Here is a 60,948-nt window from a genome sequence, read left to right as displayed (position 1 = left end):
ACAAATACTCCCCCTACCCCCACTCCTCCCCCCAAAAAAACCTCTAAGCTATTTTCTAGCTCTGCAAGTTTGCTATATCTAGTCACCTAGGTGACATGATACAAATTTTGTCCTTTATGTGTTTTGCTTATTTCCATTATTTGTATAATGGCTTCAAGGTCTTCCATGTTGCAGCATGTCTCATAACCTCATTTTTTTAATGGTCAAATAATATTCCATTAGGTATATGTATCACATTTTGTTTATCCATTCATTTATTAATGGACACGGGTTGTTTCCACCTTTTGGCTATTGTGAATAATGCTGCTATAAACATTGGTGTACAAGTATCTGTGACCCTGTTTGCACTCTCTTTGGGTATATATCTAGAAGTGGAATTGCCAGGTAAAATGGTAATTCTATATGTAACTTTTTGAGGAACCACTATATTGCTCTTTTTTTTTTAAATTAAATAAATAATAGCCATCCTTGTGGGTATGAGGTGGTATCTCATTTTGGGTTTTTGTTTTTTTTTTCGAGGTACTGGGGATTGAACCCAGGACCTCATATGTGGGAAGCTGGCGCTCAACCGCTGAGCCACATCGGCTCCCCCACATTGGTCTTTTCTTTTGTTTTGCTTGTTCTTTGTTTTTATTTTTTCTGGGAGGCACTGGAAATCAAGCCTGGAACCTCCCATTTGGGAAGCAGGCCTTCAACTGCTTGTGTCACATCTGCTCCCCGGTGCAGTGCTTTTTAATCCCCTCCCCCCCTTAGAACTGTGCTTACCAACTGCCCAGGGCAAAACCTGCAAGCCATATCATGAGTAGTCACCCAGGGTAGGTGTGCAGAGTCCAGGTAAGAGATGCATATCCTATCAGACCTCGTTCTCACCTTAGGGGTTCAATGTTTCTTGTAGCTATTTCTCTTTTGGAAAAATAGATTTATTTTATTTAATTTATTTCTCTCCCTTTCCCCTCCCCCCCCCCCCCCCCAGTTGTCTGCTCTCTGTGTCTATTCACTGTGTGTGCATCTGTGACCACTTCTATCCTTATCAGCGGCACCGGGAATCTGTTTCTTTTTCTTGTGTCGCCTTGTTGTGTTAGCTCTCTGTGTGTGTGGCGCCATTCTTGGGCAGGCTGCACTTTCTTTCATGCTGGGCGGCTCTCCTTCCGGGGCGCACTCCTTGCGCGTGGGGCTCCCCTACGCGGGGACACCCCTGCGTGGCACAGCACTCCTTGCGTGCATCAGCACTGCGCATGGGCCAGCTCCACACAGGTCAGGGAGGCCCGGAGTTTGAACCGTGGACCCCCCATCTGGTAGACGGACACCCTATCCATTGGGCCAGATCCACTTCCCTCATATGGAAAAATAAATCTCCTTTTTGACCTCAAGAAGGGGTCAGCGTTGCCCCCCCTCAGTCTGTCCCCCTCACTCCTGTGAGCTCTCCCGTCTCCTGAGCCCCTGACTTCCGAGGTGGGCCCAGCCAGGCAGCGCAGAGGCATCCTTGTGGGGGCCCAGGGCTTCCCCAGGCGGGGCCTCAGGCCTTAGAGACCTCATCTCCCCAAGGAGGATGAGAGTGAAAACTAACTAGGTGCCAATGCTTTCAAAACACGTCAGGCTAAACTGCCTCCTGGGCTGGGCACGGCCAAGAACCCAGGCCTGGCTGAGAGGGCAGCCCAAGCCTTGCCTGCCTGTCTGGTATCTGGGTCCCTTTCCAAAGCAGGGGTCCCCACTCTACGCTGGGGTCCAAGGCCATCAGGGCAAAGAGACATGCTACCCATGTCTTGCCTCCCTGTCTTTTTCTTTCTTAAAAAAAGTGGTTTGCACAATTTGCAGCAAGGTTCCGCTACAGAAGCAGTTCTTTTCAATGTTCTCTCTCTTTCAAGGAGTTTCATTTCAACAGATAAAACACAATCAATGTCAGTGACAAACGTGCCAGGGATTCATTTTGTGCATAAAAGAGTGGCTGAAGTGAGGTCAGACCGTATGTCCCTTTGGGAGAGGGACAGCAACTCTACAATCTAGGCTGGTTAGAAAAGCGACCGGGAGAAAAGGAAGAGGCATTTCTTCACTATGCTATCCAAAATGATGATGGAGTTGATCCTGTATGGCATCTCCCACTTATCAGTAATCTTTAAATTATTTCTTTTAAAAGTTATCTTTCAAAACTTAATTAAATGTAAAATTGTTTTGAAAAGTCCTTCCTTGACCTGCAGATTTCATAAAAAAACATCCCGACAGCTCCCCCTGTGTTCTGCAGCCTGTGATCCAAAGCCAACTGGCATGGGAGCCAGGCTTTCAGCAGAGCCTCCAGGTTGCCATGGCCAGTTCAGGACAAGCCTGTCAGTTCTCACAGGTAACGCAGATTGCTGCTGTGGCAGTGCCATCTCAGCGAGGTTTCTGTGATGAGTGGTCCTTCCTTCCCACCTCTGTTATGCTCCTGTGCACTCCAGGGCTCTCTCATTATACAGGTTCTTGCACCAACACAGGGCTTCAGAATTAGGGTGGCTGTGTTTTGGCTTAGCCCCACCTCGTATAAACAGGTGACTTAGGAGTACACGACTGCTTCCTTCTTTTATGGAACACCTCCCTGGGGGGAACCTCAGCCCGCTAGTTGTGAAGCTGTGAAAATCAAGGCATGATCAAGACAATGCTTTCTTCCTGGAGACCAGCCGCCAGCGATCCTGACTCCTTTGTCTCATGGCAAGGCACATGGTGCATCTGGTGGTCTCTCTCCCTTCTCTTCTCAGCTTCCTTGCTTTCTGCTTCTTGCTTCCATTGTTTTCTCTCTCTCATTCATTGTGGTTTTGATTTGCACTTCCTTAATGGCACTGACGTTGAACTTCATGTGCCTATTGGTCACTTGTATGTATTTTTTTTGGAGAAATGTCCTTTGTTCATTTATTAACTGGGTTGTTTTTTCTTTTAGTTGTTGCATTGTGGAAGTTTTTAATATATTCTAGATAGTAAGAGCTTATCTGATATGTGGTTTGAAACTTTTCTCTCATTCTATAGGTTATATTTTTGCTCTTTTTATGATTTTCTTTAATGCGTAAATGTTTTTAATTTTGATGAAATCAAAGTTATCTATTGTTTCTTTTTTTTATTGTTTTGGTGTCACATTTAAGGATCTTTTGCTGAATCTCAGGTTATGAAGAGTTTCATAGTTTTAGCGCTCATATTTAAGTCCTTGGTATATCTTGAGTTTTGTATATGGTGTAATGTATGGGTCTAATTTCATTCTTCTGTATGTGGGTATCCAGTTTTTCCAGCACCATTTGTTGAAAGGACTGTTCCTTCCCCACTTCATGTACTTACCACCTTGTCAGAAATCAGTTGGTGGGAGCAGATGGGGCTCAAGCAGTTGAATGCCTGCTTTTCACATAGCAGGTCCCAGGTTCAATTCCTGTCCCCGTATGTAAAAAAAAAAAAAAAATCAATTGGTGGAAAAAAGTATCAATTGGCAAAGAGACAGGAAGCAGTTGACCAAGATGGCACTGTAAGGCACTCCAGGATGCCATTCCCCTATGGAATCTTTGAGCAGCTAGCAAAAACTGGCAGAGCCACCTCCCTGGAAACTCCAGAAAACAAATAGACAGTTGCAGTAACGGGTGAATACCAAATCAAGAACTGCAGCTTTATGCCTTTTGTCTGTTCTTTTATTTTTTTTGTGAATTTAAAATAAGGTTGTTAATAAAAAATAAATGAAAGTTTAAAAATGATACAGGAATAGTGGACTAGAAAGACATGGGACTCTCTTCTTTCCCCCCAAAATAGCTAGAGGACAGGCAAAAACAGCCTGGAATTTTTTTCCCTAGGGTTTAGGACACAAGGGGAAGGCTAGACATCACCCAGAAGAGACAGGGGGCAAAGGAAAAGAATTGCAACAGCAAACTGTGAGTTAAAAGCTGCAGCTGCAACTGCAGCAACCCCCCCACCCTTAGACAGTTTTGAATTCTCAGGGCTTGGGGTTGGCAAAGGAGGCCCCAGGAATCCACCTCCCCAGAAGAGGGGAGAGAGAGGGACATGGCCTAAGGTGACTCAGCTCCTGACCCCAGGTCTGGCCTGCTGTGTCCAGGAGCCCTTCCAGGCCAGGTGGGCCGCACCATCGTTTGCCTTGGAGCCAGCAAGGGGCTAAAGACGTGTGACCTCTCAATCTCCCTCTACTGACCAGTTCTGGTTGTCGAGGATGCAGAGGGGAGTGGAATTGTCGCCTACCTGGGAAAAGGGAGGGGCCTGCCAGCAACTGTTGGAGAACTATCTCTGAGAAACTTTGAATCACAGGCTCTTGGCCTCCAGGCAGGAACTTCTGTCACATTGCTCTGGTCCCTGTTGCAGCAAACACACCCCAACCAGGCAATGAACTGAGAGGGCTGCCAAAGAGCACCATCTTCTGGCAGAAGAAGGAAATTAAATAAACGAGGCTTTTCCTCGCCTTTATAGCCTCCCATTCCAAAGCCCTGGGAAGTGGATCTGGAATGCATTGCTGGATCCAGAACCCAGATTTGAGTAACAGGAACAATCCCAAAGGCCTAGAACAGGCTGAACCAAGTATGAAAGAATGACAACAGCACAGCCTTCCACCACTAAATCCCTACAAAGGAGAGAGAAATGGAGCATCAGAGTAATTTCACCACCCAAATTAGATGACTAGACATTAGCAAACAATTACAAGCCATACTAAGAATTGGAAGAAATGACCCAAGAAAAGGAATATGTCAAAGCCCCAGAAGAGATGCAGGATTTGAGACAACTAATCAACAAGATGCTCACAAATTTCCAAAATCAAATTAATGAGTTGAAAGACAATATGGCTAAACAGATAAATGACATCAAGAAGACACTGAGTGTGCACAAAGAAAAATTTGAAAACCACAATAAGAAAGTAACAGAGCTCATGGGAATGAAAGACATGATAGGTGAGATTAAAAAACACAGAGAAAAAAAATTTAAAAAATACACACACCAGAAAAAAAAAAAAAAACCACATTAGAGGCATACAAAAGCAAACTCAATAGAAGAAAGAATAAATGATACAGAAGACAGAACAGCTAAAATAGAAGAGGGAAAAGAACAGAGGGAGAAAAGAATGGGGAAAAAATGAGCAGGGCTCAGGGAGTTGCATAACAGGAAACACAACAACATACATGTCATGGGAGTTCCAGAAGGAGAAGAGAAAGGAAAAGAGGAAGAAAGAGTATTTGAGGAAATGATAGCTAAAAATTTCCCAATCAGAATAAATGTGAATAGAGCTTCAACACACATATTACTAGAATGTCTAACAGCAAAGATAAAGTTCTGAGAGCAGCAAGGGAGAAACAAACCTTCACATAAAAGGGACACCCAGTAAGACTTAGTGCAGATTTCCCATCAGAAACCAAGGAGGTGAGAAGACACTGGTATGATAAAATTAGGATACTGAAAGAGAAAACTCTCAACCACATTTCTTTATCCAGCAGAATTGTCCTTCAAATAGGAAGGTGAGTGTAAATATTCACAGAAACTAAAGGAGTTCATAAAAAAGAAATCATCTTTGCAGGAAATATTAAAGGAAGCCTTAGAGCCTGAAAGAAAAAAGACAGAAAAGAGAGGCTTGGAGGAGAGCATAGAAGAAAGAATAGATCTATGTATCTTTAAAAAAAAAAAAAGGCAATTAAATTTTAAAAAGAAAGAATAGCAGAAAGGATAACCAAAAGAATTAAAAGACAGATGAAAATAAGGTATGACATATGAAAACCAAAGAATAAAACAGTGGAGCTAAATGATGAATTTACAGTAATAATGTTGACTGTTAATGGATTAAACTCCTCACTCAAAAGATATAGGTCCACAGAATGGATAAAAATACATGAGCCATCCAAATGCTGCCTACAAGAGACTCACCTTAGACCTAGGGTTACAAACCAGTGGAAAGTGAAAGGTTAGAAAAAGATACTCCATGCAAACAGTAACCAAAAACAGCAAGGGTAGCTATGCTAATATCAGACAAAACAGGCTTTAAATTCAAAAAAGTTCTAAGAGATTCAGAAAGCTATTAAATACTAATAAAAGGGAAAATCCACCAGGAAGATATAATAGTCATAAATATCTGCACACCTCACTAGGGTGTCCCAAAATACATGAAAACTAAGGGAGAAACAGACATGTCTATAATAACAGTTGGGAGACTTCAACATGCCACTTACATCATTAGAACAACTGGAGAGAAGATCAACAAGGAAACAGAGAACTTGAGCAATATGATGAGCTAGACCTAACAGACATATACAGAACTTTCCATCCAAAACTCAGTGGGTTATACATTCTTCTCAAGTGCCCATGGATTTTTCTCCAGGATACACCACATATTAGGGCACAGTGCAGCTCTCAATAAATATAAAAAGATTGAAATTATGTAAAGCACCTTCTCAGATCATAATGGAATGAAACTAGAAATCAATAATAGGAAAGAGGTAAATTTACAAATGTATGGAGGCTGAACAACACACTTCTAAACAATCAGTGGGTCAAAGAAAGAAATTGTAAGTGAAAATAATAAATATTTTGAGACAAATGAAAATGAGAACACAACTTATCAAAATTTACAGGAGGACATGATAGTGCGGCACGCCAAGCTGCTTCTTAGCGTCTCAGCCTCAGCCGCGATGCGCCCTCGTCCCGCAGCGCCAGGGAGTTCGTGGAACGGGAAGTAGCTGACTTCGCCTGGAGGAACCCAGGGGTCATAATATACGTGAACTGGCGGCCGCGCTCCGTGCCTGGAGTCATGGCCAAATACCTTAGCGGTCCTGTGCGTGAGGAGAAAATCCACGGCAAGTCTGCAGAGGAGATCACGAAGCTGGTGCAGAAGCTGGCGGGCCAGTTGGGCCTGGACGTGGTGCGCATCCCAAGCCCTTCCACACGGACAGCCCGGCAGCCAGGGCCAGGGGCACCCCTTCACCAGCAACTGACAGCACCGAGGGCTGCGCCCGTGAGAGGCTCAGGAGCCTGCCCTCGTCCACGGGCAAGCACAGTGAAGACTAGCCCATCCGCTCTAACGCCGGGCTCTGGGTGCTTTCCCCCAGCAGAAATGATTCTGTTTTTGGTTCAGGGGATTCCAAGCAGGCAGGCAGATGAAGCCCACCAGTGGGCAAGCTGATGCCACAGCTTTTGCTGGGGGTAAAGAAGGGCTGCCTATTTTTTTTCATGCCTCTTTGCTAGGAGCAGTGACTTTGTGAGGCTGCACAGTCCTTAGCTTGGTGAAATCTGAAACATGAGAGCCTTCAAGAGTTTTATATAGCCCTCATTTTCAGAAATCTAAATTGATAATAGTAGTCTTAAAAGACCGTTGAGGAGTCTGAGGCTGGCTTCTTCTGAAGAACCCTGAGATCCTGTTGCTGCAACCACTGAGCCAGAGAAGTCACACTTTATTCTCTGCTGTGAGCCTGGCATTGGGCTATGTGCTTTATATCCTTGTGAAGATTGTGTAAGGGTTAGAAAACTGATGTTAATAAACTTATTCAAAATTAAAAAAAATAAAAAAATAAAATATGGGATACAGTGAAGGCAGTCCTGAGAGGGTAAGCTATTGCTCTAAACAACTATATTAAAAAAGAAGAGCTAAAATTAAAGATCTAACTGAACAACTGGAGAAACTGGAAAAAGAATAGTAAACCATCCCAAAATTAAAGAGAAGGAAAGAAATAATAAAGATTAGAGCAGAAATAAATGAAATTGAGAACAAAACATAATAATAGAGAAAATCAACAAAACCAAAAGCTGGTTCTTTGAAAAGATCAATAAAATTGACAAATCCCAAGCTAGACTAACAAAGAAAAACAGAAGATGAAAATAAAATCAGAAATGAAAGAGTAAAGTTATGACGACCCCACAGGAATAAATAGGATCATAAGAGGATATTATGAGACACTTCATGCCAACAAACTAGACCACCTAGATGAAATGGACAAATCCCTAGAAATGCACAAACAAGCTACACTGACTTAACAAGAAATACAAGATCTTAACAAAACAATCAAATTTTCCCACCCCCAAGATGGCTCCATCCCCTCTCTGCTCCTTGTGTCCACTCATTGTCTGCTTATTGTTTCTACTCATTGTCTGCTCATCTTAAGGAGGCACTGGGAACTGAACACGGGACCTCGAATATGGAAGGCAGGCACCCAACTGCTTGAGCCACTTCTGCTACCAAAAAACACATTCAAAGAGATTGAATCAGTCATCAAAAATCTACCACAAAGAAAAGTCCAGGACCAGATGGCTTCACAGGTGAATTCTGCCAAGCATTTCAAAAAGAATTAACACCAATCCTGTTTAAACTCTTCCAAAAGATTGAAGAGGAAAGATTACCCAACACATTTTATGAAGCCAACATCACCCTAATATCAAAGCCAGATAATGACACAAGAAAATTACAGACCAATCTCTCTGATGAGCAGAGATACAAAAATTCTAAACAAAATACTTGCAAATGGAATCCAAAAGCATATCAAAAGACTTATACATCAGGACCAAGTGGGATTTATTCCTGGTATGCAAGGGTGGTTCAGTATAAGAAAATCAATTAGTGTAATACACTGGTTAACAAATTGAAGGGAAAAAAACATGATCATCTTGATTGACGCAGAAAAGGCCTTGGACAAAATCTAGCATCTTTTCTTAATAAAAAACTTCAAAAGACAGTAATAAAAGGAAAATTCCTTGATATGATAAAAGGCCTATATGGAAAATGATAGCCAATACCATACTTGATGGGGAAAGGTTGAACACTCTCCCTCTAAGGTCAGGAACAAGACAAGGATGCTCACTGTCATCATTGTTATTCAACATTGTGCTAGAAGTTCTAGCTACAGCAGCTGGACAAGAAAAAGAAAAAAAGGCTTCCAAATAGAAAGTAAAACTCACTATTTGTGGATGACATAATCCTATATTTAGAAAATTTTGAAATGTCTACAGCAAGCTACTTGAGCTAATAAATGAGTTCAGCACAGTGTCAGGATACAAGATCAACATGCAAAAATCGGAGAGACTTCCGGCAAGATGGTGGCTGAGTGAGCTTGCCTTGCCGTCTCTCCTGGGAAGAGGCAGCTGGGCACCGCTGGAGGTTCTCCGGGACCAGGCTTTTTCAGGATTTTTTCAGGGCAGGAAGTGTCTGGACATCGATTTGGTGGGAAGGTAACGGAAAGGACTGGTCTATAAGATATAATTTGGGACTTTTCAGGAGGGGGAGGCAAGATGGCGGCTGAGTGAACTTCCCGGTTACTAGCTCCTGGGGGGAATCGGCTGGGAGGCGTCGGAGACTCTTTGGGACCGGCTGTCTCGGGATTTTTCCTGGTCCGGAGGTGTCTGGACATCGATTTGGAGGGAAGGTAACAGAGAGGATCCATCTGTGAAATATACACGGAGATCCCAGCTACGTGTGGAGGACTCCCTCCTTGGGTAGGCGGAGCCGAGGCAGCTAGCACCGCGGCGGGTGGCGGGCGGGAGAGCCGAGCCACGCTGTGCCGCGGCGGGCGGCAGGCGAAGGAGACAAGCCCAGCCGAGCCTAGCCGTGCCGCGGCGGGCGGCGGGCGGGAGAGCCGAGCCGCGCTGCGCCACGGCGGCGGGCGGTGGGCGGGGAAGCCGAGTCCGGCCGAGTCCGGCCGAGCCCGGCTGAGCCGCAGCGGGCGGGGGGGCCAAGCCCAGCCACTCCGCGCCGGGCGGCGGGCGGGAAAGCCGAGCTCAGCCGAGCCCAGCCGAGCCGCGGCGGGCGGCGGGCGGGGGACCGGAGCCCAGCTGAGCCCAGCCGAGCCTGGCGGCGGGGTTTCTGTTCTTTGTTTTTTTATTTTTTTTAATTTTTTTTTTATTTTTTATTTTTTGTTGTTGTTGTTGTTCTTGTTGTTCTTTTTTTTTTTTTCAATCCTCTCTTTCTTGTCCCCAATATTCTTCTTATACTATTTTACCTTAACAATACAATAGGTCCTACAGGAAATACCTCACATTTGCTGGGTTTCCTCACCCTCCACTGCCTCATTTCTCTGTGAATAGATTTAGCCTATCTACACTATCCCCTTTCCCCTACAACTTGATATCCTCCACCATCTGCTATCTCTCCTATATTCCATCTCCCTTTCTTTGATCCACAAAGTGTCTAACTCTTAATTTCTAATACCTTTGTTTAGTTTTCCATCTGGTATTCGTCCCTGAAACTATTACCTTTCTTTTCTCTTTCCCTCTCTCACGAAAACAATAGCCTCTTAGTACGTACCACATTCCTCCCATATTCAGTCGTCTACCTCATTATAGGTACTTTCCTACTACTATAACTCTACACAATTTACATGATCTAACCTCCATCCTCCCAGAACTCATATTGTTGCTTTGTAAACATATATCACCAATACTACTTCACACTTTTTCCTTCCTTACACAATTGACTTTCCCCAGCACTAATACTTTCCTTTAGAGTGAGCTTAACTAGCAATAAGAAATTGGAATAAGAAGAACAAAGTGACAAAGAGAAGATATAACACTTACGCAAAAACAACAGCTAATTAATCTCCAAGACTAGACAAAGAAGCTAAGGAACTGATTAAACCTGTCAAGAAAAAATGTTGACAAGACAGCAACAAAAATCTACAAACCAAACCAGTAATCAGGAAAACATGGCTGAATCCAATCAACAAACTGAAAATCAGGAAGGGGGGCAGGACTTCGCACAAGCAATGAAAGATCTCAGAACATTTATCACCGACAAATTTGATGAAGTAATGAAAGAGGTTAACAGCGTGAAGACAACACTTGGAGGGGAAATTGCAGACATGCGCAAAAAAATAACAGATATGATGGAAATGAACACCACAATTCAAGAAATCAAAAATACACTTGCAGCAAATATCAGCAGACTAGAAGAGGCAGAGCAGAGAATCAGTGATGTGGAAGACAGTGCATTGGAAATCAAACAGATAGTAGAAGTGGTCAATAAAAAGGTAGAAAAAATCCAGATAGGACTTAGGGACCTGAATGATAACGCAAAACGCTCAAACATACGTATTATAGGCATTCCAGAAGGAGAAGAGAAGGGAAAGGGGTCAGAAGGAGTGTTGCAGGAAATAATGAATGAAAACTTCCCAAATCTACTGAAAGAGACAGATGTATATATCCAAGAAGCACAGCGCACTCCATTGGTCATAAACCCCAACAGGCCCACCCCAAGACATATACTTGTCAAATTATCCAATGCTCAAGACAAAGAAAAAATTCTAAAAGCAGCAAGAGAAAAGAAAACCATCACATACAAGGGAAACTCCATAAGATTAAGTGCTGATTTCTCATCTGAAATGATGGAGGCAAGAAGGCAGTGGTATGATATAGTCAAGGTACTAAAGGAAAAAAATCTCCAACCAAGAATACTCTATCCAGCTAAACTAGCATTCAAAAATGATGGAGAGTTCAAAATATTCACAGATAAACAGAAACTGAAAGAGTATATCAACAAGAAACCTCCCCTTCAAGAAATTCTTAAGGGAATTCTGCAGGAAGAAAGGAAAAAACAGGACAGTCAGAGATGGAGGAGAGTGTAAAAGCAACAAGAAAGACAAAAATAGAAGGGGAAAATAAAATAATACAAACAAAATATAACAAACACAAATCCAACCAAAATATGGCTACCATAAATAACTCTCTAAACGTAATAACACTGAATGTCAACGGATTAAACTCACCTATCAAAAGATTCAGACTGGGACACTGGATAAGGAAATACGACCCATCTATATGCTGCCTACAAGAGACACATCTTAGACCCAGAGACTCATGGAGGTTGAAAGTGAATGGCTGGAAAACAATCATACAAGCAAACAACAACCAAAAAAAGGCAGGAGTAGCTATATTAATATCAGACAAAATAGACTTTAAATGCGAAACAATTGTGAGAGACAAAGAAGGATACTATATTTTAGTGAAAGGGACAATTTGTCAAGAAGAACGAACAATCATAAATATTTATGCTCCTAACAAGGGCGCCTCTAAATATGTGAGGCAAACGCTGGAAAAACTAAGTGAAAGAATAGATGCATCTACAATTATAGTGGGGGATTTTAATACACCACTATCAACTCTGGACAGAACATCTCAAAAGAGAATCACTAAAGAAACAAAACATTTGAACAGTATATTAGAAGAGCTGGATCTAATAGACATATATAGATCATTACACCCAAACACAGCAGGATATACATTTTTCTCAAGCGCACATGGAACATTCTCCAAGATTGACCATATGCTAGGCCACAAAGAAAGGCTTAATGAATTCAGAAAGATCGAAATCATACAAAACAATATCTCTGACCACAGTGGAGGCAAGCTGGAAATTTGCAAGGGACAGAGACCCAGACTTCACACGACAATTTGGAAATTAAACAGCACACTCTTAGAAAAACAGTGGGTCAAAGAGGAAATCTCAAAAGAAATCAATGACTACCTTGAAACAAATGATAATGATAACACAACATACCAAAATTTATGGGATGCAGCAAAAGCGGTACTGAGAGGGAAATTTATAGCCATAAATTCATATATCAAAAAAGAAGAAAGAGCAGAAATTGAAGAATTAACTGCACATTTGAAGGAATTAGAAAAACAACAACAAAGTAACCCAACAGGAAGAAGGAAGGAAATAACAAAGATAAGAGCAGAACTAAATGAAATAGAAAATAAGAAAGCACTTGAAAAAATAAACAAGACCAAGAGCTGGTTTTTTGAGAAGATCAACAAAATTGACAAACCTTTAGCGAGACTAACAAAGAAAAAAAGAGAAAAGATGCAAATACACAAAATAAGAAATGAGAAAGGTGATATCACCACTGACCCCACAGAAATAAAGACTATCATAAGAGGATACTTTGAAAAACTATATTCCAACAAAAATGACAATTTAGAGGAAATGGACAAATTCCTAGAAATACATAAGCAGCCCATACTGACGAAAGAAGAAATTGGTGATCTTAACAAACCAATCACAAGCAAAGAGATAGAATCAGTCATTAAAAATCTCCCAACTAAGAAGAGCCCAGGGCCAGACGGCTTCACAGGTGAATTCTACAATACATTCCGGAAAGAACTAACACCAATCCTGTTGAAACTATTCCAAAAAATCGAAACAGAAGGAACACTGCCTAATTCCTTCTATGATGCCAACATTACCCTAGTACCAAAGCCAAACAAAGACACCACAAGAAAGGAAAACTACAGACCAATTTCTCTAATGAACCTAGACGCAAAAATACTTAACAAAATACTTGCTAATCGTATTCAACAACACATTAAACGAATTATACACCATGACCAAGTGGGATTTATCCCAGGTATGCAAGGATGGTTCAACATAAGAAAATCAATCAATATAATACACCATATAAACAGATTGAGAGAAAAAAACCACATGATTATATCTATAGATGCAGAAAAGGCATTTGACAAAATACAGCACCCCTTCCTGATAAAAACACTCCAAAAGATCGGAATACAAGGAAACTTTTTGAACATGATAAAGAGTATATATGAAAAACCTAAAGCCAACATTGTTTACAATGGCGAAGTCCTGAAATCCTTCCCTCTAAAATCAGGAACAAGACAAGGATGCCCATTGTCTCCGCTCCTATTTAACATTGTCTTGGAAGTACTGGCTCGAGCACTGAGACAAGAACCAGATATAAAAGGCATTCAAATTGGAAGGGAAGAAGTCAAAATTTCATTATTTGCAGATGACATGATCCTATATATAGAAAACCCTGAGAGATCTTCAACAAAGCTCCTAGAACTCATAAATGAGTTTAGCAAAGTCGCAGGTTATAAGATCAATGCGCAAAAATCAGTAGCATTTCTATACACCAATAATGAGCAAGATCAGGAGGAAATCAAGAAACAAATACCATTCACAATAGTAAATAAAAAAATCAAATACTTAGGAATAAATTTAACTAAAGAGGTAAAAAACTTATACATCGAGAACTATACAAGATTGTTCAAGGAAATCAAAGAAGACCTAAATAAATGGAAGAATATTCCCTGTTCATGGATAGGAAGACTGAATATTATTAAGATGTCTATCCTACCAAAACTGATCTACACATTCAATGCAATCCCAATAAAAATCAACACAGCCTTCTTTAAGGAACTAGAAAAACTAACTATGAAATTTATTTGGAATAAAAAGAGGCCCCGAATAGCCAAAGACATATTGAAAAAGAAAAACGAAATAGGAGGAATCACACTTCCTGACTTCAAAACATACTACAAAGCTACAGTAGTGAAAACAGCATGGTACTGGCATAAGGAGAGACACACAGACCAATGGAATCGAATTGAAAGTTCAGATATAGAACCTCATGTATATAGCCATATAATATTCGATAAAGCCACCAAACCCTCTCAACTGGGAGAGAATGGCCTATTCAACAAATGGTGCCTGGAGAACTGGATAGCCATATGTAGAAGAATGAAAGAGGATTACCATCTCACACCTTATACAAAGATCAACTCTAGATGGATCAAAGACCTAAATATAAGAGCCAAGACCATAAGGACCTTAGAAAGCAGTGTAGGGAAACATCTACAGGACCTTGTAATAGGAAATGGCTTCATGAATATCACACCAAAAGCACGAGCAGCAAAAGAACAAATAGATAAATGGGACTACCTCAAAATTAAAGCCTTCTGCACCTCAAAGGAGTTTGTCAAGAAAGTAAAAAGGGAACCCACACAATGGGAGAAAATATTTGGCAACCATATATCTGATAAGAGACTTATAACTTGCATATATAAAGAACTCGTATATCTCGAAAACAAAAAGATAAACAACCCATTTAAAAAATGGGAAAAAGATTTAAACAGACACTTCTCCAAAGAAGAAATACAAATGGCTAAAAAGCACATGAAAAAATGCTCCAAATCCCTAGCTATCAGGGAAATGCAAATCAAAACTACAATGAGATACCATCTTACTCCCATAAGATTGGCAGCCATGAAAAAAACAGTAGAATACAAATGCTGGAGAGGATGTGAAGAAAGGGGAACACTCATCCATTGCTGGTGGGAATGCAGAAGGATCCAACCATTCTGGAGGACAGTTTGGCAGTTTCTCAAAAAATTATCCATAGATTTGCCATATGACCCAGCAATACCACTGCTGGGTATATACCCATCAGATCTGAAAACAAGGACACAAACCGATATATGTACACCAATGTTCATAGCAGCATTGTTCACCATCGCCAAAAGTTGGAATCAATCCAAAAGTCCATCAACAGATGAGTGGATCAATAAAATGTGGTATATACACACAATGGAATACTACTCAGCTGTAAGAACCAATACACTACAATCGCACGTGATAACATGGATGAACCTTGAGAATCTTATGTTAAGTGAAGCAACCCAGGCATTGAAGGACAAATACTATATGACCTCAATGATATGAAATAAGTTAACTGCCTCAGAGAGCTAGAGTCTGGAAAAGTGGCTTACTGGAAATCGGGGGGTGGAGGAAGGATGTGAGTTAATGTCTGTAGGGGTGGAATCTGTGATGAGCTGGGGGTAAGTATGAGCACAAAGAAGGGACAAAATGGGGGCAAGGGGTTACCTTCGGGTGGGGTTTTCTGGGTTTGAGGGGGGCTGGGGATGGGAAGAGGGGTAATATGGTCCAAGAAATAGGTGGGAGGGAGGGGCAACATACAAACATGGGAGAGTGCCAGAAGTTTGTTGAGAACTAAATGTTGAGTAAAACGTATCAAAGTATAAGTAGGAGGGTCACCTGGTTAGGACGCTCAGGGGGTATGGTCTGATGCGGGACGGACTCCGGAGGGAATAGCTGAAGGCTCATTTTGCCAAGGTGGGTTCTACCATTGGGTGGGGTGGACCCATATCCTGGGGAAGACTAATGCCGTCGAATAGAGAGAACTGTATCTCTCGTGAGAAAGGACGGCTCCCAGGGCATTAGATTGGCAGGCGTTGTGGGCCCTAAGGGGAGGGGAAAATGGACGTGCAATGGATAGAACAAAGGTAAATAAGGGGGCAAAAGAGGAGTTATGTGAGAGTACACGAGGATGAATATAAAACAGCTAATATTACACCAAAAACATATAGGGGACGACAGACTAATAATGAAAACCATAAGACAAAACATAGGATAACTAAAAAATTTAGAATACTGTACAACCTAAAGTATGGACCACATAGTAAGCACAAATGTTACCTTGTTTGAAAACTATAGTTTCGGAATCTGTACATCAGTTTCAGGAAATATGATATGAATAAGTTAAAAGATTATTGCTGTGGAAGGGAAAAGGTTTTATGGTGGATCTGGGGAAATACTGTATATTGTATATACGAATTTTGGTGATCTAAGACTCTTCTGAAGCTGACATGTTGGGATTCACTTTACGGGAAGTTTTGGATCACAGAGTGGTTCAACAATGGCAGCGGAGGAATACTGATATGGGATGTTATTGACAGGATATATATGGTTGACAGGGAGTTATACAGGGCATATGCCCAGGGTATATGGTAATGTCTATATATACTCATAGTGGAAACAATTAAAAACAACAGCTGGGGGGGTACTGGGCTCCTGGCCGGGGGGTCACTGTTGTGGGCCCTGGGAGAGCAGCGGCAATCCTCCAGGTGCAACGGCAAGAACCAGGAAGGAAGGAGGGCCCAACAGTGGGCCCTTGATATTAATGGCTACACTTTTGAGCCTATGCACCTGCAATAAGAACAAGGCCTAGAGTAGCATTGTGCCTGGGGGTTTCCTCCTGACAGCCTTCATGTTACTCAAATGTGGCCACTCTCACAGCCAAACTCAGCGTGTAGATGTGATGCATTCCCCCCCGCGTGGGACCCGACACCCGGGGATGAGCCTCCCTGGCACCGAGGGATCACTACCACATACCAGCTGAAGAAGCAACTAGAAAATGACCTTGAATTAAAGATTCAATGCGGAACAGCAGAATATACCTGTCTACATATAATAACATGACTTCGGGAAGCGGTTTGACCTAATGTAAGGGGGAAATGGAGAGGAGAAATGAGATTATAAGGCTGTGAGTCTCTAAAAAAGAGTCTGGAGGTTGTCAGAAGGAATACCCCTATGTACAACTGAACAGAGTCTAAGAGACAGATAAGGTAGATACAACCCCAGGTATTGGTTCTTTTGAGGGATAAAGAGACCCACGGGTTCTATGGTCATGGCAGAAGGGGTTCACTGCCATGACAGATGGCCCTTCTTTGGAGCTGGTGTTTCTGCGTGATGGAAATGGACTCAGAGGGGATCTCTTTTCACAAGACTTGCATGCTACTTTATTGGAATTGTATTTGGTGCTGAGTTTAAGATATATGTAGGGGATTTGAATCTCTGGACTGATAATATGACACCCAGGCCCAGAGCCTCAACAGACTTCAGCTCCTACACTTTGACTTATTGGACTTACTCCACTCAGCTAACATGGAGTTGAAGAAGGTCAACCACCACAGCATGGAGCCTAGAGTGTCTACAACTAGAAGTGGGAAGAGTGCATCCAGTACCCATGTGGAATCTAAGCCCTCACTTGACATAGGTGTGCAATGGACACAACCAATCCAATGTCCACAGAGGAAATGTGAAATGGGTGTGGGAACGGTAGCCATGGGGGCTGCTGGGTGTGGGGAACGGGAGGAAGAGATGAGGTGTGGAGGCGTTTTCGGGACGTGGAGTTGTCCTGGATACTGCTTCACGGACAATTACGGGACACTGTAGATCCCCCCAGGGCCCACTGGATGGAACGTGAGAGAGTCTGGGCTATGATGTGGACCATTGACTATGGGGTGCAGTGATGCTCAGAGATGAACTTACCAGGTGCAATGGATGTATCACGATGATGGGAGAGAGTGTTGCTGTGGGGGGAGTGGGGGGCGGGGGCGGTGGGGTTGAATGGGACCTCATATATATTTTTTAATGTAATTAAAAAATAATAATAAATAAATATTAAAAAAAAAAGAAAAGAAAAAAAAAACATGCAAAAATCAGTAACGTTTCTCTACACTAGTAGTGAACAATCTGAGGAGGAAATCAGGGGGAAAGTTCCATTTATAATAGCAAGAAAAAGACTCAAATACCTAGGAATAAATTTAACCAAAGAAGTACAGGACCTATATGCAGCAAATTATTAAACAATGCTAAAAGAAATCAGTGAAGATCTAAACAAATGGAAAGACATTCTGTGTTCATGGATTGGAAGACTAAATATAGTGAAGATATCATTCCTACCCAAACTGATTCATAGATTCAATGCAATACCAATAAAAATTCCAACAGCCTACTTTACAGAAATAGAAAATGCTATTACCAAATTAATTTGGAAGGGAAAATGCGCCTGAATAGCCATAAACATCCTAAAAATTTCACCGCTTAACCTTGAAACATATTACAAAGCTACAGTGGTCAAAAAAAGCATGGTATTTTCATAAAGATAGACTCATCGATCAGTGGAATAGAATTGAGAGTCCATAAATAAACCCTCACCTCTATGGCCAATTGATTTTCGACAAACCTACCAAAGCCATGTTAATGGGACAACAGTCTCTTCAACAAATGGTGCTGGGGAGAACTGGATATCCATAGCCAAAATAATGAAAGAGGACCCCTATATCACTCCCTATAAAAGAAGTAACTCAAAATTGATCAAAAACCTAACTATAAAAGCCAGGACTATAAAACTCCTGGAAGATAATGTAGGGAAACATGTATAAGACCTTGTAGTAGGTGGGCATCTCTCAAACCTTACACCAAAGCACAAGCAGCAAGAGAAACAAATAGTTAAATGGAACCACCTCCAAATTACACACTTTTGTAACTTACAGGACTTTGTCAAAAGGGTGAAAAGGCAGATGACTCAATAGGAGAAAATATTTGGAAATCACATATCCAAGAAGAGCTTAATATCCATGATATATAAAGAGATGCAATAACTCAACAATAAAAAGACCAATGATCCAATTTTAAAGTGGGCAAAAGACTTGAATAGGAATTTTTCCAAAGAAATACAAATGGGAAGAAACACACATACACACACAAATGTTTGACTTCACTAGTGATTAGGGAAATGCAAACCAAAACTACTATGAGATATCATTTCACCCTGATTAGAATGGCCAATATTAAAAAGACAGAACTACAAAAGTGTTGGAGAGGATGTGGAGAGATAGGATACTTATTTGCTGTTGGTGGGAATGCAGAATGGAATAGCCACTGGACTATTTGGCAGTTCCTAAAGAAGTTGAATATAGATCTGCCAGCTGACCTGGCTATACCACTACTCGTTATATACCCAGAAGACCTGAGAGCAGTGACATGAACAGACATCTGCACATCAATGTTGATAGTGGCATTATTTATGATTGCCAAAAGTTGGAGACAACCCAGGTGTCCATCAACTACTGAACAGATAAACTGTGGTCTATTCACACGGTGGAAGATTATGCAGCTGTAAGAAGAAATGAAGTCATGTAGCATATGACAACATGGATGAACCTGGAGGACATTATGTTGAGTGAAGCAAGCCAAACACAAAAGGACAAAACAGTATGATTGTGCTACTATGAACTAAATATATTGTGTAATCTCATGGAGTTACTAACTTGAATATGGGTCAACGGAAAATAGAATGAGTTTAGAGAATGGAAGCTGAGGGTTCATCTGGACACATTTGGTAAAAAGGATGTTAATCTTTGAAAGTATATAGAAAAGGTAAAAACACAACATAATGTTTGTAATTAACAGTACTATTATTTGGGTATGAAAATGGTTTAAAGGGAAAGTCTAAGGTCATGTATGTTATTAAAAAGAAAACTAAAAAATGTAACATGGGACTGTATTGCCTAGTAAAACCTCATGTGAAATATGAATAGAGGTAAAATTGCGTATATAAGACTGCTTTTCTTTGAAACTGAACAAATTATGTTCATACTCCAAGATGTTAATATCAGACAAAAAAGAAATCAGACATAAAGTACCTATTATATGATTCCATTTAATAAAATGTAAATATAAATCAATTTATAAAGATGAAATTAGCTTAGTAGTTATGTAGGGCTGGGGAAGGACTACTAAGAGGTGTGGAGTTTTTCTTTTTAAAGGAAACTATGGTAAAGAATGCACAACATTGTGATTATACTAAAAGCCATTAATTATACACTTTGGATAGATTGTATGGTATGTAAATATATCTCAGTAAAGCTGCTTAATAAATAAATACATAACTGTGGAAGAATAGTCAGAAATAGCAGCTATGAAAAGATCATTTCTTTTTTTTAGGTACTGGGCTGGGGCCTGAACCTGGGACCTCCTAAGTGGGAAGCCAGCACCCAACCACTGAGCCACATTGGCACCCCTGAGGTGTTTTATTTTGTTTTTGTTTGCTTGTTTTGTTTTTACGAGGCACTGGAAACCAAACCACGCATGTGGGAAGCAGGCACTCAACCGCTTGAGCCATGTCTGCTCTGGAAAATCTATTTCATGAGGAACAGAGGGGGCGTCCAAGTTCCTGTCAGCAGGGGCGATACCAGAGGCCAAGACACAGGCTCTAAGCAGGCTCACGTAAACCTGCACTTCACACTTACCTCAGGCTGGTCTTGACCTTCTTGATCAGAGGAATAAACTCTAAAAGAGGCCACCAGCCAAAACAGAACCAATTTGCAGACTGAAAGGTATTTTTTAAATTGAATTGGTTTGTTTGTTTTTGTTAACTCCTGAAACTCAAGGAAATCTCGGTCAATTCAAACTTGACACAAACTTAAGAAACAGACAATTCAGGGACTAAATTCCAGAGTTAACACTTTAAAATTTAAAAAGGACAGTGGGCAAGGCAAAAGAAAAAAACAAACCACTAAAAGACAAATAAATAGGAAGTGATGGCCCATCCAAAGGAAGATAAAAATCCAGAAACCATCAAAGAAGACAATCAGACTTTGGACACATCATGCAAAGACTAAAATGATCCTCAGTATTTTCAAGGAGATAAAGGAAAACAGGAAGAAGTAAAGGAAAGCAGGAAACCAATGAACGAATAATATGAAAAAACACAATAAAGACAGAATATTTTAAAAGCAACCAAAGAGAAATACTGGAGTTGAAGAACACAATAACTGAAATGAAGAACTCCCTAGAGGGTTTCAACAGCAGAGTGGAGGTGACAGAAGAAAAAATCAGTTGACTTGAAGACAGTTGAACTTTAGTCTGAGGAACTAAAAGAAGAAAGAATTTTTAAAAAGCAAAGAGCCTAAACTAGGTTTCTAATTTTTTTGGTATACAGTTGTTCATAGTGTGCTTATAACCATTTTACTTCTGTAAGGTCAGTAGTAATGTCCCCACTTTCATTTCTGACTTTAGTTATTTACAGCCTTTTTTTTCCTTTCTCAGTCTAGCTAAAGGTTTGTCAATTTTATTGATCTTTTTGAAGAACCAACTCTTGGTTTCATTGATTATTGTGTTTCTATTCTCTATCTCTGCTCTAATCTTTACTGTTTAAACATTCTGTTCACTTTGTATTTAGTTTGCTTTTCTTTTTCCAGTTCCTCAAGGAATATAGTTAGGTTATTGAGATCTTTTTTAACATAGATGTTTAAACTATAAATTTCCTTCTTAGCACACTGCTTTTGTTACATCACATAAAGTTTGACAAGTTGTGCTTTCATTTTCATTCCTCTCAAGGGATTTTCTGGTTGCCCATGTGATTTCTTCTCTGACCCACTGGTTGTGTTAAGAGTATGTTTAGGGCGGCGGACTTGGCCCAGTAGATGGGGCCTCCGTCTATCACATGGGAGGTCCGCGGTTCAAACCCCGGGCTGCCTGACCCATGTGCAGCTGGCCCACACGGCAGTGCTGATGCGCACAAAGAGTGCTGTGCTGTGCCATGCAGGGGTGTCCCCCGCGTAGGGGAGCCCCACGCACAAGGAGTGCGCCCCGTAAGGAGAGCCACCCAGCGCAAAAGGAAGTGCAGCCTGCCCAGGAATGGTGCCGCACACATGGAGAGCTGACACAACAAGATGACGCAACAAAAAGAAACACAGATTCCCGTGCCACTGACAACAATAGAAGTGGACAAAGAAGATGATTCGGCAGATAGACACAGAGAACAGACAACTGGGGTGGGGGGGAGGGGAGAGAAATATTTTTTTAAAAAATGTATGTTTAGTTTCCACATTATTTGTGAATTTTCCAGTTTTCCTTGTTATTGACTTCTAGCTTCATTCCATTGTGGTCTGATATATTCTGTGTGATTTCAGTTCTCTACAAGATAGTTCCTTTTACAATAATTGAGCTACAAATAAAAATTTAGTGCTAATATTTTCCTGAAGGTTCACCCCCAGCTCATCCCTCCATATCTCCATCTAGATTGGGGGAGGCTTGCTCAGTTTCGTTATGTGAAATAACAAAGGAGCCTTGTTACAAATGTCTGCCAAGAGGTTAATTTCTGTTTTCTTTTTTCAGCCTCCCCACCCTGCCTGGGCCATGTGGGCTCACTGCTGCTGCAGCGAAACGAAGCACCTGTCTTCCTCTGGTGAAAAGGCAGCTAATCCCCTTGAGCGACAGGGGCACAAGAAGGCAAAGACCTGCTGTTACGTGTGCACGCCCCTGCACCTGGGGCCTTGCCAGCCCTGGTGGTTCCCCATCTCTGCCTCAGGGGGCAGGAATTGCTTTGGACGCCTTTGCTGGCTGCAGCTGCAGTGCCCTCGGTGAGCTGCTCCCACAGGTGGGCACGAGGCATGAGGGTCTCTTCTTCCTCGTGACAAACTGGTCTCAGTTCTTGGTGGACCTTAGAGCACACACGTGCTGGACGCAGACGCAAAGGACAGGAATGCTTCTTGGAGACGGTAGGGATGGCAGGGCCAAGTCATAAGGCGTGGTTCTGTCACCCCTCATTACCCCCTCTTTGGGTCACCTGTCCTGGCCTCAAAACAGCCGTGCATGTCCTCTGCCCCAGGTGAATGCAGATAAATATCATGGCTGCTCCATGGGCCGATGGTGAGCTGTGGCTACTGGCTGGACACCCATGCCTGGAGAAGGCAAGGACTGCTCCACAGCACCTGCCACGCCTGGAAGCTGATGAAAGTGGCATGTATGCAGAAAGAGCTAGGAGCACATGGAGATGCAGACAGTTCTGCTGCCTTATTGTTGGATAAAAGCAGCGCTCACTGGAACGTGGAGACGGACGACTGTAGGTAGAAAGTTTATTGGAAGCTCTCCCAGCAGAGGGAGTCTGAAGATTAGCCTTCAGCCGCTTCTGGAGGGTGGTGGATGACTTTATACAGTAGTCAACGGGTGGGAAAACTGAGTACAGCCTGGGGCCAAGTGGCTAGGGTCTCCTTAGAAAGCGGGAGGGGGTGGTGCCTGGGCCGGGAGGGGGGAGGCCCTCATCTGCCCCCCTTGGTTCATTCTTGGGAGGGGATGGGCTGCCTCCTAGCCCCCAGGTGGAGGAGGTAATGGCTGGAGGCTGCCTTTCTTCAATTTTATGTTATGGGGGGAATTAGTCATGGTCTTATGACCTGGTGATCATTGCAACCTTGTAAGGGGAAACCTCTAACACTTACTGTGCTTTTACACTGCTTTGTAACCACAATTCTCTGTCCCTTTTTTTTTTTTTTGAGGTACCGGGGCTGGAGATTGAACCCGGGGCCTCACGTGGGAAGCCGGCACTCAACCACTGAGCTACATTGGCTCCGCTGAGCTGGTTTTCTTCACTTGCTTGTAGTTTGTTTTTAGGAGGCACTGGGGACCAAACCCAGGACCTCCCATGTGGCAAACAGGCACTCAACTGCTTGAGCCACATCTGCTCCCCCCACGGTTTCTTTAAGGGCCAAGTTTTCTCAAATGTCTGGGTGAAACAGCAAGCAGTGAAAAATGCGTAGGAGCAGTGACCTCCAGTCAGTTGCGTATCACCGTGCTGCTGCTGGTCCACCCCAGTCCTGCTCGCTGACCAGGTACCCAGGAAGGAAACTCCTCTCTCCACCCAGGGCCCCTGACAGGCAGCCCAGAGAAATCACAAACTGAGACTGATGCTGCAGCTGTAGCCTAGTCAGCCAGCGTGCACAAAGTGTGTGTACTGTACAGCCAATGCTTCCGTTTACCTGCCACGAAGAGCCACGTTAACCCATTTGGATCAAGAGATGGCTGTCAAATGGAACGCAGCTAATGGAGGAACTGAGCTGTGATTTAACTCCACACGACTGCATCATGAGCCAGTGACAGGCGGTGGCTGTGGAGGCTCCTGCGCAGCCAAGGACTGATCCCTCCGTTCCAGGTGGCCCTCGTACCTGCCCTCCCAGACACCGGAGTCTTCAGACCCCTGTGCCTTTGGCCATGGGTGGGGACAAGCTCCTCTGCCCTGAGAGCCCCTAACTGAAGGAGCAGTGTCCACACCTGCATGCGGCTGGATTATGCGAGTAAAATAAAGGATGCTGGAATGTTCCGTGTGTCAGTTTGCTGCGGAGGCCCCTGTGGTGGGCTGAACCGACACAGGCCTGACCGGGGTGCAGCCTTACTTGGAAATAGCATAGGTGAAGTGAGGTCTTACTGGGTTAGGGTGGGCCCGAAATCCCAGAGGCGGCAATCTGGAGACAGCGCAGCTGCCTGGAGCCCTGGACCAGCAGGGCCGGCGGGCTGGGAGGGGCAGGCGTGAGCAGCAGGGCCTGCGCCCTCACATGGGGTCCCGCCTCCAGACCCAGGAGATCCGGTTGTTTCAAGCCAGCCAGGGTGGAGGTGGCCTCAGGAGCCCACACCGCCCGGCCCCCCGCAGGGGCAGGGCCTCGCCCAGCCGCTCAGCCGGGCGCTAGCCGTAGCCTAATGACTTAAGGGCTGTTTTAAACTACCTCAATATGTATCGGTGAATTCAAAATGTAAACATCCTGTACAAACCTACTATAGAAACCGCCAGCATACTTATCACCCAGGTTCAATGACTACTGCCGTTTGGTATTTCTTTTTTTAGGATTTTAGAGCAAATCCCAGACATCATGTCATTTCACCTAAAAATAGACGAGAATGCATCTTCAATAATGCCTTTTTTACACCACGTCATCACGACAGAATGACAGTCATTCCTCAGTGCCATCTAATGCTCAGCCCGTGTTCGGGTTTCCACGACTGTCTCCAAACGCCTGACAGATGCTTTGTGCTGAGCAGGACCGGAGCCCCCCGCCGTGCCCCCGAGGCTCGCCTCCGCACGCCCCGCGGCCACCTCGAGCCGCTGGTTTGTGGAAAAGGGCGGCCGTTTGCCCGGCGGCATCTCTAGGCCTGGACGGGCCCCGTCCTCCCCTTGGTGTGTCTGAACCTGCCCTCCATCCCGCTTTTTTCCTCAAAATTCATTTCTACCATTCCATCTGCATTTGTCAGCCAGAATTATTAAAAAACAAAAAGGAACAAAAATATTTTCCTTCAGATGTTTGGATGACCTGAAAAGCAGCTGACCCTGACGTCTCCTGTGGAAGCAGCCAGAGCCCTTGACTTCTGGACACCTAAGTTCAGAGCCAAAGGGTGGCCGCTGCCTCCTAAAGCTCCCGTAGCAAGCGTGGCTGCCCCTCGCCGCTCCAAGAGCCGACTTTCACGTCGCACCTGCGGCTCTGTGGAGCGGGTTCCCGTGGTGCCAGGCATGCAGGAGGCTCAAGGCTGGCAGGACCCGGCCGTGCCCGACAGCCCACAGCCCGACAGTGCGCTCCTGCCAGAAACGCCGGGCAGCTCGCCTGCGCTGCCTCCCGGAGCTGGCCGCACCCTGGGGGGCCAGCAAGACCCGCACAGGACCCCCTGGGGACCTGCTGTGTCTGACCACACAGCACGGGGAAAAGCCTTCGTCAACGCCCTGTGTTAACGGATGTGGAGAAACCAACACGGGGCTGCATGTGGCTCAAGCGATGGAGCTCCCGCCCACCACCTGGGAGGTCGCTAGTTCGGATTCTGGTGCCTCCTAAAGAAGTCAGTGAGCTGGCGTGACGGGCTGACACGGCAAGTTGACGCAAGAGATATAACGAGACACAAGAAGGAAAACACAACGAGAGACGACAAAGCAGGGAAAGGGGGTGGCTCAAGCGTTCAGGCATCTCCCTCCCACATTGGAGGTCCCAGGTTGTTCCCGGTGCCTCCTAAAGAAACAGTGAAGCCGAACAGACACAGCAAGTGCAAACGATAAGGGCGTGGGGAGAGATAAATAGAAAAATAATAAACTTAAAAAAAAAAAAGGACCTGCGACTCTTCTGAGAGCCGATTTGGGCTGCAGGAGCTGAGCGGAGCGGCAGTGCCCTGAGCATCAGGGGCTGCTCGCCCCGCCCAAAGCCCCCGCCCACACAGAAAACCCACAGCGCTTCCCGGGCAGCGGCCTTGGCTGAAGATTAGGACTGGCACTGGCCTCTCCGTAGTCCTTCAACTAGAAAACGTCTTTCTGGGTGGAGCTCATAATACAAAAAGGGATGAGGTGGAGGAAACACGAGGGGACGGTCCTTTCTGCGCAAAGCTTCTGGCTGCCTCACTGGAGACACACGAGCAAGATGGAAGCTAAAGAGAATGGCACAGCGCGTGCGGTGGGGACAGGCCGGGGAGGCAGGGCCGAGCTCCTGGGGGCGGCAGGCGCGGGCACAGCACGGGCAGGAGGCTCCCACGGCTCCTCCATGCCCCACGCTGGGCGCCAGGATGGGTCTGGGGCTGCGCACACCAGGTGCAGCACACGAGCACCGCCGCCGCCACGCCCTGTGCCTCCCCGCATCGGTGTCTCCCTCTGGCCGTTGCAGGGGGATGCTGTACGGCTCAGGAAGGTGATTTCCCGCGACGCTGGCACAGGAAGGTTCTTTGCAGGCCGTGCCCAGGTGATGGCGGCGTGGCCGCTACACCTTCCCCCGGCGGTGGGTCCTCTGGTGCCGGGTGAAGAAGCCCAGGTGGCGGAAGCCCTTGCCGCAGCGGCCGCACTCGTAGGAGCGCCGCGCCGAGTGCAGCCGCTGGTGGATGCTGAAGCCCTTGGGCCAGCGGAAGGCCTTGCCGCACTCGGCGCACGTGTAGGGCTTCTCCCCGCTGTGGATCCGCCGGTGGTGCGTGAGGTTCTCCTTGGTCCTGAAGGCCTTGCCGCAGTCGGGGCAGCAGAAGGGCCGCTCGCCCGTGTGCACCAGCCGGTGCCGCAGCAGGTTCGACTTCTGCTTGAAGGCCTTGCCGCAGTCGCCGCACGGGTAGGGCTTGTGCTCCGTGTGCACCTTCCGGTGCTGCGCCAGGCGGTCCTTCAGGCTGAAGGCCTGGCCGCACGCATCGCAGCTGAAGGGCTTCTCGCTGGTGTGATTTCTCTGGTGTCGCAAAAGGTTTGAAACCCACCGGAAGGTCTGGCCGCACTCGAGACACTCGAAGGCCTTCCTCCCGCTGTGCACCGTCTGGTGAGCCGCCAGCTGGCTGTGGCAGCGCGGCACCTGCCGGCCCAGGGCGCCAGGGAGCACCTGCCCTCCAGCGCGCCGCGGCTGCTGCTCAAGACGCTTCCCACACACCCTCCACTGGAAACCCACGTGGCTCTCGCCGTGTCCCTCAGGAGCGGCTCCCAGAAAGCGCACGTCACCCGAGTTCAGAAGGAAGTCTCTCCCAAACCCCATCTCTCCCGTGGCTCTGTCTTGCACGCGGACTTCCCAGTGCGTCTGAGCCGGCCAGGAGCAGAGCGTCTTCTGGTTCCCGGCGCGCCCCACCACGGCGCCTGTGGAGGAAGCAGACACACTCACGCACTGCCAGGGCCCGTCCTGCGCCAGGCGCGGGGCAGCTCACAAAGGCAAAGAAAAGCTGCCAGCGAGTCGTGTCGACTCTCTTCTATCCAACTAGGGAGTTTGTGCCGAGAAATCAGCACATGGATGAATGCACGGCCCGACAGCCCGACCCACCGCATCGTCACGTGAACACACGTCTGTGTCGGAAGCCAAGGTCCTCATCAGAGCAGAGAGCTCCCTCTAACCCTGCTGCCGTGCCATCCGCCCCTGGGGTTGGGGCGCGGCCTGGTGCAGGCGTGGACGCCGTGGCGTACGTGGCTCCAGACACTCACCTTCCAGGCCACGGGCTGCCCAGGGGCCTCCCCTCTGGGTGGTTCTGTGCAGCTCAGAGTCCTCCCAGTTTGCCTCGCCTCCACACACTGGCTTTACTTCCCTCCTGAGAGCACCTGAATCAACAGCAAAACAGAACAAAAGGTACCACTTCCTCTCCTTCAAGGACAGGGTGGCTGGCACAGAATAACAAGCCTGCTGCCCACTGCCCTCAGGGCTTGACTGGCCCGGGGCAGACAGAGGTGAGGAAACCGGCACAGCCGGGGAGTGAGACGGGCACACCCACTGGAGCCAGGCGCCCTCCAGCACCTTCCGGAATCCTCCAACACCTTCCGAGACCGTGACTGGCGCAGAGCTCCCACCGTGGTGGGGCAGGGGCAGCTCTGACGCTGGGAAGGCCCCAGCTGCCCCACCCACCTCAAGTCCACAGGCCCCACACATGCACGGCAGGGCGATGGCGGCACCTGCCCGAGGGGCCTGTGAGGCCTGAGAGGGTGAGCGCCAGGAGGTGGGGCTGCCCCCACCACGGCCATGATGCCCCCGCACCGCCGGCCGCCTCGTTTAACCCTAGCAGGGACGCAGGCGTCGCTGTGGGCCCGGGTTAGAGGTGCACACGGGCACGCGGGGTGAAGCCATCACCCCTGGGGCCCTTGAGGCAGGGTCCCCACCCAGGGGCGTCGGCCCTGAGCCTGTGCTCAAGGTCCAGCCTCTGCCCGTCACCAACACCACCTCCCGGGCCCCTCCTGCCCCCCCGTTCACCTCTCACGGCAGAGCTTGGGATCTCGGGCAGGCCCGGGGCTGCGCCACCCCGTCTTCAGAGGAGCCCCACTAGGGAAAGCGCGTCCACACCTGCCCGCCTACTGGGAGACGAAAGCTCCGCCAGGCAACAGCCGCAAGGACACGGCGCAGCTCTGTGCCAACGTCCTATGGGGGAGCCAGAGGTGGGCAGAGGGCTCAGGCCGCCGCGCCCACCCAGGCCGGCCGTGCTCACCTGGGGGGCAGCCCCTCTGCACCTCCTGGAAGGCGGGTCTCTCCCAATCCTCGACCCATGGGTCATCCCACTGCTCCAGGCGGAAGATGAGGTCTGGTCTGGGGCCGCAAAATCCTTTTCCAGGGAGAAAAATTGTGCTTTATTTGTACAGGAACAAAGGCATGTTCGGGGGGCTCAGAGCAGCCTCTGGGTTGGCCGAGCCAGAGGGCCAGGCCCGCCTGCAGAGGGGTCCCCCGGAGTCTGGGTGCCAAGCTCCTCGGCCTCTCACTGCAGCAGGCTGTGGGGATGGCCAGGCACGGTCCTGGCAACAGAGTCTGACAGTGCACAGGTCCGATAAGGAAGCGTGAGGCAGGGGCGCGGGATGGGCCCCTGGCACACGGGCAGGAACTCCAGCTCCGAACCCCCGGCCCAGTGCCGAGGCCCCGACGCACCAACAGAGCAGACGGGCTGAGCGGCCCAGGGCACAGCCTTACCCAGTGCAGCCAGGCTCCCAAAAGTGTCCAGCATCACGCCCCGGTAGAGGGCCCTCTGGCTGGGGCTCAGACACGCCCACTCCTCCCTTGAGAAGTACACGGCCACGTCCTCGAAGTCCACTGGCGCCTGCAACAGACGGTGCCAGGCCGTGACCAGGAAGTCGGGCCCCGGAGGGCAGGTGGGAACCCAGGAGGCAGCGGCGCAGCGTCTGGGCAGGAGACACGCTCTTGTGCTGCTCTCTCAGCAAATCATTTCTGCTTTTATTTTTCTCCACAAAAGAGAACAAACAACAGGCAAGGAGCCTCTGGAGCCACCAACACGGACCCCTCCCCACGGTGGGGGCAGGGCGGGGGCCAGGCAGGGCCATCTGGAGAGCAGAGGCGCAGCCGCACGCGCTCACCTGGGGCACGTCCATGGGAACGGCAGCCAACGCGCAGCAGCCAGGCCTGTGGCTCCCTCTGGGGAAAGCAGCCTGATGGGGGGAGACGGGTGTGAGCAAGAGCAGTGCCTGGGATACACCGGCTCACCCCAAGAGCCCAGCTCACCCCAGAACCCAGGGACGCAGGAAAACCACCTCAAGCCGGCACACGCCCGGGCCTGCTCCTAAGCCAGCACCTTCCGCCAGGCAGAAGGGCAGCTGGGGGTGGGGACGAGGCCAGGGCCACTCTAGGTGAATGAGGACAGTGACCGCCCCAGGCCCCAGCGCAGAGCCTGGCTGGGAGCTCAGCTGCTAAAACCCCACCCAAGGCAGCTGGTTCCTCCCGAGGAGACGGCCCAGGACGGCCCAGAGCGCCGCACCCGGAGAAGCCAGGCCACTGCCCAGCTCCAGGAACCCTGCAGCTCTTCCCGGACCCCAGCGGACAAGCTAGAGACTCCGCTCAACGTGCAGCCGGGGTCTGCGCAGCTCGAGTTCCTGCCCCTGGTGTCCACAGCCACCCTCCAAGCCCCAAGGCTCTCCTGCCAGACCCCGGCTTTCCCAGTAACCTCGGGGTCACCTGCCGCAGGACAGCAAGTTCAGGGGCTCCTGAGAAGAGACATGCCCGGCGGGAGGACGTCGGGCTGGGCAGGGATGAAAAGGACGCTCCCCACAGGTCCAGGCCCAAACGTGTCCTCAAGGGACGCCGTGAACACCTGGGCAGCAACGAGCTCAGCAACTCAGAGGAACTGGACCAATTCTTTCAAAAATATTATGAAACTGCCAAAAGGAAAAACGACAGATAGCCTGACATCTGTCCATTTGTTGAAACTGTCATTAAAAACCTTCCCGCAACTTAAACACTGAATGCCGATGGGCTCACTGGTGAATCCCACCAACGCTGAGGGAAGAGGTGGTAGCACGGCTCTAATCCTAAAAAGCTTTCTGGAGAACAGAGGAGAGCACTTTCCAGTGTGTCTTAGGAGAAGTCAAAACTTGATAGAGACATTACAAGAAAAACAATAGGCCCATATCCCTCATAAACAGGGACAGAGAAATTCTTAACAAATTACAAGAAAGCCAAATCCAGCCATTTAAAAAACGTGACAAGTAGAATTTATCCCCAGACTGCAAAGCTGGTTTGACCCTCACTGGCTGCAGTCAGTGAACCCACCGCCAGGAAGCACGAGCGCGCGTGACCACGCCCCTAACGCCACCCCTCACTCACGCTGCTTTCCGTGCTCCATCCACCTTCAGCGCAGCGTCTCCACTGGAAAGTTCCTACAACTGTTCGTTAAGTTTTTCCTTTTCAAACTTGCTGGTAGCTATACCTGACTGTTAAATATTTGCTTAAATACATTTTTCCAAAAATCTGAGGCTCTTTTTTCCCACCTTTTCCTTTCGAGGGCGTGGAATCACCTTTGGTCAGTGACTTTCCAAACTTTTCCAAAGGTATTTGAAATGAATCAGTACAGTGAAAAACAAAGAAGCCCACATGACAAAACTCGATTATTAGCTCGATCCTCAGCAAACAACAAACAGAAGAGAATTTCCTCAGCTGGACAAAGCTGCAGCCACCACCATACTTGATGGTCAAATACACTCTTTCCCTCGAAGACTGGGGACAAGGCAAGCACGTCTGCTCTCGCCACTTCTCTTTATCCTTTTACTGGAAGTATGAGCCAGTGCAAGATGGCAAGAACAAGAAAGCAAGCCACAAAGACTAGAAGGAAGTAAAACTGTCATTATTCAAGGGTGACAAGACTGTGCTTGTAGGAAAATCCTAAAGGATCTTACATACTATAAAAGGTAAAGAAAAAGGTTTTTTTTCAATTAATAGTGCCAGAAAAAACAGAGAAAACATTAACCTTGACGCTCCCTACCTTACACACCATACCCCCAAATTAATCTGAGATAGATCAGGAACCTCAATGTAGGAGCTTAAACTAGAAAGCTTCTGGAAGAAAACCGAGACTGTCTTCATAACCTCGGGATAGGAAGAGTTCTCTCACAGGGCCCCAAAAGCACTAACCTTCAGACAGAAACTGAGTAACTGCACTTTGTCTAGATTTTAAATATCTCCCTATCAAAAGACAATTAATGGGGAAGCGGACTTGGCCAGTGGTTAGGGCGTCCGTCTACCACATGGGAATCCTCAGTTCAAACCCCGGGCCTCCCTGACCCGTGTGGAACTGGCCCATGCGCAATGCTGATGCACGCAAGGAGTGCCGAGCCACACAGGGGTGTCCCCCGTGTAGGGGAGCCCCACGCACAAGGAGTGCGCCCCATAAGGAGAGCCGCCCAGCACGAAAGAAAGTGCAGCCTGCCCAGGAATGGCGATGCCCACACGGAGAGCTAATGCAGCAAGGTGATGCAACAAAAAGAAACGCAGATTCCCAGGTCGCTGACAAGAATAGAAGCAGACACAGAAGAACACACAGCGAATGGACACAGAGAGCAGACAACTGGGGGGGGGGGGGAAGGGGAGAGAAATAAATAAAAAATAAATCTTAAAAAAAAAAGACAGTTAATGAACCTGTGGTTGGCGCTGGGGTTGGTGTATACCCACGAGACTTCAATCTCTGCACTGGCCACGTGCCAGCTGGGCCCTGAGCCTCAGCAGAGTTGCAACACTTATTCTCCAGTTCATTGGGCTTACCTAGGTCAGCTAACAGGGAGGTAAGGATGGTCAACCACCACACCAGGAACCGAGCATCTACAACTGCAAACAGGAGAATCCCATCCATCAACCATGTGGGATCTAAGCCCCCTCGTGATTTAGAGGTGGAGTGGACATCGCCATTCCAGGGTCTTCAGGATGGAGGAATAAAATATGGATTAGAGTGGTATTCTACTATAGAACTACTGTGACTCTAGCAATAGAAGAAATTGTATCATTGATGTGGAGACAGTGGCCACGGGAGTTGCTGAGGGCAGGGAGAGGGAAGAAGAGGTGTGATATGGGAGCATTTTCGGGACTTGGAGTTGTCCTGAATGATATTGCAGGGACAGATGTAAGACATTACACATCCTGCCATAACCCACTAGATGGACTGGGGGAGATTACAATGTAAACTATAATCCATGTGGCGCAGCAGTCCTCCAAAACGTACTCATCAAATGCAATGAAAGTGCCACACTGATGAAAGAGGTTGTTGATGTGGGAGGAGTGGGAGGTGGGGATTAGGGTATATGGGAACCTCTTTTATTTTTTAATGTAACATTGTGTGTAATCTATGTATCTTTTAAAAAATGAGGTAATAAAAAATATAAAAATAAAAACCATTTTTTTAATTAAAAAAAAAGAGACAGTTAAGAAAAGAAAAGGCAAACCACAGACCGGGAGAATATTCCCAGCACGTATATTGGCTAAAACACTTGTATCCAGAATAAGAACTCCCACAAATCAGAAAGAAAAAGGAAATTTAAAATATGCCAAAGACTTGAGCAGATCCTTCACAAAGAGACAGCCGATGGTTGATAAACGCATGAAAAGGTGCGCAGGTGTGACGCAGTGCTGGGCATCAGCCTCCGAGCTCCCCAGCCGCAGACGATTACCACAGTGATAAAACCAGCGAGGGCAGCGAGCTGGAGGCGGAGAGCACGGGAGGAGTGGTGAGAGCAGGACAGAGAAGGCCAGGAGCAGGGCCTCTGGGCCTCTGGGCCTCTGGGCCAAGGTTTACGCTACGTAGAACAAGGATTTATTTATTACCAGAGAATGATGTGATAAATAAGCTACATTCCAGAAAAATGTCTCTTAAGGGAACAAACTGGAAAGGATGGGGGTAGGGGGATACCGGGACGGGCAGTAAGATAGGACAGGTAAGAGGGGGCGTGGAGAGAAAACGAATGAATTCAGACAATGATGGGGTCAACACAAGAAACTGTGAGTGACAGGCCAAGGCCAGGAAGAAGAAGGGTGAACCCCAGGTTTCTGCCCCCTCCCCTGCAGGAAGCTGACCGGTCCACACCTTCCCGACAGAGCCCGCGGGGAGGGCCGCGGAGGGGCGTGGTGGTGAGCAGAGGCGCTCCGGGACCCCTGAGGGGGCGGCCGGCCCGCGGGCGGGCTCGCTGGAGCCGTCCAGGCTGACACCACTAGAGCGGTCGGCCGTGAGGGCAGCTGAAGCCAGGGGCAGGGGCGCTGCCCCCGGGGAGGGCCCGGCTTGAGAAGAAAGCGCGACGGGGACCCGACAAACTCGGCCGGGGACAGGAGGCCGCGCTGGAAGAGAAGAGCGCCAGCTCGGCCGGGCGCCGCGGCCTTCACTGTCGACCCCCACCTCCGCAGGCCCGGGGCTCGGCTGCAGAGTCCGCGAGAGCGGGGGCCCGGGGAGGCGGGGGCCCGAGGAGGCGGGGGCCCGAGGAGGCGGGGGCCCGGGGAGGCGGGGGCCCGGGGAGGCGGGGGGTCGGGGAGGCGGGGGGTCGGGGAGGCGGGGGGCCGGGGGGTCAGGGAGGCGGGGACCCGGGGAGGCCGGGGGGTCGGGGAGGCGGGGGCTCGGCTGCAGAGTCCGCGAGAGCGGGGGCCCGGGGAGGCCGGCGGTCGGGGAGGCGGGGGTCGGGGAGGCGGGGGTCGGGGAGGCGGGGACCCGGGGAGGCCGGGGGGTCGGGGAGGCGGGGGATCGGGGAGGCGGGGGATCGGGGAGGCGGGGGATCGGGGAGGCGGGGGATCGGGGAGGCGGGGGATCGGGGAGGCGGGGGTCGGCTGCAGAGTCCGCGAGAGCGGGGGCCCGGGGAGGCCGGCGGTCGGGGAGGCGGGGGTCGGGGAGGCGGGGGTCGGGGAGGCGGGGGGTCGGGGAGGCGGGGGGTCGGGGAGGCGGGGGGTCGGGGAGGCGGGGGGTCGGCTGCAGAGTCCGCGAGAGCGGGGGCCCGGGGAGGCGGGGGGTCGGGGAGGCGGGGGTCGGGGAGGCGGGGACCCGGGGAGGCCGGGGGGTCGGGGAGGCGGGGGCCCGGGAGGCCGGGGGGTCGGGGAGGCGGGGGCCCGGGGAGGCGGGGGTCGGGGAGGCGGGGGGTCGGGGGGTCGGGGAGGCGGGGGTCGGGGAGGCGGGGGGTCGGGGGGTCGGGGAGGCGGGGGGTCGGGGAGGCGGGGGGCCGGGGGGTCAGGGAGGCGGGGACCCGGGGAGGCCGGGGGGTCGGGGAGGCGGGGGCTCGGCTGCAGAGTCCGCGAGAGCGGGGGCCCGGGGAGACCGGCGGTCGGGGAGGCGGGGGTCGGGGAGGCGGGGGGTCGGGGAGGCGGGGGTCGGGGAGGCGGGGGCCCGGGGAGGCGGGGGGTCGGGGAGGCGGGGGTCGGGGAGGCCGGGGGGTCGGGGAGGCGGGGGCCCGGGGAGGCCGGGGGGTCGGGGAGGCGGGGGCCCGGGGAGGCGGGGGGTCGGGGAGGCGGGGGGTCGGGGGGTCGGGGAGGCGGGGGTCGGGGAGGCGGGGGCCCGGGGAGGCGGGGGGTCGGGGAGGCGGGGGTCGGGGAGGCCGGGGGGTCGGGGAGGCGGGGGCCCGGGGAGGCCGGGGGGTCGGGGAGGCGGGGGCCCGGGGAGGCGGGGGTCGGGGAGGCGGGGGGTCGGGGGGTCGGGGAGGCGGGGGTCGGGGAGGCGGGGGGTCGGGGGGTCGGGGAGGCGGGGAGTCGGGGGGTAGGCTGCAGAGTCCGCGAGAGCGGGGGCCCGGGGAGGCCGGCGGTCGGGGAGGCCGGGGGTCGGGGGCCCGGGGGCGCGGGGAGTCGGGGGACCAGGAGTCGGGGGTCCGGGGGCCCGGGGGCCCGGGGGCCGGGGCGGGGAGGGGCGGCGCTGCACTCACCAGGTTCCGCGGCGCGTCCCCCGCGGTGCCCGCTGCGCTCCACTTTCACAAACTTCCCGAGCGGAAGTCGCCCTCCCGCCGCCGGAAGCGGCTCGCGCCCCTCTAGGCCGCCGCGTCTCGGTGGTGCGCGCCGGCCCCGCCCCGCCCCGCCCCGCCCCGCCCCCGCGCCCGGGGTCTCCGCGCCCCGCGACCCCCTCGACTCGCCCGGCGCAGGCCGGCCCCGCGTCCTCAGCTCCGCACACGCTCCCGTTTCCTCAGCAAACGTCGGGAACCGTGGTGTGTGGTCGTGGCGCCTTTGGAACCGTTTCCCTCGCTGGTCTGATACGTTTTGAAGCTTGAGAACCACTGGCCGGGACAGCACTCCGCCGCGTGGTTTAAACACTGAAGGGGCTCACTCTGATGACGAGGGAAGCCAGGACCAGGCAACAAAGGCTGTGTGCCTCACATGAAAACTTGGCCTCTGCTGTGAGAGGAGAAAGGAATCACCACAGGTTTTCTGTTTTTTCAGGAGGTACTGGGTTTTGAACCTGGGACCTCGGACGTGGGAAGCAGGTGCTCAACCACTTAAGCGACATCCACTCCCCGCTGTAGGGTTTAAAGTTGAAAAAGTCACATGTTCAAGTTGGGTTTCCAGTGCAGACCCATCATTCTGGCAGCAGAGAGTAGTGTGAGTCGAGGGAGAAGGAGCTGGACCTGGGAACACCGGAAAACCAGGACCCAGTGGACAGGGCGGGGAGGAGGGCCTGAGGGAAACGCCTGCCTCTCTGGGAGGCCACGGCCTGCGTGCCAGCTCCGGTGGCCCGGGTCCACACCAGCCGATGGAGCCCCCAGGCCCTGCAGGAAGCTTCCTCTCAGGCTGGCGAGGCAGGCAGTATGCGGCCCATCAGGACAGAAATCAGACGCGGAAAAAAGCAGTGGGAAAGAAGAGCCGGGAAGCACAGTGGGCGCCTGGCCCTGGGCGAAGGGGCTGAGGCGGCGTTCCGGGGAGCCCAGGGCTCAGTCTCAGGCAGTGCCAGGAGCGCAGAAGGCAGCCTGCTTAAAAGGCGGAAAGAGACCTCAAGACAGGGCTCGGGGGGACCTGGGATTTAGGCCTCCGCACGCTGTGGGTGAGCAGATATTCTGAGGCCCAGAGAGAAAGTAGCTTGCCCAGGATCATCAGTGCCGCTGTGTAGAGCAGTTGTGCCAAAAAAAAATCAGTCCTGTGTTTCATTTTTAAAAAAATATTGCTCCCCTTTTCCATATGAAATGGGAGAGAATATTTTTAATCGCTTTTTGTTGAAAAATCACTCACAATTCATGATATCATGGCTTACTTTTTAGATGTGGTATCATTGCATTCATTTGTGATGATGAACTTAGGAGTTTCATATCTAAAAGTCAAAGACGTAAATTGGGAGCAAATGTAGCTCAAGTGGTTGAGCACCTGCTTCCCATATACGAAATCGTGGGTTTCATCGCTGATGTCTCTTAAAAACAAACAAACAAACAAAACCAACCCTTATCGGGACGTGAATGTGGCTCAGTGGTTGAGCACCTGCTTCCCATTTTTGACGTCCTGGGTTCAATCCCCAGGACCACGGTTAAGAAAAGAAAAAAAAAAAAGGATGTTATAACTTGTTTCCATCAAACCGCCTTGGTAAGAAGGTTCCTGTTGGTAGACTGGCTTTTTAAAAAGCTGCTCACTTTTGTAAAGAACACTTGCCCTGCTCCTCTTTCATTCATGAGGAAATGTATAACATGAGTCTATAGGTAAAAGTGTCTGTGCTGCCTGAGCACAAGGTCCCTGGATAAAATAGGCCACCAAATATGATTTAATGGTGTCATTAATTAGATTTAACACCAGTATGGTTTAATTTACTCAATTTTTTTTCTTTTGAGTATTTTTTACAAATAACATTTTTTTTCTTATAAAACTGTCCACATAGGACAAAGTTTATTCCTATTCGTTTATTACTATACTTCTTTTTTTGAAAGGTGAAGGAAAAAGTGCCATTTTCTCAAAAGAATCATTCAGCCTTACAGAAGCTGAACAAGAGGAGCAAACAGAGAATAGAAACTGCAGAAAATTATTTCTGGAAGGCGATAATCACCTAATGGAAGAGGCAAAGAATAAATAGCAACCAAATGTAAAAGATAAACTTTCAATATGATTGTGTTTAGGTGAAATATACTAATTAGTACTGGTTTCATTCTTTTGTGTGTTTTTTTTTAACTGAGAACAAAGTTTTAATGTAATGGGGTTTTATTTTTTTACTGAAACATTACTATAACTGAAATATTAAAATCTTGATATAAAAATAATTACTTCTAAACCCATCATCCTGGAAAACAAACTGCATTCATTTTTTGTTTTGATGTTTTTTCATTTAAAATGAATTGTTTAAAAAACAATATTGAAGTATATCATTCATACATGAACATACATACAGTGTATAGTGAAAGTTGTGCATTTACAAAGCAAACGTGACATCATACATGGCTCCTGTACATCACCCACCAAAACTACCTTGCATTGTTGTAAAAACATTTGTAACAAATTGTGAAAGAGGGGAAGCGGGCTTGGCCCAGTGGTTAGGGCGTCCGTCTACCCCATGGGAGGTCCGCGGTTCAAACGCTGGGCCTCCTTGACCCGTGTGGAGCTGGCCATGCGCAGTGCTGATGCGCGCAAGGAGTGCCCTGCCATGCAGGGGTGTCCCCTGCATAGGCGAGCCCCACGCACAAGGAGTGCACCCTGTAAGGAGAGCCGCCCAGCGCGAAAGGAAGCGCAGCCTGCCCAGGAATGGCGCCGCACACACAGAGAGCTGACACAGCAAGATGACGCAACAAAAAGAAACACGATTCCCAGTGCCTCTGATAAGGATAGAAGCGGTCACAGAAGAACACACAGCAAATGGACACAGAGAGCAGACAACTGGGGGGGGGGGGTGGGGGAAGGGGAGAGAGATAAATAAATCTTTAAAAAAAAATTTGTGAAAGAGTAACCCACCTGTGATGGTTAGGCTATTGTGTCAACTCGGCCAGGTAATTGTGTCCAGCTGTTAGGTGAAGCGAGCACTGGGCTAACTGTAATATAAGGGCATTGATGGACTTTAGTCACCATTGACCTTACTGCAGTGGTAAATCATAGACAGCTGAGTACAATTACAGCAATCAGGGAGAGTGCCATCAGCAGTGAGTGACGCTTTATGCAGTCATTTGAGTGCCTTAAAAGGGGAAGTGATTCCAGCACTGAGTGAGAATTCCCCAGCTTGTCTTTGGACAGCCATCGTCTCCCAGAGCTCGTCAAGAACCTTCACTGGACTTTCATTGCAGCCCCTGGTTGCACCTGCCTGCGGAACTTGGACTTGTGCATTCCCAGGGTCACGTGAGAGACTCGTAAAATCACATACTATTGACAGATATCTCTTGATTCTGTTTCCCTAGAGGACCGTAATACACCGCCCTATTATTTTGTCATTGTTTATAAACCATATAATGTATTTAAGATGTACAATCAGTGGCATTTGGTATAATCAGAGTTGTACATTCATGAGTTCAATCAATAGTAGAACATTTTAAAGCTCTAAACAAACCCCTGCCCCATTTCTGCGTCCAGGTCGGAGCTGCCATGGTCGCTGCAGCCACCCCCTCCACCTCTGCTGACATAGCCTCAGCCGGACACTGGGCCCAAGTGTCCACCACGCACTGAACCCAGTGGGCAGCTACCCGTCGTCAGCCCCACGCTGCCCCCCAGAGGGACAAAGAGCGTGCGGCAGCTCCAGGGACATTTGATCTCTGGGTCATCAGGAATTTGTCGCTGACCTTGAGGCCAGACTGAGGATGGAAGTGAGGAACTTAAGGAAGAAGGCGGGAGGAAGGTTTTCCGGTACCTCACCTGGACAGGTAGGCTCGAAGCAGCTATAGCTGTGTCTGGGCCAGAGCCAGCCCGGCTCCCCGAAGTTCATGGAAATACAAGAAAGAAACGAGTGGCTCTGGACACGATCCCCACTCTGATCCTAGCGCTGACTCTGTTGTCAGATGACTTGGGTGGAAGTGGGGAGACTGATGTGGGTGGCTGCGACGCACCACCAGGGAGCAGCACTGAGTGGGAGGTGACCTCCCCACCCCCAACCCTGAAGCCATCAGGAAAGGGCCTTGACCGCACGCGCGCAGAGGCAAAGGAGGGAAGGCGCTGGCGCATGCTCAGAACCGAGAACAGGCGCACAGGCAGATGTGACGGCAGCTGAGCCCCACGAGCGCTGTCAGCCCTGGAGGCTGCTGCGGGGCGGGTCAGAGGCCCTCGAGTTTGCTGTCTGACGTCTGTCCATGTCTGAAAGCGGCCAGCCTCACTATGGGTGCCTGATGGGCACTCTCTTTATTATTTTATTTTTATCTTTACTCATTTTTATTTTTTGTTTTTTTGGGTTTTTTTTTTTTTGAAATTTATTTATTTTTGTCTTCATTTATTTTTTTAATATTACATTCAAAAACTATGAGGTCCCCCTCTACCCCCCACCGCCCTCACCCCACTCCTCTCCCCATAGCAACCACCTCCTCCATCATCATGACACATTCGTTGCACTTGGTGAACACATCTCTGAGCACCGCTGCACCTCATGGTCAATGGTCCACACCACAGCCCACTCTCCCACAGTCCACCCCGTGGGCCATGGGAGGACATACAGTGTCCAGTAACTGTCCCTGCAGCACCACCCAGGACAACTCCAAGATGGACAATCTCTTTAAATGTTAGTGGCACTTTGGAGCTGTTACTAGCAGAAAACTACATGATAGTTTATTTAAATGATACCACAACATGAAGGAAAATGCCCCATTTGGGATGGCTTAGGACATGCTGTCAGCAAATTGATAGAAAAACCTAAAATTTCTACTCATTGTACATCCCTCTTGGCTCATCAGAATGCTTCTGGCTGTTACAAAACAATTTATTAGCTCAAAATTCAGCCAAAAAATTAGGTACATCTTTAATTTGGCAGAACTAGTGCAACTTGTTCCATGGAATTTGTTGGCATACAAGAATGCATAAAGCAAGTTGATGAAGAACTTAATGGAAAATAAGACAAAACAAACAGAGAACAGTACGCTTGCATCCCAGCCCGAGCGGGCCTGGAGGACGGGCTGATGAGCCAGCATGCTCTTTTTTCTGCATTTATAATGCATCTATTCATCTTTATTTTTAGGTAATCTGTTCTAAAGTTGACTTGATTTTTTCTTAATGGGCTTTTGTACAAGGGAGTGGTCACTGCTGCATTAGCTTGCAAATCTAATTTAGCTCTTTAATAGCTGTGCTGTAACCATTTTATATTTCAAATTGCTAAATATCTGAGGACCACACTTTATATACAGCAGATTTCGCATTTGTTTATTGAATTATGCATTTTTTTCAGTACAATATTTATATTCATAAATGGTAAAGGGAAGAGATAATATATTTTTATGTTTTTGAGCAATATTTTTAATGTGTGCCTGGCTTCTGGAAGAACATGCAGGTTAGTAAGACCATGATCTTGTGAAGTGCGTGTGTTTTTGTAAATGGTTAAATGCATTTCTGGGTAACTTGGAAAATTAAGTTGCTCATGAACTGAGGGACAGTTAAAGTGGCTCTCTGAATGCCCGAGTCCTCCCTGTTCGCGCACATCGTCTAAGTGGAGCAGTGCTGTCCCGAGCTGTTCCCTCGCCTAACGTGTATCGCTCCTTAATCCAGAAGCAGAATTACAAGGGAAGAGCACATTTTTTCCCTTTTTAAACTTAAAGACGAGTCAAAAAATCATTTCTGGACCTGGAAAATTTAAGAGGCTAGAAATTAGGGTGTGTGTTTATGTATAAATGGAACATTTTATCTTCTGACCAAAAGTCAGAACTTTATAAAAATCTTGGGTTTATTCACTAATGGGAAATGTGCGCTGTGTCCAGGGTGCCGCCCCTGAAGCGGCGAGTGCTCAGCTGCGACGAGCAGTTCACTGTCACGCCTTCCTTCTGCAGAAACAAGGACTGGTTTTTAACTGCTCTCGATGTGGGCACTTTACCGAAACACTTCGAGGTCAGTTATTTGTAAATGGTAACTGTTTGACCTACTCAGATGTGGTGTTTTGTTTTATTTATTTTAAGATTTTTAGATTTAATCCCCGCCCTCCCTGCTGTCTGCTCTCTGTCCGTTCACTGTGTGTTCTTCTGTGTCTGCTTGTCTTCTCCTCAGACAGCACCGGGAACCAGTCCTGGGATCCTCTGGAGTGGGAGAGGGGAGCTCAATCTGTTGCACCACCTCAGCTCCCTGGTCTGCTGCATCTCTCGTTGTCTCTCCTCTGTGTCTCTCTTTGTTGTGTCATCTTGCTGGGCCAGCTCTCCTGCGTGGCTCAGCACTCTGTTCAGGCCAGGTCACCGCACGGGCCAGCTTACCTTCATCAGGAGGCCCCAGGAATCAAACCTTGGACCTCCTGTATGGTAGACGGGAGTCCAGTCGCTTGAGCCACATCCACTTCCCCAGATACAGTGTTTTTTCACATTTCTGTGAGTCAGTACTGTAAATTACATTAACTTTGTAAATCTTAGAGCTCACTGTTATATTATGCTCTTTGGATGGCACATTTGCCATAAGCATGTAAATTTAATTTGGTAAATACTTTCACTTTACATTAAAATAAATTTTACTCATGCCTCCAACAACAAAATAAACCACTGTCATACCCATATGTTAGTGCTGCTAATTGCAAATCCTACGATGTGCTTTCACCATTTTTTGTTGTTGCTTTTGTGTCTTTTTTTTAAAGGATGACCAATTTTAGGGGACAGGATAAACTTGGGTGAGGTGTTTAGAGTCTGAAGAGGAGGTGAAATGCACGGGCAACTTTTCAGCAGTATCAGCTAAACTTAGTGAAGAGATCAGGTTCAAGCTTAGGCAGGCGCTGGAGAACTGCAGAGAGGAGAACAGGGCGTCCGTCTGCACCGGCCCGTAAACCCTTGCCTTTGCCACAGGCAGGTGAGATCAGGAAGGTTAAAATAGCGACAAAGCCACAGCAGCATGACGGGAGGCTGGGGACGGCCGCTGGTGCTTCCCGGGGGCCAGCGCCTGTGCTGGGCCCGTGGGGACAGTACCCCCGCGCCACCCGGTGGCGGGGCCTCTGCGGCTGGCCGACCTGATTTCGCCCTCTCACTAACATCCGTGTCCCTTCGGGGAAGTAGCCAGGTCTGGGCCCGGCCCCTCTGGGGAACGGGGAGGCCCTCCCTAGGAAGGGATCCCCATCAGGCCAGGAATGCCGGGCACCCCACAGCGAGGGGCGCAACGAGGCGGGGTGCTGCCTCAGCCCAGGCACGCGGACCGGCCTCTCGGCACCCGCCCGGCCAGGGGGCCATTCTGGCTGCCCAGGACGTGTCCAGGGCAGGGGCAGGGGACGCGCTGCCACTGATGCCTCCTCCCCCGCCCCGTCCAGGACACGCCCAACGCGTGGTGGTCGGGGGGGTGCTGGGGAAGCCAGGTGCTCAGGCGGGCAGGAGCTGCGGGGCCCGGCCCTGGTCGAGAGGGAACGGGGCAGCCCCAGAGTCCCCAGGGACGCTGGCACCGTTGGGGGAGGCCTGGCCAGAGGTACCAGGTGGCGCTCCGGCCAGACCCCCGTGAGCCCACAGTCCTACCCAGGACACATTTCCTGGTCTCCCAAACGCACACTCAGCGGCTGGAGGAAGCGCACGCTGGTGGACCAGGGGAGCGTGAGCTCCTGTAGTGGGAAACCCAAGTGGAGCCTCTGTATCATCAGCACAGGGGCACCGCTGCGAAGTGCCAGAAATCGGCTGGTTTTTATAAAGATTATTTGTTTGGGGTAGGAGCTTACAGATGCCAGGCCATAAAGCATAAGTTACTTCCCTCACCAAAGTCTATTTTCACCTGTTGGAGCGAGATGGCTGCCGACGTCTGCCAGGGTTCAGGCTTCCTGGGTTCCTCCCTTCCAGGCTCTTGCTTCTCTCTGGGTTCAGGGTTCCTCCCTTCCTGGGTCTCCAGCTTAAGGCTGCAGCATCAAACTCCAACATCAAAAACCCTTAGCTCTGTCCTTTGCCAAGCTTTTATCTGTGAGTCCCCACCCACCACTCAACGCCCTACTGGCACAAGAGGTTTCCATAATTACTTAATCAAGGAAACCTGTGAAACTGATATACTCTAATATGCCTAACATAAGCCAATATTTCTTTGTGGAATTCATCGATAATATCAAACTGCTACACTCTCCAAATTGCGTCCTACCTCTGGGGAGGAATGGCAGACATTTGTGACACCTGCAAAGACTTAAAGGATGCAGGGGTGGGGTCCTTAGGATGCCCCCATTTAACTGCGAACACTGGATGGATCGTGATGGACAGCAGTGGACCACCACAGACTCAACCCGAGGTAGCCCCCGTTGCAACTCTTGTGCCACGGATGTCGTCTTCACTGGAATACATGACCGTGAGCTCTTGCGTGTGGTTTGTTACTGACCTGGCAAATGCCTTCTTCTCAATAACCGTCGGGAAGGAGATGCAGAGGCCATGCAGGCTCGCGTGGGATGAGCGAGCGTGCACAGTTATGGTCTCTCCATCGCAATGGAGCCCGGGGGGACGGGGCGCCTGGCCGTTCCACAGGATATCAGCGGTCTGCTCAATAGACTGCGCTTTCATCGGCTTGATGGGCAAAAGTAGCCCACGCTCTGGATGCCGCGGAAAGGCCTCTGAGAACGCAGAGCCTGCCGCGGGGAAGGCCGAGGGGCCCAGGGGCCGGGCGCACGCGGCCGCCTCCCGGCGTGAAGAGAGAAGGGCGGTGCTCTGGCGTGCCCCTGGCTGGGCAGGCGGCCTATTCTGCGCCTGGTGCTACTGCTCCGCCCGGTTTTCGGGTGATATGGCAGGCTGCGTTCTGAGCGGCTCCTGGAGCAAGAAAGGGTCCCGAGGCAGGGCCAGCCACCCCGTGGTGCCGAGGGGCCTGCGGTACAGATGCCACGTGACGTCTTTGCATGCCTCGGCGAAGGGGCCCCAAAGGCCCTGGACAAGGCCACAGTGAGGTGCAAAGAGGACCTCGACCACGAAAGCAGCTCCGGGGCCCCGGGGCCTGGTGCCCTGAGCCTCTGACCGAGGGCGTCAGGGTGGTCTGCCCGTCACTGGTGGGAGTCGTCCAAGCCGCGAGGCTGAGGCTGGAGGCCCGCAGCAGTTCATCGTAAGAAGCTGCGGAGCGTCCCGGCCTGGGCTCAGGCAGGCACAAGGCGCCGCCCGAGCACCCGGCCCAGATCCCACCGCAGCCGCCGCTTTTCCACCACCGCCCCTCCCTCGGGGCGCGCCTGTGGCCTCGTGGAGGTTCCTGCGGACCTGCTGATGGAGAAGAACATCTCAAGTGTGGGTTCTGGGCGGGCCAAGGTGGAATGTTGGTGAGAGCTGCACACGGCTGCTGCCGTGACGCGGCCCACGCAAGGACAGCGCCGAGAGATGAGGTGGGGGGCGTCCTCCCGCTCGGCGGATATTCGGGGGGCCCCTGCCTTTCACTGTGTGGAGACCAAGGAGGCCTGAGCCAGGGCCTGCACCCACGCACGGGCCCTGGCCCAGCAGGTGCACGACCGGGAGCGCGGAGACAGGGAGGTCCGGGAGGAGGCCTGCGGATGGACCCAAGGGAGAGGCAGCAAGCGCCCACCGGAGAGCGAGCACCACAGAGAGGCCCTGAGCGGCAAGGCGGTCCGATATCAGCCCGCCTCCTCCTGGCCCCCTCAGGGCTTGCACGACGGCCCAGCCGGGGGAGGCCCAGGCTTCCTCCAACTGAGGCCGTCCTGGCTGCTGTTGGATGTCCCACCAGTCCCAAGAGACCGAGGCCCAGCACCCGAGGAGGCCCAGCGGCCGCGTAACGCCAGGTAACTAATTACACCTGACCCTTCCGGTCTGTCCCAGCCAGGCCGGGCGAGGTGGCCTTTCCTCCTGGAGGCCGCACGGGGGTCAGCATGGGACCCACATAAATCTCTTTGGACTAAGGGACGTGTTTTATGGCAAAGGAGGTGTGGCACTGGGCTTAGGACACTGGGACGCACTCACCATACTCTTCAGAGGCTGCTGGCTGAAGGTGATGTCCTGTGGGGCAGGACACTGTCCTTGGGTGTGCTATGCCGTAAGCCAAGGCCATGTGTACCCCAAGCCATTTTATGGTCCTGTTTTAACTTCCCATACAATGGGGTGACTTAGTAACAGGAATTTACTGGTGCATGGTTTTAGAGCCAGGGGCTTGCTTCCTCCTGGAGCTGGACCTTCTGGCCGGCGACCATTTCAGGGTTCCTTGGCTTTTCTGTCCAGGGCACTGCCCGTGGCAGCGCCTTCTTTCTCCTCCGGGTTTCCTTGTCTTCCGGCTCCTGGCTGCTCCCCGAGGCTGCTCCTCCTGGCCGGTTCCTCCCGCCTGTGTGGACTTCAGCCACCTCGGGTTCAGGCCCGCCCTGGGCACAGCCTAACCAGCAGCATCTCCAAAGGTCCTATTTGTAAATGGGTCACACCACAGGACCAGGGGTTGGGATCTGAACGTGCCTCTTGTGGAGGACAAGATTCAGTCCCCCCAGGTCCCATGACCTTCACACTGGAATGTGAGTCTGGGATCCTGGGATGAAAGTAGGAAAGGCCCCACTCTCTTACCACGTGGGGTTCTCCTTCCCTTCCCTTTCCCCTGAGAACATTCTATTAAGACACAAAAGGACACATACTGGGGAAATGGATTTGGCCTGATGGATAGGGCATCCACCTACCACATGGGCAGTCCAGGGTTCAAACCCTGGGCCTCCTTGACCTGTGTGGAGCTGGCCCATGTGCAGCGCTGATGTGTGCAAGGAGTGCCATGCCACACAGGGGTGTCCCCCGTGTAGGGGAGCCCCACATGCAAGGAGTGGGCCCCGTAAGGAGAGCTGCCCAGACGAAAGAAAGTGCAGCCTGCCCAGGAGTGGTGCCACACACATGGAGAGCTGACACAACAAGACGACGCAACAAAAAGAAACACAGATTCCTGCGCCGCCGACAAAAATATGGGCAGACATAGAAGAACATGCAGTGAATGGACACAGAGAACAGACAACTGGGTGGGGGAAAGAGTAGAGAAACAAATTTTTTAAAAATTTAAAAAAGGACACATACTGTATGATTGTGTTACTATGAACTAACTATGTTGTGTAACATGTTGTATGATTCCATTTATATAAAATGTAAATATGAATCAATTTATAAAGAAAAAAATAAGTAATTGTGTAAGAATAGCCAGAAAGAAGAGCTATGAACAGCAAGGGAAGCATGGAGAGATTGAGTGGTAACTGATTTTCTTGTTTGTTTATTATTATTATTGAAATAATGAAAATGCTTTAATTTTTTTTTAATTTTTAAAAAAGATTTATTTATTTATTTATTTCTCTCCCCTTCCACCCCCCCACTCTGGTTGTCTGTTCTGTGTCTATTTGCTGCGTCTTCTTTGTCTGCTTCTGTTGTTGTCAGCAGCATGAATCTGTTTCTTTCTGTTGTGTCATCTAGTGTCAGCTCTCCCTGTGTGCGGCGCCATTCCTGGGCAGGCTGCACTTTCTTTCGCGCTGGGTGGCTCTCCTTACGGATGCACTCCTTGCATGTGGGGTTCCCCTACGTGGGGGACACCGCTGCGAGGCATGGCACTCCATACGCGCATCAGCACTGCGCATGGGCCAGCTCCACACGGGTCAAGGAGGCCCGGGGTTTGAACCGTGGACCTCCCATGTGGTAGACGGACGCCCTAACCACTGGGCCAAGTCCACTGCCGAAAATGCTCTAATGATGATTGAGGTGATGAATGCACAACTATGTGATTGTGCCAAATACTAATGATTGTGCACTTTGGGTGAATTGTATACTTTGTTGATATATATCAATAAAATTGATTTGTTAAAAAAAATTGGATGGGGAAGCAGATATGGCTCAGGTGACTGGGCTCTCGTCTACCATATGTGAGGTCCAGGGTTCAAGTTCCGGGGTCTTCTGGAGAAGGCGAGCTGGCCTGCGTGGTGAGCTGCCCAAGTGGAGCACTGGCCCTCGCAGGAGTGCTGGCCCGAGTGACAAGCTTGCCTGAGCAGAGAACTAGAGCAGCAAGATGATGGAACAAAAAGAGACACAGAGGAGAAGATAAAAGACACAGCAGACCAGGGAGCCGAGGTGGCACAAGAGGGTGAGTGCCTCTCTCCCACTCCAGAAGGTCCCAAGATCAGTTCCCAGAGCCACCTGAAGAGAAGACGAGCAGACACGACGAGCAGACACGGAAGAATGCACAGCGAATCGACACAGAGAGCAGACAATGCGGGAGTGGAGGCAATAAGAAATAAATAAAAAATATTTTTTAAAAATTGGATGAAACTTGATTGTTGATCCAAACTGAGCATTTATCTATTTTGAGATAAATATATACATATATAATTATATATTATATATAACAATATAGAAATATTAAATATAATGTATGTATATATACACATACACACACATTGGAAAAAAGAATTGTATGTTAATCCCCATTTCTGGCTGAGTCTAGTGAACCTGAATGAAGATAACAAATGAGAGACAATGACTTGGAAAGTCAGGCAGTGGTGGTGAAAGTCTGTGACTCAACATGTGGGCAGTGAGGTCATTTTGGTAACAGTGAAGTCCAGGGCTGTGCTACTCAAAATGTGGTGAAAAGAAAGGGAGGAAGGGAGGGAAGGAGGGAGGAAAGGAGGAAAGGAGGAAAGGAAAACAAACAAAAATAAACAAAACCCAAAACAATTATAAAACAAAATAAGAAAACAAAAAATGTGGTCTGCAGGAGACTAGTGGTCTGCAAACTATTTTTAACAAGTCCATGATGAGTGTGACAGAATTTGGTAAATCTCCCCAAAAAGATTATGTCTTTGAACAAATCCATTCCTGTGGGTGTGAGACCCTTTGATCACATTAGATTCACTTGAGAGCCATTGATTAGACCACTTGATTAGATCACTTTCGATTGGACTTTGTCAATGAGGCATGACTCAGGTTGGGTCTCTACCCTCTTGCTGGAGCCTTAGGTATATGGAGACAAGAAAAGAGACACACACAAATGGGAGTGCTGCCATTTTGACCTGCCCGTGTGAGAGAGGGGACTCCAGGACCACCAGCAGCAGAAGCGGAGGCACGAAGCCCCCGCAAGGCTGGGCCCCCGGAGCAGCTCAAGGCCGAGGCGCCAGGCCCGATGCCTGGTCCCCACAGCCGGGCTCAGGGGAAAGCAGAGCAGCTGAGGCTGCTGCAGGAGGCTAGGACAGAGACCAGCCCTGTGCCCGGCGGCCCACGCTGAGCTCCTGGGGTGGTGAGCCGTGAGCGGAGGCCGGGGCCTTGCAGATTGGCCGCCATCTCGCCTCGCCATGTGGTGGGACGCCAGGGTCATCAGTAGCTGACTTCGGTGAGAAAGTGTCTCTGATGGTGCCTTAATTTGGACTCTGCATTGGCAGCCTTTGCCGAACAAAGACGAGGCAAGCACAGAAACGGCCAGTGAGCTGTGGCCTTGCTGTGACACCTGAGCAGGTGGCCAGGCTTCTTGTCATGATGAAGAGGGTTTAGACCAGCTCAGAGACTGCCAAACTCATATGGTGAGCCGCAGCTGGTGCGAGCAGTGTCCTGTGCAGGAGGACACGTTGTTCCCGGAGGAAATGGCCCTCACCTCAGACACCTTGAGAAGCAACAATTTAGGGTAGCAGTTGGCAAGCTTTTTCTTTAAAGGGCCAGATAGTAATTATTCTAGGCTTTGTAGGTTGTATAGTCTTTGTCACTACTCAGCTCTGCCGTTTAGTCCCCAAGCAGCAGATGATGCATAAACAAATGGGCAGGCTGTGTTCCAGGAAAATCTTCTTTGTGAAAACAGACGCAGGCTGGTTAGGCCGGCAGGCTGAATTTGCCAGCTTGTCGTCCAGAGCAATAGTTCTTAAACATTTTGGTCGTGGCCGCCTTTTCATTCTAACACTGAAGACCGCAGAGGCCTTTCGTGTGGGTGCGGGGGCTGGAGGTTGTGTGGACTCCAGGAAGGCGCGGTCTTGAGTTTCGCGCACCCCGTGGTGTGCACCCATTGTAAGTAGGACCTTTGATGAGGCGACTTCAGCTGAGGTGGACCCGCCTCCTTCAGGGTGGTCTAGATCCTCTCAGTGGAGTCCTTTACAGACGGAGTGACACAGAGAGAGAAAGGCTCTGAAGCAAGAAGCTGAGATTAGCAAAGCTCAGAGGAGGGAGGAGAGCGCAGCAAGCGCTCCACGTGCCTTTCCACGTGGCAGAGGCACCGAAGGGCACCAGCAGCCGGTCCTCAGGAGGAAAAATGGACTTGATGCCTCTAAGCTAATAAACTCCCCTTGTGCAAGCCAAACCATCTCATGGTATCTGCACTCAGCAGCCTGGGAAGCTAGAAGTGGGATACGCCTACCAGCCGCAACTGGACATTTTCCATCTAGATGCACAAAGCCGCACCTTTCCCCTCCTACCTCCGGATCCTGCTTGCGGGGCCCTGTCTCAGAGGGCATCTCCAGGCCCAAGAGAGACTCTTCATGCCGCCCCTGACTCCTCATCTTTTGTCCATGTTTAATCATTAAGCACGTCTTGAAGCCTGGGACTGTATCTGAAAACAAGATACAGTTTTCAGGTATTGTTCTCAGTTGTAATTCCAGAATTAATATCATGCAGAATTTGTTCTCAGACTACAATGAAATTAAATTAAAAATCAGTAACAAAAATATATATGAGGGAAGCGGCTGTGGCTCAATCAGCTGGGCTCCCGTCTACCATCTGGGGGCCCTGGGTTCGCGTCCCGGGGCCTCCTGGTGAAGGCGGGCTCGTCCGCACACTGCAGAGCCCTGCCTGGTCCATAAGCGCTGGGGAGAGCTGACCCTGCAAGGTGACGCAACAAAAAAGGGAGATAAGTTAAAAAACACACACACACAGAAGAGAGTGCAGCACATGGACACAGAGAGCAGACAGTGAGCAAAAAGCCACAAGAGGGGAGGGGAAATTAAATAAATAAGTACAGACACAGAAGAGCACACAGTGAATGGGCACAGAGAGCAGACAGCATGCAAAAAGCTACAAGGGGGGGTGATAAATATATATATATGAAAAAAAACCAAGTATTTGGATATTAAAGAATACATGTTAGCACACTTTGTGACATAACAGGTGCTAAATATTTGTTGAATACATTTGTATTGGTTATATTATGGACAACAATTGGCACTGTGTAAGAGTTTGGGCAGAGGTAGCCATGAACTCCTAAGGGCCAGAACTTTACAAGCAACAAACAAACAAAAACCACAACAGTCAGTGAAGCTGTATGCCTCCTAATCTCTCTGCTCACATCTTTCTCCATTTTTCTGAATTGGTAAGTGTCAAAGGAATCCTAGTTGAATTTTTTTAAGGAGGCACCAGGGAGTGAAACTGTGACCTCATACATGCAAAGCAGGTGCTCAACCACCGAGCTACACCCACTTGGTCCTACTTGACTTTTAAAACCATATGTCGTACCTCACGACTGAACCTTCTGGACTTTGAGTTGATCCAATCCAAAAATTCTAAAATAACCCATGCATTCCATTAAGGAAAAGGCTATCCTTGGTGCTTTGTTGTTTGATTTGGGATTTCATTCAATGGTGCCCTGCTTTTTAGAACTATGGCTAGATCCAAATGGCAGCCAGCTACAGAAGTAAGGGAATGCTATGGAAATACGAATTCAGGAACTGAATGGTGATACTCAGAAAATATGAGGAATGAAATTCTGATCATATGTGGAAAAACCATCAGGGCTTTCATATATCAAAAAATCATTTTACATTTTTCTTGGGGAACATGGTGTCAGATTAGGCAGCAGGGCTCAGCCCTCACAAAAACAAAGGAGAAAGAGCCAAAGGGCCCGAGGGACCTGCTCTGGGGCTCAGCAGACCAGGACAGTGCTTCACAGCTCCCAGGAGGGTGAGGGATGAGAGAGGAAGAAGCCGGATCAACGAACTGTGAGTTACCAAACCTTCAGGCTGCTGGGACGGCGCCCCTCTCCCACCCCCAAGATACTCAGGGCTTGAAACCCAGACCTCTTCCTCCCTACCAGCCGTTTCCAGGGAAAAGGAGGGAGAGTCGGGGGGCTTTTCTTCAGTGAATTCGGCCAGCAGAGCCCACTTTGAATCTCCGCTCTGGCCAGGTAAAAACAAAGGAAAACCAAGAGAGAGAAACCTGGATGGAAAGGTGCACCAACAAGCGCCATCTGCTGGCAGGTCTGGAAATTACATGGACAGAAACTGCAGTGCTGATGCGTGCAAGGAGTGCTGTGCCACGCAGGGGTGTCCCCCGTGTAGGGGACCCCCACGCGCAAGGAGTGCGCCCCATAAGGAGAGCTGCCCAGCGTGAAAGAAAGTGCAGCCTGCCCAGGAATGGTGCTGACACACCATTCCTGAGCTGACACAATCTGACGCAATGAAAAGAAACACAGATTCCCGTGCCACTGACAACAACAGAAGCGGACAAAGAAGACGCAGCAAATAGACACAGAGAACAGACAACCGGGATGGGGAGGGGGAGAGAAATAAATAAATAAATCTTTAAAAAATAAAATAAATAAATCTTTTGAAAAAAATTCGAGGCAACAAGAGCATATTCAAAAACTGCTTAAACACAGAATTAGTGATTTTGAAGACAAAACATCTGAACTGGAAAAGACAGGAGAAAAAAGAGAAGAGAATGGAAAAAATGTAACAGGGTCTCAGGGAATTGAAAGATAATGCAAAATGTGAAAACATATACATTATCAACATTCCAGAAGGAGAAGAAAATAGAAAAGGGATAGACAGAACATTTGAGGAAATAATGACTTCCCTACTCTTCTGAAAGACATAAATACCAATATCCAAGAAAGACAATGCACCCCAAACAGAATAAGCATGAATAGACCCACCCCAAGAACCTACTATTCAGAATGACAAATATCAGAGATAAAGAGAAGATTCTGAAAGCAGCAAGAGAAAAGCAAAGCATCACGTACAAGAGACACTCAATAAGATTAAGTGCCAACCTCTTATCAGAAACCATGGAAAAGAGGAGGAAGTAGTATAACGTATTTAAGGTACTGAAAGAGAAAAACTGCCAGCTAAGAATACTGTATCCAGGAAAGCTGTCCTTCAACAATGATGGGAAGCTCAAAGTCTTCACAGGCAAACAAAAGCTGTTACCAAAAGACCAGAATTACAAGAGATACTAAAGGGAGTGCTGTGGCCTGAAAGGAAAAAATGAGGGCAAGGGACTTGGAGAAGAATGTAGAAATAAGAACATTAGAAAAGGTAAAAAGATAGACTATAGTATGACACAATTACAGAAAGCCAAAGGTGAAAATGGATGAAGTAAGTCATGCCTTTACAGTTACAACATTGAGGGTTTATGGCTTGAACTCCCCAATCAAAAGACACAGACTGATAGAATGGGTTAAAAAATATGACCCATTTATGTTATCCTCAAGAGACTAACCTCAGACATAAGGACACAGCCAGGTTAAAAGTGAAAGACTGGAAAAAGATATTCCATGCAAGTAGTAACCAAAAAAGAGCTAGAGTAGCAATACTAATATCAGACAAAATAGATTTTAAGTGTAAAACTATTATAAGTGATGAAAAAGGTCATTTTATATTAATAAAAGGGGCAACTCAACAAGAAGAAATAACTATTCTAAATATTTATGCATCTAATTTCAATGCCCCAAGACCCATGAGGCACACATTGACAAAGCTGAAGGGAGAAATAGATGATGTCTCTACAATAATAGTTGGAGATTTCAATACATCACTCTTAGTATTGGGTAGAACATCTGAACAGAGGCTAAAGAAACAGAACTTGAATAATATGATAAATGAACTAGACCTAACAGACACCTATAGAGCATTGCACCCCAGAACAGCAGGATATACATTCTTTTCAAGTGCTCATAGATCCTTCTCTTGGATAGACCATACGTTGGGTCACGAGACAAGTCTCAAGAAATTGAAAAAGACTGAAATTATACAAAACACTTTCTCTTATCATAACAGAATGAAGCTGGAAATAAAAAATGGGCAGAAAAAGGGAAAATCATAACTATATGGAGATTAAACAACACTCCTACAATCAGTGGGTCAAAGAAGAAATCACAAGAGAATTCAGCAAATATCTTGAGATGAATGAAAATGAGAACACATCATATCAAAACCTATGGGAGAGAAGCAGACTTGGCCCAATGGATGGGGCATCTGCCTACCACACGGTTCAAACCCAGGGCCTCCTTGACCCGTGTGGAGCTGGCCCACACACAGTGCTGATGTGCACAAGGACTGCCATGACACGCAGAGATGTCCCCCGCATAGGGGAGCCCCACACGCAAGGAGTGCGCCCCATAAGGAGAGCTGCCCAGCATGAAAGAACGTTCAGCCTGCCCAGGAGTGGTAGCCACGCACACGGAGAGCTGACGCAGCAAGATGATGTGACAAGAATAGATACAGATTCCTGGTGCCGCTGAAAACAATACAACAATAGAAGCAAACACAGGAGAATGCACAGCAAATGGATACAGAGAACAGACAACTGGGGTGGGAAGGAGGGGAGAGAAATAAATTTTAAAAATAAATCTTTAAAAAAAACAAAAACCTATGGGACACCACAAAGGCAGTGCAGAGAGGGAAATTTATGGCTCTCGATTCTTACATTAAAAAACAAGAAAGGGAAGCGGACTCTGTCCAGTGGTTAGGGCATCTGTCTACCACATGGGAGGTCTGCGGTTCAAACCCTGGGCCTCCTTGACCTGTGTGGAGCTGGCCCGTGCACAGTGCTGATGCATGTAAGGAATGCTGTGCCACACAGGGGTGTCCCCGTGTAGGGGAGCCCCACGCTCAAGGAGTGTGCCCCGTAAGGAGAGCCACCCAGCGCTAAAGAAAGTGCAGCCTGCCCAGGAATGGTGCCACCCACACGGAGAGCTGACACAACAAGATGATGCAACAAAAAAAGAAACAGATTCCCATGCCGCTGACAACAGAAGCGGACAAAGAACACACAGCAAATAGACACAGAGAACAGACAACTGGGGCGGGGGGAGAAGGGGAGAGAAATAAATAAATAAATAAATAAATAAATAAATAAATAAAAACAAAAAAACAAGAAAGAGGTAAAATTGATGATCAAACTGCACACCTGGAAGAACTAGAAAAAGAACAGCAAACTAATCCCAAACCAAGCCAAAGGAAAGAAATAGTAAAGATCAGAGCACAAATAAATGAAATCTAGAACAAAAAAAAAGAGACAATAGAGAGAATTAACAAAACCAAAAGTTGGTTCTTTGAGAAGATCAACAAAATTGGCAAACCCTTAGCCAGATTAACAAAGAAAAAAAGAGAGAAGACACCAATAAGTAAAATCAGCAATGAGAGGGGGGACATTACCACTGACCCCATAGAAGTAAGAAAGATCATAAGAGGATACTATGAACAACTGTATGCCAAAAAGCTAGAAAATGCAGACAAGATGGACAAATTCCTGGAAACACATGAAACACCTACACTGACAACAAACCACTCACAAGTGAAGAGATTGAAACAGTCAACAAAAACCTCCTGAAGAAGAAAAGCCCAGGGCCAGATGGCTTCACAGGTGAATTCTACCAATCATTCAGAGATGAAATAATACCCATCTTCCTCAAGCTCTTCCAAAAAATTGAACATGAAAGAATGCTGCCAAACTCATTCTATGAAGCCAACACCACCCTAATACCAAAACCAGATAAAGATACTACAAAAAAAGAAGTTACAAACCAATACCTCTAATGATATAGATGCAAAATTCTAAACAAAACACTTGCAAACAGAATCCAAAGCACATTAAAAGAATTATACACCATGATCTAGTGGGTTTTATCCCAAGTATGCAAGGGTGGTTCAACACAAGAAAATCAATTAGCGTTATAAACCACATTGATAAATTGAAGAAGTAAAATCACATGATCCTCTCAATTGATGCAGAAAAGACATTGACAAAATAGAGCACCCTTCCTTGAAAAAAAAAACACTACAAAAGATAGTAATAGAAGGAAGCTTTTTCAATATAGTAAAGTGCATATATGAAAAACCTACAGTTAGCATTGTACTCCATGGCAAAAAACTGAAAGCTTTCCCACTGAGATCAGGAACAAGATAAGAATGTCCCATCACCATTATTATTCAATATTGTGCTAGAAGTTCTAGCTAGAGCAATTAGGCTAGACAAAGAAATAAATGGCACCCAAACAGGAAAGGAAGAAGTAAAAATTTCACTATTCACTGATGACATGAACCTATATCTAGAAAATCCTGAAAAATCCACAAAAAAAAGCTGCTAGAAATAATAAGTTCAGCAAATTGGCAGGATACAAGGTTAATATGTAAAAATCAAAAGTGTTGGGATAACCAGCAAGATAGTGGCAGAGTGAGGAGCTCCTAGAGTCAGCTCCTGCCACAGGGCAGTTAGTAAACACCCAGAGCTAGCTGAAGCTAGCTGAAGCACCTGTTTGGGGGCTCCAGGAGACCAGAAGAGCATCCTACAATATACTTGAAGGAATGGAAGGAGGAGACTGCCCATCTGCAGAGAAGATTCAGGAGTAGAACACTCCACAAACCAGAGGCCAGTGCCCATCCTGCACTGGAGGCACAAGCCACCTCAGGAGCTTTTCTGCTGTTTGGAATTGAAAGCTCCACTTCCCAAAAACAGAGGAAGAAGAGATGGTTGGGCACCAGCTTCAGCTACTGATGAGTAAATTCAGCAGGCTAAAGCATAATCCTGAGAACAGCTAAAGTTTGAGCTTGTCCAAGTCAGAAAGAGGCCAGGAGCCATCATCTTAACTCTGTGCCTGGCACAGGGGTAAGTGGGGTGGACTGAAAATCACAGTGGTAGGGACTGGCTTCTTTCCATTCAGATCAGACTACAGCTCTGGCCTAAACCCCAGGCCCACTCTGGCAGGGAGGAAACTGGGGTGATTAGTGCCAGACTCTCAGAGAAATTACCAGCCAAGCTGCAGAGGCCAGTGATTATCCTATTCTGGTGCCCCAAGCCACCCCAGGAGCTATTCTGTGGCTGGAACTGGAAGCTTCATTTCCCAAAAACAGAGGAGGAGACAGTTGGCCACTGATTTCGGCTACTGACTAGTAGACTCAGCTGACTAAGGTATAACCCTAGGAACAGCTGGGGTGTGAATCTGTCCAAGTTAGAAAGAGGCTGGTGGCCACCATTTTGACTCTGCCCCCAGCAAGAGGGGAAGCCAGGCTGACCAAAAATCACAGTGATGACAGGAATCGGTTTCTTTCACCCAGATTGGCCTGAGCCCTAAGCTAGTCTTCAGTGCACCTCTTGCAGGGAGGAGACTGGCAGGCCCTGCACCAGCCTATCCAGGTAACTGCGGGCACCTTTGGCTAGCACAGACTGAATAATCGGAAGTCTACTGGGACAACTGTGGTCATCTTGGACCCACACCTGCAGCTCCATCCCTACCCCAAGCAAAGGAGAAAGGGGCATGAAGCTTCATCAGTTTTTCTGGGCAACTAAAGTCTAGGCCTGCATGATGGATTATTCCACACAGCTGTGACTCTGTCCCTACCCCTGATAAAGGAGAAAGTTGGGAGAAGCTTCATCAGTCCCTAGGCGATTATGGGAGCTCAAGCCTCCACAGCTTATAGTACCACTATATCCTTGGCTCCTACTGCACAACCAGCAAGGGAGAAAGGGCAGGAAGCCCTAAACAAAGGAGAAAAACTGCACCCAGAATAAGTAAATAAATAAATAAATAAATAAGCCAGATGCCAAGACACCAACCAAAAATTACAATCCACACCAAGAAACAGGAAAATATGGCCCAGTTAAGGGAACAAGATATGCCTAGAGATGACATAAAGGATTTGAGACAACTAATCATAGATGTTCAAACAAATCTCCTCAAGTCAATGAGATGGCTAAAGAGATCAAAGATATTAGGAAGACACTGGATGAGCACAAAGAAGAATTTGAAGGCATACATAGAAAAATAGCAGATCTTATGAGAATGAAAGGTGCAATAAATGAAATTTTAAAAACATTGTAATCATATATAGCACATTTGAGGAAGCAGAGGAAAGGATTGGTGAGCTTGAAGAATGGCCTGTGAAAGTGAACATGCAATAGAACAGATGAAGAAAAGAATGGGAAAAAATTGAACAAGGTCTCAGGGAACTAAATGACAGCAAAAGGCATGCAAACATATGTGTCATGGGTGTCCCAGAAGGAGAAGAGAAGAGAAAAGGGGCAGAAGGAATATTTGAAGAAATAATGGTAGAAAATTTCCCAACCTTGTTGAAGAACATACATATCCATGTCCTAGAAGCACAACATACTCCCATCTGAAAAAATCTGAATATACCAACACTGAGACACATACTAATCACAATGTCAAATGCTAAAGACAAAGAGAGAATTCTGAAAACAGCAAGAGAAAAGCATATAAGGGATATTCAATAAGATTAAGTGCTGATTTCTCACCAGAAACCATGAATGCCAGAAGACAGTGATCTGATATATTTACTTTTTTTTTTTTTTTAAAGATTTATTTATTTATTTAATTTCCCCCCCTCCCCTGGTTGTCTGTTCTTGGTGTCTTTTTGCTGCGTCTTGTTTCTTTGTCCGCTTCTGTTGTCGTCAGCGGCACGGGAAGTGTGGGCGGCGCCATTCCTGGGCAGGCTGCTCTTTCTTTTCACGCTGGGCGGCTTTCCTCACGGGCGCACTCCTTGCGCGTGGGGCTCCCCTACGCGGGGGTCACCCTTGCGTGGCACGGCACTCCTTGCGCGCATCAGCACTGCGCATGGCCAGCTCCACACGGGTCAAGGAGGCCCGGGGTTTGAACCGCGGACCTCCCATATGGTAGACGGACGCCCTAACCACTGGGCCAAAGTCCGTTTCCCGATCTGATATATTTAAGACACTACAAGAGAAAAAATTCCAGTCAAGGATCTTATATCTAGCGAGACTGTCCTTCAAAAGTGAGGGCGAGATTAGAATATTCATAGATAAACAGAAACTGAGAAAATTTCTAACCAAGAGGCCATATTTTCAGGAAATACTAAAGGGTGTGCTAGAGCCTGAAAAGAATAGACAGGAGAGACAGGCCTGGAAGAGAGTCTAGAAATGAAGTTTATGTCAATAAAAGTGTCAAAAGTGTAGTGAAAATACAATATGACATATAAAACTCAAATAGTCAGGAATAAGTTAAGCAATGATGTAAAGCACTTGTATTCAGAAAACTGCAATTCAATGTTAAAAGAAATTTTAAAAAAGACCTAAATAATTGGAAGAACATTCCGTGCCCATGGATTGGAAGACTAAATACCATAAAGATGTCAATTCTACTCAAATTGATATATAGATTCAATGAAATCACAATAAAAATTCCACCGGCATTTAAAAAAAAATGAAAACACAGTTATCAAATTTCTTTGGAAGAGTAAGCAGTCCTGAATAGCCAGAAGCATCATAAAAGGAAAAGCAAAGCCTCATCTCCAGACTTTAAATCATATTACCTAGCTACAGTGGTAAAAACAGCATGGTACTGCCCTAAAGACAGACACATAGACCAATGGAATCAAATTGATGGTTCAGAAACAGACCCTCAAGTGGTTTTTGACTAGCCTGTCAAACCCACACAGCTAGGGCACAACAGTCCATTCAACAAATCATGCTAGAACTGGATATCCATAGTTGAAAGAAGGAAGGAGGACCCCCATCTCATACCTTATCCAAAAAGTTAACTCAAAATGGGTCAAAAACCTAAAAATAAAAGCAAGAACCAGAAAGCTTCTAGAAGAAATTATAGGAAAATATCTTCAAGTCCTTGCAGTAGGTGGTGGATTCTTAAAGGAGATAAGAGGAGGACTGAGTGGACTACTGAGGTTTAGTGTATGTAGAAGTTTTAATTAGCTTTACTGTAAGCTTTACTGGAGTGTGGAAATGTATAGAGTGGATGGCAACAAATAATAACAGCTATTTTATTGTGGGCGTGCCCCTGGGCCGTTAGCTAGACGGCTTTCGCCTCGGTGAGGCGAACTTCTCAAACAGGTTGTGAGTGACGACGGGGCCCTGGTATCACACAGCCAGGTTAAACACACAGTAACCCCCCGGAGACGCAGGCTCGTGGCGCAGGTCTGGTTTACTGGGGAAGTGTTACAGCTTATATAGGCAGGGGTGGGGGCTTGAGGTGATGTGTCAATTATAGACAGGCTAAGGGGATTGGGATAATATGAAGCAGCTACTTGATGGGATGAGGTAGTTTTGAAGTTGGCGCATGCGGGCTTCTCTGGCGGGAAGCTGGCTAGGAAGAAGGGAGGTGCCTTTTGTGATAGCCATTGTGTATGCTTAGCGGCTATTCTGGCTACATGTTGTTTGCCAGCAAGCTTACCAACAATACCTCCATTTCTGTTTTATTTCAAGACTGCAATAACTGTGCCTGTCTTAGGTTGTTCTCCCTTGAGAATCTTACCCATCTTTGGTTACCAGTTACGAGTCATTTATGCCACGCAGTTGCGCCTGTCTTAGGTTGCCTCCCTAAGGTCTTACCCATTCTGGCTGCCAACTAGCTTCGTGGCTGGAGGGAAGGTGGCTGTGCGCTAGCTACACGGCTACACGGCAGTGGTGGCTTCAGTTTCTTCTTGCGCGAGTGTTTGGTACTGGTGGAGCTGCCTGGAGTAAATAGTGAGGGCAGAAATGTTTTCTATTCGCCTCCGCAACCACTTGAAAAGATAAGGTGCTATGGTGAAGAAAATAACGATTAGTATAAGAGGACTAATTAATATAAGAGGACTAATCAGGGGGATGAACCACACTGTGATGGGAGAAGAAAACCAATTGAGAAAGGGATTGGCACTGTTTTGATTGGTATATACGTTTTTACATAGATTATTAAGTTTTTAAATATTTTGTTCTACAACTCCAGATTCATTAACATAGTAACAGCATTCTTTTTGGAGGAATAAACATGTTCTTCCTTTTTCAGCTGTGAGTAGATCTAAGGCCCTACTGTTATGTAAGGCTACTTGGGCGAGGGATGTTAGTTGCTGCTGCAGAGAGTCAAGAGACTGCACACTGGATTCTAGGCTAATTTGTCATTGTTGTTCAAAGTATTGCAAGCTGATGAGGCCATGACCAAGAGCACCACCTGCTGTGGCAGCTGTAGCGACTGAACCTGTGAGGCTAATTTTTTACCAATATAGGGAGGAAGGCAGCTCTCTTTGAC

The 60,948-nt window shown here is 48.2% G+C and overlaps 2 protein-coding genes across 4 annotated transcripts; both read right to left on the bottom strand.

Annotated features, from left to right (window-relative positions):
• Positions 1-19,998: 19,998 nt before the first annotated feature.
• ZNF707 (zinc finger protein 707) lies at positions 19,999-35,796 on the bottom strand. 3 transcript variants are annotated; one of them, XM_058276132.2, is made up of 6 exons: positions 35,694-35,796; positions 29,901-29,972; positions 29,500-29,626; positions 29,027-29,140; positions 28,038-28,151; positions 19,999-27,698 (listed from the first exon to the last, which is right to left on the bottom strand). In XM_058276132.2, the coding sequence occupies exons 2-6, from the start codon at positions 29,913-29,915 to the stop codon at positions 26,857-26,859; spliced, it is 1,212 nt and encodes a 403-aa protein (XP_058132115.1). In that variant the 5' UTR covers positions 29,916-29,972; positions 35,694-35,796; the 3' UTR covers positions 19,999-26,856. The 3 variants fall into 3 exon arrangements, with proteins under 3 accessions (XP_058132115.1, XP_071064172.1, XP_058132116.1); XM_071208071.1 differs by lacking the exon at positions 35,694-35,796 and adding an exon at positions 32,575-34,255; XM_058276133.1 differs by lacking the exon at positions 29,901-29,972 and having other exon boundaries at positions 35,694-35,768.
• LOC131273343 (basic proline-rich protein-like) lies at positions 33,470-45,810 on the bottom strand. The gene is made up of 5 exons (XM_058276262.1): positions 45,723-45,810; positions 45,224-45,292; positions 44,779-44,870; positions 33,887-35,745; positions 33,470-33,503 (listed from the first exon to the last, which is right to left on the bottom strand). Exons 1-5 carry the CDS (start codon positions 45,808-45,810, stop codon positions 33,470-33,472), a joined length of 2,142 nt encoding a protein of 713 aa, XP_058132245.1.
• Positions 45,811-60,948: the final 15,138 nt, after the last annotated feature.

The sequence above is a fragment of the Dasypus novemcinctus genome, chromosome 14 (assembly GCF_030445035.2).
Source record: "Dasypus novemcinctus isolate mDasNov1 chromosome 14, mDasNov1.1.hap2, whole genome shotgun sequence".
Classification (NCBI taxonomy): domain Eukaryota; kingdom Metazoa; phylum Chordata; class Mammalia; order Cingulata; family Dasypodidae; genus Dasypus; species Dasypus novemcinctus.
The sequence above is the reverse complement of the archived record's forward strand: the minus strand, read 5'-3'. Positions and strand labels throughout refer to the sequence as shown.

What these genes read in the sequence shown, in the direction of transcription:
- LOC131273343 (XM_058276262.1), bottom strand. Translation starts at nt 45,810, where the DNA reads ATGGCCTTGGCTTACGGCATAGCACACCCAAGGACAGTGTCCTGCCCC. An exon ending in GGGCCAGGGCCCGTGCGTGG is followed by an intron (nt 44,871 to 45,223) that starts GTGCAGGCCCTG and finishes GACGCTCCGCAG; the next exon opens with CTTCTTACGATGAACTGCTG. An exon ending in CCGCGGGCTCTGTCGGGAAG is followed by an intron (nt 33,504 to 33,886) that starts GTGTGGACCGGT and finishes CTCCGCCTCCAG; the next exon opens with CTCGCTGCCCTCGCTGGTTT.
- ZNF707 (XM_058276132.2), bottom strand. An exon ending in GCAGAGGGGCTGCCCCCCAG is followed by an intron (nt 28,152 to 29,026) that starts GTGAGCACGGCC and finishes CTGTTGATTCAG; the next exon opens with GTGCTCTCAGGAGGGAAGTA. An exon ending in GGCAGCCCGTGGCCTGGAAG is followed by an intron (nt 27,699 to 28,037) that starts GTGAGTGTCTGG and finishes CTTCCTCCACAG; the next exon opens with GCGCCGTGGTGGGGCGCGCC.